General features: G+C 41.1%; 2 protein-coding genes and 3 long non-coding RNA genes across 5 annotated transcripts; 2 read left to right on the top strand and 3 right to left on the bottom strand.

Annotated features, from left to right (window-relative positions):
- Nucleotides 1–1,485: 1,485 nt before the first annotated feature.
- LOC129711848 (uncharacterized) lies at nucleotides 1,486–3,582 on the bottom strand. Its single transcript, XR_008725933.1, has 2 exons — nucleotides 2,809–3,582; nucleotides 1,486–2,699 (listed from the first exon to the last, which is right to left on the bottom strand). It is a non-coding gene; the product is annotated as an uncharacterized LOC129711848 (long non-coding RNA).
- A 3,689-nt stretch (nucleotides 3,583–7,271) lies between these two features.
- LOC129705886 (homeobox protein Hox-A3) lies at nucleotides 7,272–16,542 on the top strand. Its single transcript, XM_055649759.1, has 4 exons — nucleotides 7,272–7,751; nucleotides 9,152–9,921; nucleotides 14,487–14,880; nucleotides 15,395–16,542. Exons 1-4 carry the CDS (start codon nucleotides 7,289–7,291, stop codon nucleotides 16,132–16,134), a joined length of 2,367 nt encoding a protein of 788 aa, XP_055505734.1. The 5' UTR covers nucleotides 7,272–7,288; the 3' UTR covers nucleotides 16,135–16,542.
- Nucleotides 11,100–14,465, bottom strand: LOC129711844 (uncharacterized). The gene is made up of 2 exons (XR_008725930.1): nucleotides 13,719–14,465; nucleotides 11,100–11,261 (listed from the first exon to the last, which is right to left on the bottom strand). It is a non-coding gene; the product is annotated as an uncharacterized LOC129711844 (long non-coding RNA).
- Nucleotides 16,543–16,704: 162 nt separating the features above from the next.
- Nucleotides 16,705–20,268, bottom strand: LOC129711853 (uncharacterized). Its single transcript, XR_008725935.1, has 3 exons — nucleotides 20,021–20,268; nucleotides 19,775–19,865; nucleotides 16,705–16,877 (listed from the first exon to the last, which is right to left on the bottom strand). It is a non-coding gene; the product is annotated as an uncharacterized LOC129711853 (long non-coding RNA).
- Nucleotides 20,269–20,408: 140 nt separating this feature from the next.
- Nucleotides 20,409–22,873, top strand: LOC129711816 (homeobox protein Hox-A1). The gene is made up of 2 exons (XM_055659754.1): nucleotides 20,409–21,058; nucleotides 21,546–22,873. Exons 1-2 carry the CDS (start codon nucleotides 20,434–20,436, stop codon nucleotides 21,896–21,898), a joined length of 978 nt encoding a protein of 325 aa, XP_055515729.1. The 5' UTR covers nucleotides 20,409–20,433; the 3' UTR covers nucleotides 21,899–22,873.
- The last annotated feature ends 31,037 nt before the right edge of the window (nucleotides 22,874–53,910 follow it).

The following is a 53,910-nucleotide window of genomic DNA, read 5'->3' as shown; positions in this document are numbered from 1 at the left end:
GGAATGGATTTTATTTTGAGGTATTTCAAATGCTTCCTTTGATTGTTCATTAATGTGGTGAGTTATTGCTGTTCAAGGCAAAGGTCAGTGGAAAAGCTTACGGGTGTCAGATTGTGCCAGAACACGAGTAGTTTCCCCTTTTCTGCTTGTTTCGCAGCATAATCCATTTCCAGGAATGTTTTGCTCTCCATATGGTAAATATAAACCAAGTTATTTTGTAAAATAGTGTGCGGATCACATGTATGTGTTGTTCCTTAAAACATGAACAATTGAATATTAAAATCCTGTCAATGGCCGCTCTCTGTCCGAATAGGAGCAAACAAAAACAATGTATGTTTATCATATTTATTTCGACGCCAATATATCTGGTTGAAAAGGCCATTAATAAAATGAACATGATAACACATGGCCACTAACCTGCATTTACCTATTCTGATATTTTATTCATTATATAACAAGCTCTGATGAAAGGTTCATCGTCCATTTTTAAAAAATCCTTGTCAGCTAGTTTGTGAATTGTTGTGTCCTTGAAATTAGGTTACTAGGTTTTTCCTCACTATGTATGAATTGTTGAAATCATAATGAATCACGTCGCTTAATGGAAGGACGTTGAATATTCTATTCTGTGTACGTTGCACAGTGTTTTCATAACAAAAAATAATAATAATCAAGCTTCTCCATGGTTGATCTAAAATCACATTGGCCACATTTGCTTCACCATCAGTGTGGTAATATCAGATTAAGGTAACGTGTAAAGCAGGTTGTATCGGAGGATTATTTACTAGCAGATCGTCATTGTGTGAGAATATTGAAGAAATTATCGAAATAAATTAATAGGCGACGGAACCTGAACCAATACCTCCATTGTTTAAGGGATATGTGCGCGATGGAAAGGCAGGAAAAGATTCGTTATGTTATGCTGGAGGTGAAATGTTATAAAAAAATCCACCAGTGAGCCCTGATCAGAAAAGGTCAGGGTGCTGCGATTTGATTTATGTTTTTGGTGTGTTGAGACAGCCATGCCAATGCAAACTGCTTTAACGAATGCTTTACTTCTTTTTTATATATGACAAATCACATTGGCAATTATTGATAGCTAGATCAGTATCCTATAGTAATTCTACCAATCGTACAAAATTAAGCCAAATGTGGGGTGGGTGGGTGTGGGGGTTGTGTGGGTTAAGAGGGGGAGGTGTGTATTGTTGTGGAAAATGTATAATTGTCAATGAGTAAAGTTTGTTTTCGGGGTCTATTGAATCCTGGGTGATTATTTAATAAATAATAGACATATTGAAGACTAACTTAACTTTGCAAATAGTAATGTCACATATTGTACCATGTGCGTACAATAGTTATTGCCGCAGGTAGTATTTTTTCTCCCTTTTCTGAGGTCTGAAAGCATGATTTTGTTTGTCCATTCGTGTGTTGCAAGTGCCGTTTTTTTTTCAACCCTCTCACCCCAATATTAAATGTAAACACGGACAATTATTTTTCGTAAAGGTTTAAAAGTTTTAATTACAGTTCGGTTACAGTCCCTTTCTTACATACAATCCAATCTTGAAACAATTGGTCAAAGCTTAAATGCTACAGCTTAACAGCGTTTTACAGGGTTAATTGGAAGTTTGGTGCAGATGAATTTGGGAAAGGCAGAAATACATAAAATAAGTTATTAGCAATAACGGACGGTAGGTCTACAACAGTTCTTTACGATAAGTCGTGAACCTAAAAAAAAACGTTCAATATTCAACGAAGATACTGACATTTTTTACGCTATTTTCCCATTGATTGGAATATTGTAACTTCATATAATCGATTCAAGATCTTAGCTTGGTTTCTGTCCGTTAATAATTCACATAGAATCAGTCGATGTTCTTAATCGAGGATTTTAGCTCCCCGGCGCCTTTCTTTTTTTTCCGCGGGGAAATTAATGGTTTCTCGATTTCGTTGCAGACTTTGTCCTAAATAACATTTCCACAAGCAAATCCGAGACTGTACAAACTTTCGGTGAGTTTTCTAAACTTTTGCAATATGTAAAATTATATATGGTCGTTAAGAATTTGAAATGTTCTCACTGCAAGGTGTCATTTTTATTAGTTCCTGTCCAAGCGGTTGGTAAATACTGAGCTAATTAAAGAACCGCAATAGGCAGTTACAATTTAAATCACGTGTGCTTTAGATTATCTGAAAATAAACCCCAGAAACATATCAGTTATAGGGGAAGTTAGATTCAACCTATACTATAGGTCGTAAACTGGATGCTCCATCATAATAGTTAGCATCATCCAAGCGTTAGAACAGCGACAAAAATGTAACATTTTCGTTTATATCTTAGAATTTCAAGCAAGGTACATTCAAATGGAAGTTGTGATGATATCTGCTCTTTTGTTGTAAAAAAACATCCATTGCTTATATCAATTCAAATCAACGTTACGTCCATTCTCCTCTCTCCGTTTACGTTCCCTTTTAAAATCGTAGCAATTGACTGAAATCGTTAATGAAAGAGATGAAACATTTCTTATCCAATATTTTAGTTCTCTACATCCAACGACAATGTTTCACAAGGCACACTGACATAAGCGGGGCCTTCAATTTCTATCCAGTTGATCCTGAATTGAAATTCGTGGAGCCAGACTCAGAGATAGAAAGTTTAAGAAAATATCCAGCATCCGTTGGCGTTACCATTTCCCACCATCGTAGATCTCATGAGAAAAGAAAAGTTGGAGTCAGCACATTAAGATAAGTGGAAGGAAAGGCTGATCATTGACAATAAAGTACTTCACTACAGAAAAAAAACATCGAGCGGCTTACTTGTAAAGTTGCAAACGAGTGAATTTTTGGCCCTATCTTCCCTCCTACGCTGCTTGGCTTCCCCTTTCATGTAGTTGCTTCGCAATAAGCGATAGGGGCAAGTGTTTTCTCTTTAGTGCTCTGTTTACAGCCTTAGTGCATGAAGTCATAAATCTTACGTAGCCATAAACGACAGAAGCATTGGTATGCATAAGGGGTGACTATAGCTCATATACTCTTTCATTGCTCGCCTTCTCCCCTTCGTTTTGTTTTCTTCCGGAGTGTAACTTTTCACTCCTACAGCTGAAAGACTTTAACTTTAGCATTTTTAATACCTTTAGTTTCTGGGATACTAAAAAAAATGAATTTGCTTCCGAACCAACCGAACCTGTTTGAAAGCGGCTGCACTTTCACCCTTGCGCCGTATTTCCCCCTAACTATTCTCATGCTGTACTTCAAACAAAGGCCTTCCTTCGCAACAAAGAGTTAATAAAAGTTAAGCCAGTACTTTTAATGCGGAGGGTTAAGTGCCCATATAAAGAATGCAAAGCTCTGTTATGATTTGAGTAATTATTAAAAAGTGTGTTGATTTACATGGGGAAAACTGGTTTCAAGTTTGATTGCCTAGATTCAATGATTGCCAAACCCAGGCGCTTGTGTTCTCCGTGTTGGTTAATTTGCATAATTTTTCACTTGTGACGCTATGTTTCGGGGGAGTTTACCCAGCCTGTCTGTTCAGTACTGCCAGACAGCAAACTTAAAATCCGCGCTTTTAGCATTCAATATTCATAAGAAACATACCCCATTTCTTTGGTATTAGATAAGAGCAGCCACGGAAGCTGATAGTAGTCTATCTCCCTGACCAGGGCGCGCCACCATAATCACAAGAGTGACCATCCAAAAGCTAGAGTCTTCTCTCCAGTTATTTTTTTTTTGCAGCTCTACCATTTTCCTTTCCCCATTTGTCGTTGTCGCCAACGAGTGAATTTTAGCGCATAAAGTAATTGTTTGCCTCCATTCCAATTAATTCCGAAGTTTTGAAACTCCTGCTTATCGATTTCCCCGGTGAATCTGAAAATATTGTGCCGTGGTCTGCGTCTATCGTCAGAGACTAAGGTAAGCTGGACACAAATAGGCTATCACTCGTGAATGGCGGAGTTTATGTCCCAGTGATTTATGACCATATGACTTAAATCTCGGTTCAAGAAAAGTTCACATGCTATAGTTTCCTTTCATATCGTGACTGATACCCGTAGGCTCCCAATTCGTCTTTTATTTCAATGTTCTGCTTCTCCTTCGTCCTTGATCCGTTTCTTTGAGCTATTTCCCTCGCATTTTCGAAGTTTTATGAATTTATTATTGCATGCAACGCCGCCTAAGGCATACAACCACACATTTACCAAGACACTCATGCTGTTGTTCTTGATAGAATCTTAGTTCCAGTGCTTTTCTTCCCACTTTTTTCTACCCTTCTAACCTTAGGGATATATAGAACGACCAAAGTTTTTATGGTGGCATTTTTCATGACAATTTGTCTAGCTTGATGTTATTTCTATCTTTAATTAGCCACGGACTCTAGTAATTTAACAATTGAACAGATTTCCAACTTGGTGGAATGTTTGCGGAGAACATACTGTGTGTTACTTCAATAGACAATAGACAAATGGCAATTTGTATAAGAAGGAACTGTAGATGCTGGTTTAAACTGAAGACACACACAGAATGTTGGAATATACATGCGCGTACGTAAATATGCAGCAATAACTGTGCAAATGTCGGTTCCCTGATACAAACTGTCGCTACACTCAAACATATAAACAAAACGAGAATGAATAACAATCCAGATTAAGGTTGATGCTTTAAAAATGTGAAATGGAAGAATAATAGTTTTGCAAAATATTGGAGTGTTATTGAGTATAATCAGGTAGAATTAAATCTACAGCGTTTATCCAGGTGAGTAAAGTTGTGTTCAAGAAAAATGGCGGACGTGGGCCAAGATACCAAAATATCTTTTTTTTTGTTTTTTGAGCAACGATTTTATGAAGGAATTAATAAATCACAGCATTTCCTAGCTAGTTTATTACTGCATGCTTATGAATACGTTTTGATAACACAGAATAAGCTGTTATTAATGTAAATTAGTGGCAACGTCTTAAATTAATACCCAATAATACAATACTTTTGGTGATAACTAGGTCCTAAAGCACATATATGCCACGGCCTGGAGTTTAGGCTCAACTGGCGTGAGCCTGCAGCGCCGTAATGCTCCTGTTATGATTTCAATATTCCAAGTGTTTTGTTGTAATTAAACGCTGCTGAAATCATTGGCAGAGAATTCGTTCGGAAGACAGAAGGTTAAACATATCTTTGAAAAACTAAATTTGGTGCTTAAAGCGTCCATTTTCAGAAACACACACAAAGGTGTCATTTAAAACCTGCACTTAGAGCAATTGTGTCCTCGCATGCTGACATCAGCAGTTTCGTTTTCATTTGTAGATGTACAGAATAACAGCGGCCTTGAAGACCATGGTCAAGTCATATTCACTGGAATGCTGCTAAATGTGTTGTATGGCCATATGGGATGTGCAAGAATATAACATGGGCATGCAGTTCATTAGTATTTTGCCCACCAATTACTTTATGCAAAGCACAGAGAAAACAATTTGAAATGAACGCTTTGAAACTGTACGGTGCATCTCGCTTTACTAGGAGTCTGAGTAATTTCATAGTGGTCTCAGCTTGGCCTGCTGGATATCTCTATCATTTACTGTTTTTATTTCAGATTTTCATCATCTGCAGTTGTTTGCATTTCATATAGATCCGCTTTGTATGAGAGTGGTTGGTGCAAAGAAAGCTCTGGAAAACAATGGAGGTTGCTGGGTTAGGCTAACTTCTTGCTGAAAATAATACTCAAACGTAAACAGGAATCCTTTGATACCCTAACTACCGAAAGACCGCACTGGTGCTCATTATCCGAATATTATTTCCACATTAAATGGTTATCTCGAGGTCATGGCAAACTTTGTGCATCCACTGCGAAAATAATTGTACACTTTCAACATTCCACGCGACAGATTATAATTATTATTTAACTAAGGGGATTGCTGCATTTTGTGGGGAATAATAATTAACTGAGGTTTGAAGTGGATTGTTTACTGCAGCTTCCTCGTGATGCAGGCGCTTTCTGTAGGCTGGGTTTCCAACTCTTCCCCCGGCCTAGTGACCCCCATACATCAAATTACGAGCAGTTTCAGAGACAGAGCCTATTATCGTTTGGTTGGAAGAAAAGTTCACACCGTGGTCATGACGAAGAACGCCAGTTTTTCAGGTTCCTGGCGCTTTCCGATCCATCATGCGTTTAGCAGGTAGAATTCAAACAGTAAAAGGAAGGCTTGAAAATTTCCGCCCGACCAAATGGTGACCCGTTAAAAGTGGAACCAACAAAAAGCAAGGCATTTCTACTAGCCAGTCTGGGGAAGTTCGAGGAGTCAAAACAAACACGAGTTAAATTATTTAGAAAACAATGCACTCGATGCGGGGCACATACTAAAATTCTTGTCCAAAGCTTTGGGCATTAGAATGTCAAAAACAGCGTTTACTCTCCAGAGCTGCAAAAAATACGATTAATTTCCATGTGATAGGTATGTTCAAATCTGGCCAACACTAAACTACACTCTGCGACGAAGTCTGTCAATAGTTTTCAATGGCGTTCTGAATACTATATTCGCGCACGTTGTCGGCAATTAACTTGATTATCAATTTAATTCTAAAATAAATATATAGAAACTTTGCAAAATCTAGTTTACTTTTTTGTACATTTCATTGCTGAGGAGTTTGTGCTTTTCCGCTTTGGCTCGTTCTCATAAAAAAAACAAATATTGCAAGTGATGATATTTCATCTGTGTGAACTTCTCATTGTATTTGCTTAATTAATGAATGACACATGTAAAACCGACCAGTTTAAACAGATATACAGAATTTTTATAAAAATCATGACAAAGCCATAAAGCTCAATAACCAGCAGCTTAAAAAAAAAGTTTTATTGAGATGCAGTGATTCTTTTTAAAAACTCAAGACAAAGGGTGCTTCCAGTTCAACCTACCGAAATCCATGTTTCACACAAAATCGTGTGTTGTATTGTGTTTCCATAATCAGAGAAAATAAAACAAGAAGTCAGAATCTGTAGAAACTAAATCCTTGGTTCTCATCCACATTGAGTCTTTGCTGCAGTTTAAAACGCTGTTATACTCAGAATGCCTAGGGCTAAGATGTGTTACCATATATTGCTGCACACTTTTTCCTTTATGGCTTTTGATGTCAGCTGCTATTGAGAGTAAGATGGATTTGTACTATTTCACCATTATGGTTTTGTTTCTTCTAACACTAGGTCTATCCGAAGAGGCCATTGGAGGAAGAGTCACGTGACACCGGGTGCCAATGTTATTCTATAAGGGTGACAAGACCCTGTCAGTTTGTGAAATAAATATTGGGAAACAACGAGATGCAAAAAGCAACATACTACGACAGCTCTGCAATTTTCGGTGGTTACACATACCAAGGAGCAAATGGTTTTAACTACAATGCCAATCAGCAGCAATATCCGCCTTCATCCCATGTGGAAAACGACTATCACCGGCCTGCCTGCTCTCTGCAGTCACCTGCTAGCACTGTCCCTCATCACAAACCCAATGATATTAACGAGAGTTGCATGCGAACCAGTGCCAACCAAACGAGCCATCTCCCAGTTATTGCCGAGCAACAGAAGCCACCACCACCTCCACCACCCCCGCCCCCACCCCCACCTTCTGTATCTCCACCCCAAAATACCAGCAACAACTCGACTCAATCCAGCACAAGCAAAAATCCCACACTTACCTCACAAACCACCATTAGTAAACAAATATTCCCTTGGATGAAAGAATCACGCCAAAACACCAAGCAAAAGACCAGCAGCTCTAGTTCAGGTATATTGTATCCTATCTTATCCTTTGAGCATTAATTGTCATGCCAATGTGCCAATGAGTTAGATGCTAATGAAGTGATTCCCATTCTCTCTATCATACAGTATATGGACAAACATGGAATAATTGTAATAGTTGTGGAACTCATATGTTAAAATGGGGGGGGTAATTTTTGCACAACGATTTGACAAATAGCCTATAAACATAAACGCCCAAATGTTCTAAATGTAGTTTAAGTAAATTTAAATATATGCTTTAGATATCAGTTGAGAAACTTCATCCTACCTTCTCTTTACTGCTGTTCAACCCCCCTCTCTCTTGTTTCTCCTATTCTTCTATCCCACTGCTCTTATATATCTTTCACACATACAGACATGCATATACATGTGTTCAATACTTAAAAATATTGAGCCTAAATTATACCAGGTTTATTTTAAGAATGTTTGTTGTTTATGAATATGATCGCACTGATCTGAAATATGCTTGTAAATCTTCCGTAATGTCCCAATGGTTAATTAAGTATACTGTCAGTGCCCTGGATTGGGCAGTGAATAACATATTCTTCATGTAATTTCAAGTTTTATTGCCCAGTGTATATGTGATTGGACTTCAGTTGTCAGTTGCAAAATGCAAACATTTTTAATATACACACATATATTTCCAATGTATAAATATGTATATGAGAAGTACCAGGATTTGTGGACAGCAGTGATGCTATTATAAATTTAAATAAATTAGAAATGTTTGGAAATCTGAATTGCATCTGCGGTTGCCAGCCACTATTATGCAAACCTCTATTTATATTCACAAACTGAAAAATATGTTAGTAAGGAGCTTTGATAAATTTTCTGTGCCATAATTCCAAATTATAATCAGTGGATATAACCTAGCATTATCCACATTTAATATATTTGTGTTCATTTATTATAACTGTACATTGCTGTAGACAGAATCTTTTCCCCATCCATAATTGCCTTTGATTATGTGTGGTGAACCACCTTCTTGGACCACTGCAAATTGTATGTAACCAAGTGGGAAGTGTTATTTTTAAGTAACTACTCAATAGCTTGAAGTAACATGCCATGTTAGGGACTATGGTGACGTAAACAAGCACCTTTCTCATATGGGATGAGGGGGAATTCTATTTGGTTTGTTAGTGTTTTATGTAGAATACATTAAGCATTAGAAATTAGTTTTTATTTCTAAGCATAACCAAATGTTGTGATTAGCTATGTATATATTCTGTAACTACATTAATAACATGCATTGTCCTTTTTAGTAAGTCTATTGTCTATTTACAGATTGTCTCATGAATTATTGTAACTTTACATATGTTAGAACATTAATGCACATATTTCTAACCTTTATAGATAAACTCAATGATTGTTTTTCTTTATTTGCAGTTGAAAGTTCTGCTGGTGAGAAAAGCCCACCTGGCCCTGCTTCCAAAAGGGCACGCACAGCATACACCAGTGCCCAGCTAGTGGAACTGGAGAAGGAGTTTCACTTTAACCGCTACCTTTGTAGGCCCCGGAGGGTTGAAATGGCCAATTTGTTAAACCTTACTGAAAGACAAATCAAAATCTGGTTCCAGAATCGGAGAATGAAATACAAGAAGGATCAGAAAGCAAAAGGCATGCTCACTTCCTCTGGCGGACAGTCACCATGCAGAAGTCCCATCCCACCTTCAGCTGCAGGAGGATATGCAAACTCGATGCATCCCTTGGCAACCAGTGCTCCATATGATCCTCACTCACCTACTTCATTTGGCAAACCTCATCAAAATGCATATGTCATTCCTACATCTTATCCTGGGCCTCTCAACAATTGCCCGCCTCTACAGAAGAGATATGCTGGGACAACAGCTGTGACGCCTGAATATGACACACACCCACTTCAAGGCAATGGCGGCTATGGGACGCCTCATTTACAGGGTAGCCCAGTGTATGTTGGAGGGAACTTTGTAGAAACCATGCCAAGCTCTGGGCCTTCTCTTTTCAGCCTAACCCATCTTGGCCACCCTCCTTCTGGGAATATGGACTATAATAGTGCGGGGCCAATGACCAGCAACCATCATCATGGACCTTGTGACCCACACCCTACATACACAGACCTTTCTTCGCACCATCCGTCTCAGGGAAGAATTCAGGAAGCACCCAAACTGACCCATCTGTAATGGACCAGTTGGTTGCTGGTGTACTATCACTTTCTTATGCATTTATGTAATCTTAGCTATAATTACATTCCTTCTTCCACTCCTATCTCCTTTTTGATTTAGTACCACTCTTTATAATTTCCATGTAATGGTGTTTCTATGGACAACCAATCCTTGCTTGTATTGCTCTGTCTCTGGTTAGTGGTTGTTCTTTTCATGGACTCCAGCCTTAGCATTCAGTAGTAGAAGTGAAGTACTAAGGCTTCCAGAACTTTGCGTATATATCTTCTACTCTTATGGAACAGGGTATATGAACAAATTTTCTAAAAATAATACCTGAACGTGAATTTGTTCGTGCTTTATTTTTCCTTACGAGGAACAGTAAATGGTTTATATTGCACTTCCTTACAATGGATGGTTAAACAAGATCGATACATTTGTACAGGGGCTCCCTGGGCAAATAAGACTTCTTGTCCATCTTTCAGTATGTGTGTATGCTGGTGAACATTCAAATTTATTTATTTGCTCTTTCAAAGGAGAATAATCTAAGTGTTTAAAATATTATTTATCCCCATTGACATATATTTATAAAGAGATCTGTACATTAACTATTTACTTGGTTATGTTCAGCCTTGTGTTTTAAGTCATGGTAAATATATATGTTTTTTTTTTCATTCCTGTAAGATACACAGAAAAGTAGTTTTCTGTTCATAATGTAATAAAGAAATGCAATTTGGTCAATTGTGGGAATGATGCCAAGACAACAACATTTAGACTGTAACTGTAGTATTCTTAAAATGAAACACAGAATTGCCACAATTTTGTTTTAGATATGCATTCCATGCTGCAAATGAGATATCCGTTGAACAGCAAGTTCTGAAGAATAAATTTTTTTTGTCAGCAATATGGCGTTGCTTGGAATGTTAACTCTGCAAAACATTGTACACTACTTCCCATTTGAAATGTGTGTGTAAATGTAAGCTAGTTCAGCAGTAGACAGCAAAACACACAGCCCTGCAGTCAGGATTCCTTTGTGTTGTGTAGCTACAGCCAAGTGCTTCAACCCCCACACTGTAACATCATCCATTTTCATGTGGCTTGCATCTGTCTCCAATGCTGCATTTATTGAAGCCCCAAAACAGAAGGACTCATTTTCTTTCTCCATGCAGGAAAATAAAGCTCGACAAGGATGCATATTGGATTAATTTTCTTTAATTATTAATAATAGATTGTTTGATCAAGACATGTACATAGCACATCTTAAAAGGTTCAGATATTACAATGCACACTCAAAAGATCACCAGCCGGGTTGTACTGCCATTATCGCCTCGTTCCTTCTCCAGTACATAATCCACATGCTGAGAGGAGAGAAAAAGAAAAAAAAGTCAGGATTCAAAAATATTTGACTCATGTGGTTTAAATTAATACGTGATTTAGAAGCATTACTTGAAAAGATTTAAAATTCCAGCTGATAATTATATAAAATCCATATGTAAGCCGATTCTAAATAATGAAGTGACATCAGTCACGCATTCAGGTTGAGGTCTATAAACGCCTAACGTTCAATAGACGAATAAATGGGAACGAACCCTTTTTAAAACAATGTTGTTGTGGTGTGCCCTATTCATTTCAAAATATCCTTTTAATTCCATTGAACTTATCACTTACTATTTTATCAAGAAGTATTTGCGTGTAAACTGAAAAATGCCACGAAAATAATATTGAGAAATTCAATATTTACAGCAATTAATGTGAATTCTGGTAGCATTTTCTTCCTATTGCACGTTTCCCGCGTCAATCAAAGTAGCTGGAAAGAATAAAAGTATCCCGATACGTTACAATTCTAGTCTGATAATTGCATTAAAAATCCCCTCATGTGGTTTATTAATTTTTAAAAGATTTTAAGTCTAATACAACAGACGTTCATTAATGAATCCATAGCCAAGATCTATGTCTCCAAATATATTTGCGTGCAGTATATACAGATATAAATGTGGTTTTAGAAAGGCCATTATAATACGTAAGATTATGCCCACATGTTTCTCAAATTGTGAAACAAATTAAAAAAAAGAAAACTTGTACCCTTTAGGCAATATTTGTAATAAAAGGGATTCTTTCCCATTGAACGATGTCCAGGCACTAAGAAAGGAGACGCCATGATGCCGGCATCCTCTCTTCCCGTGTTTCCCAAAGGACACGTTGTCTAATTTATCTTCCTACTCAAAATGCATGAGAGACCTTCTTCGCTCAGGTAGCAACGTTTTAAATGTGATCCAACTAAAGTCCGGCCCATCCAACTGATGTTTAAGGTAGACTGCATCAGGCCAACAATTTATTATGAAGCTCGAGTTTGATAAATTCAGATTGTACGAAAAATCTGCGCGCAATCTTCGGAGAAGCCTCAACTTTCCCTCAAATTAGTTGAACGTAAATTAGTCATCCTTTTGATGTGACCCGAAATATTGCTGCAATTCAGTGCAATGATATAGTAAAATTTCATTTGTTTAATTTTGAAAGGTTAAATCGCAACGAAACAACCCGAAAAAGTGTTATTTAAACTCAATGTTTATTTTCTTCTAGGCGCATTCAAACGTACAATTTTAAATGAATGCTGAAGAGCTTCAATGAAATAAAACCGAATCTTAATCACAGAACAAAATACCGGGTTACCCACAATATAGTTAAAGCTAAATAGCGTTGAGGAATATGATCTTTATGTTTTCCTCAAAATATTTAGGTTGCAGCACTGAACTTCTCTCCCCGCGTTTCTGTTTTATTGACAAATTTTACGTTATTCATAAAATCAACATTTCCATCTCTTAAAACATGCTATTTTCTGTTTCATTCCTTTTGATGTTGCTAACAAACTGAATAAAAGAGGCTTTCGCCCACATATCCTCGCAATAGAGACACTGAAATGTGCAGAACGCCAACACCTACTCACATTTCACACACAAAAGCTTCATTTAATTGCAAAAGCTCTTTCCATTTGTAGGTTAGCACCAAAATCCTCACTCCAAACTTGGAAGAAGGAAAACTAGCGTTAATCATGAAATATTTATTTATGTAACGAACTCACCCTTTCGCCTAATAATACAGCAGCGCTGCTTCTGCTCTGAAGATCAATAAAATATTATCTGCAACAATTTAAAGCAGCAAACAGTGTTCTCACACTCATGATGATATTCGACATTGCAGCGAGAAGCTTTAAATGTGTTCTTGGGGCCAGAAGCTGTCAGACCTGTAGCCGAACAAGATTGATAGCGCACATACTTCCTTACAGCTTTGTTTGCGGTATAAGCAAAACGGAGGCCTAGCAAACCACCACCATTTTCATCTTGCTCGTTTCAATAAACTTCCAGTACCCATGAATTCCTCGTTCACGAATGAGATTTCGCGATTATTAATAGGTGCTGGTATATTTATAAAATACTGCGTGGGAAGAACGAATATGTATATCGTGACCTGGCTTTCATCCCCTCTCCAGTCCCACCGCCATACCCGCCCTTTATAATTTAGATGAAAGCAGACCATAATGTTTTCAAATATAATTTAAATATAAGTACTTGAAAGCAAACGATAGGTTTACTTCTTTAGCCACGCTACGAAAAGTCGTTTCTTCCTAAAACGGTTTCGTTTTGTAATGTCTTTAACAATTCTATCTCTCCATCTATTTCACGATTCGTGCGTTTATCTGTACGTATGCTTGTGTGTTATGTCTGTCAGTGTCTTTGCGAACGTTTTAAATATAATAACCTATTATAACTATGAGCTAATCCTCGCACGTTACAGATTAAAATAAGATAATACAATACCTGCAATGAATTGCCGTTTACGTTTTTCGTTGGCCATAAACAAACGACTACAAAAATGTAATGGAGTTTCCAGAATCACCACCATATTCGATCTCCTGCGTGAACTATTGCCTCCATACAGCACAAAAATCAAGGAATATCCGGTACAGTACAGATATAATAATAGGGGGACAGAATTCCCAACGAAAGCATGGAAGCAAATGGCTGTAGCTTCGCCTTGTGTAACTTCTTATGTGGCTGGGTTCTGGGGTCCAATGTCAAAACTTTGAAGATTAATGGATTACTTTGTTAATGACTCTAGGCGTCAGATTTAGGTGCAAGATGATTTGTGAGGTGCAAGTCGTCTTCGTGACAGTCGGTAACACACAGAGAAAGAGGAGCCAGCAAGTGTGCGGAAGACATAGAGGGAGGCTGTAAGAAACAAGCCAGGATGTGTGAACTGATTTCCACAAGCTTTAAAACTGAAATTTTTTACACATTTAATATGGGAAGATGGATCAAAAAGTAGGAATCAAAACACTGCTAGCCCAGAATGAGGCGTTCCTCTCTGACTTTTTGGATCAATCACATAGACAGTGCCTTCTTTTGATTAAACCCCAAATTGTCATTGGGCAGACGCAATCATGTGACAGCGAATTCGGTCCAATTTCAACCTTGTCTCCATGAATTCAATAGTTTAATAGTAGCACGGTCCCCATACGGCTGTAATCAGTGAATTAGAAAAAAACAGCAGCGATATTTATTTTTTTAAAACGGCCCAAAAAATAACTAACACCTAACTTTCTTCCCCTACGTTCTGTGGAGACGGCAATGAATTACGAATTTGAACGAGAAATTGGTTTTATCAATAGTCAGCCGTCGCTTGCTGAGTGCCTGACATCTTTTCCCCCTGTCGGTGATACATTTCAAAGTTCATCAATCAAGAACTCGACGCTTTCACACTCGACAGTGATTCCTCCTCCTTTTGAGCAAACCATCCCTAGCCTGAATCCCAGCAGTCACCCTCGCCAAAGCCGGCCAAAACAGAGCCCAAATGGCACAAGCCCTTTACCAGCCGCGACTCTACCTCCGGAATACCCCTGGATGAAAGAGAAAAAAAACTCCAAGAAGAATCACCTGCCTGCTTCTTGTGGACCCGCAGAATCCTGTCTTTCCCAAAAAGGTCAGCTCAAAGAGTTTCCTTTCTAATTATTGTCTTAAGTTAGTCTAACTTATTTGCATGGAGTGTTTAATCAGATTTATTTGGGCTGCAGGGTAATAATTATAAAATTACAGCACTTTCTCCTACTTATTTAATGGAGAATGATTTATTTGGCGAGCTAGTCAGAAAATGACCTTCTGTGCTCTCCCCATCCCAGAGTTTTTATATTTGACAGTAATGAAGAGTGATAGATGAGCGCACTTTCATGGTAAAGCAGCTGATACAGAGATCACCAAATGTGCAAAGGCTGTTGAGAACTTGGCTGTAAGATTGGGGCTACTGCACATGTGTATTTTGCAATATTTTTAATATTTTAGAAAGAGGTAGACGCCACAGCCGCAGACTCTGAAACAATGGATTTACTGCATTCAGGCGGCCATTTTGTTGCAGTGGGTAGTCTATATTTTATATTATTTTTGATTCAAGTGGTTATAATATGTTTTATGGTTGTTTTTTCGCGTCCACTTATCTGTAGAAACTCATGAAATTCCGGATAATACAGGCGGGGGATCGCGGAGGTTAAGGACTGCTTATACAAACACACAGCTTTTGGAGCTGGAGAAAGAATTTCACTTCAACAAGTATCTGTGTCGACCCAGGCGGGTGGAAATTGCAGCCTTGCTTGATTTGACTGAAAGACAAGTGAAAGTGTGGTTTCAAAACAGACGAATGAAGCACAAAAGACAGACCCAATGCAAAGAAAACCAAAACGGAGATGGCAAATTTAAGAATTTGGAGGACAGTGGGCAGACTGAAGATGACGAAGAGAAGTCACTCTTTGAGCAAGGCATCAACAATGTTACTGGCGCTCTCTTGGACAGGGAAGGCTATACTTTTCAAACCAATGCACTGACTCAACAGCAGGCCCAGAATTTACACAATGGAGAATCCCAAAGTTTTCCAGTTTCGCCTTTACCCAGCAATGAGAAAAATCTAAAACATTTTCATCAACAGTCACCCACTGTTCAAAACTGCCTGTCAACAATGGCCCAGAACTGTGCAGCTGGCCTGGACAATGACAGTCCAGAGGCCCTTGATGTCCCTTCTTTACAGGATTTTAATGTGTTTTCTACAGAATCCTGCTTACAGCTTTCAGATGGAGTATCGCCTAGTTTACCCGGGTCTTTGGACAGCCCTGTGGATCTTTCTGCAGACAGTTTTGACTTTTTTACGGATACTCTAACTACAATCGATTTGCAGCATTTGAGTTACTAACTGAACAGTCGCTGTAAGGAAAATATGCCTTCTTTTAAATGCGTTTCCTTTCCTTCATTTTCTTTCAAATGGTCAGTATTTTTTTTCCATTTTAATTAACTTGAATGTGTTGAGGACCACGTAGAATTGCAAAAATCAATGATCATTGTTGTACTTTCCCCCCATATTTCACAACTTGCTCTTCAGCAATACATGGGTCCACGTGCAAATTATTTCAGACATATTGACCAATCGCTCTATTACCTCTTTTACTTTGTATTATGTTAGGGTGCATTTCCATTAATAATTTGATAGAATAAAGTATTATACGCTACAGGTAGCCACCCTGAAGCATTTTCTCTCTCAGGACTATTTACACTTAATAAATATCCTTTGTTTTCTTTTTGACATAAATTCATTAATGAAATCGACGACGCTGGTCAGTCTCGTTCTTTGCTTTTTCTTTACGGTATTTTATTGAAAAGGGTGAAAACAATCCAGTATCTTTATTGTAGTAAATCTCTACAGAAAGAAAATAAACCTGTGGTTGAAAACTTATCAAAACTGTGATACAGAGCCAAGGACGAAGTAAATCTAATAAAGTGACGTTTATTAACTCACACAATACATGAGCACTTTCATAAACAGCATAAATGCAAACAAGCGGACACAGGTGGAAATCACAATATTTCGCAGAAAAATCTTCTTGATATTTTTCATCTCTACGATTTCACCATGGAATTATCAGCCACCTCCCTGAAAATCTAGGAAACAAGGAGAAAAGTTTACTTGTCCATGGCCATGTGCACTTGTTATCAAACAACGCTCTTTATTTATTGATGTCAGTAGCTAATCTTTAGCGCCGATTCCACTATCCCTTATCTCGCTTGCTGCCAGTCATCATCAGCAATATAGTTCACATATGTTTTACTATGTCATGCGCGATCAACCTAGTATTAAAAAGAGGATGTTAACGATTCAAAATATTACCACGTCCTTTACTACTTTTATTTTTTTAAATTCCTCCTGAGAAATATATGGGGAAACGCTTGTATTCAATTCAAAAAATGGACTTCGGGAGAGCGTTGGTACAGCCTATTCTCTATTCAACACAAATGTTTACTTTGTGAAAAGATTCATTTTGATAAAAGTCTTCAATACACATGACCATATTTTTGACCACATTTTATACAACGCAATATGAGTTATACTTTGTTTTCACGTTTCTATTTGCACAAATAAATCAACAGCTGTAGGAATGCATCCTCATTGTGCATTGGGATTTATAGGCAACCATTCTTTTTTTTTGTTTTAACCTTTTTATAACAATGCCCACCCCCACCCCCACCACCACTCCCACTCCCACCCCACCACATGGCCATCCCCGAAGAATTTGTTGTAGTTCTTATTTCGATTCAACAGAAACGTTGATTACGAGGAGCGATGCTCCAGCCTTCGTGTTTGCGTACGGGAACGGCTCTGGAGGTAATACTTCCCAATCTCATAAATCAATCCTCTTTTATGAATGAGAATGTCATCAAATGGATCAATCGCAGTAGCACATAACAAAAAAAAAGTCATCTTACGTATTTGGCTGGCCGGGGATCCTCTGTCAGTTTCTAGGTTGTAGGCGTTGAGTCGTAATTCATTTTCACAGAGCACTGCGCTGCTGCCACTCACTTCGAATTTGAAACAAACTACTTACGGATTTACAGCGATGTTACTGTTACTCCGGAGTTCAAATTGTTTAATGACTAAGCAGAACAATGGCGGAAAGAGCTTTTTTTAATTGTAAGCTATTACTGCATTTATGCTTTAAAAAAAAAACTTGATCATGCTCTGTTCACGGGAAAGACGATACTTTTTGCTACTAAAAGCAAACGGCACGGACACACAGTGACACATTGTCAATAACATGTCGCTATGAAACGTGTCTTTACACGACATAATGGGTAGGCTACCAGAAATGTGTCTTTCCTACAAACGTATCAAGGAGAGAAGCAAGCCCAGTTATTTCACAAATGGTATGGTTAAGGCAATTAGTTAAAAACGCAAAGGCGGCCTTGGTTAACGGACGAGATTGTCTGTATGTGTGGCTGGGTGGTGGTGAGATGTGGTAGTAGGTTACTCACGAGGGTCCGTGGGATATCTCAATCAAGAAATTATTTTTAGGGAAGGGGAGAATTGTTTTTGCAACTTCAACATTTACATTATTTTCCCTTGACAATCCACATATCCCAGATCTCTTCAAAAGGCAGTTTCCTATCCATTGATTGAACAGACCCAGCGAATAAAAATGGCGGAGCTGCCTGTTACTGTAAAGCTGCTCATTTGTTTCAACTTACGAGCACATGGAAGGCGGGGAAAATGTATTAAAATATAAGATCTAATTGCCGCGTTTTATAAACGGGAAAGAATATATTTTGAAGGAATGCAGGACTAGAAAAATAATATTTGAAGGAAAATCGACACAATCTACTGCTGCAATCAGTGACAAAAATATATTTTGATAAACTTGAAAAAAAGTATCATATCTTTTCTCAGTACTTTATCATTCATTTCTGTGCCCCTGTTACCTGCTTGATATGAAGCGGTATGTCCCAGTAAGATTTTACCACTGGTTTAAACTGGTGCTTTACTCAGGTCAATGAATGGATTTCAAAGTGATTTTGTGTTTACAAAATTGTTTCTTAGTGTGGGGTATATGGAATATATGCTGACATTATTTTCATAATTTGTTCACTATATATTATATATTCACTATATACTTTTAATGCATTAAACACAAACACGCAGGCCGCAAATAGCAATAATCAGCTCATTTGTTCATGTTATAATTGTGTATTTGGTTGATTTGAGAAAACGGAATATATTATAACTGAAAGAAACATATATTTTGTTAATCCCCATGCTGATGTTCAAAAAGCTAAAAGTATATAGAAATATTGGCGATATCCGCCTCTTGTTGTTATATGACGATTTTCCTATGGGATTAGGATCCACCGTTTGACATCATTAATTATTCCGAGTAAATTATTGTCTGTAAACCTGATCCACGCCAGTCTGTAATGCGCAAAAGATTGATCTCAAATCATGACCGACCCTCTCTGCTCGGAGAGGACTCTCTACAGGAAGCTGACAGATGGGCGGCTGCGCCTTCGAATCGACCGCGTTTGGGCTGCATTATGCTATGGCCAAGTGGAGTTATTATTCATAACTCTGTGTGTGTAAAAAAAATAGGTACACTCTGATTCCCGCAGCAACCAGAATGAATAGGCAGCCTGCCAATGTAAGGAGTATCCTTTGGCTGCCTGTAATCCTATAGTGAGGGGGAAGCTCCCAGCAGCCTGTGTTCGGTGGAAGAGGCTGCTCATTTCCATGCCAATAGCTGGAAAGCTGAGGGAAGGCGCAGGCCAGGCCTTGATAGGCTGTGCTGACATCCGTGCACGCTGAAGATATGGCGCCTCCTTTTACAAGCGGACGCCACATCACACACCGCTTAATTATAAATATCTACATCATAAACATCTTGGTCCAATTAATCATTTCGTCCTCCGCTTTCAGGACGTCTTTACGTCGCACGGATTACCATTGGGGGTATAATCAGTTAATAATAAATGTGACCGGGCTATCCTATGCCAGAAGGAACTGCATTAGTTACCTGTATTTTCTTTCATTAAAGTGCGCCGTCCCGTCTAACATTCGATAGGTTTTGCATAGATTTTCCCGACCTTAGATCAGCGAGTTGTGTTCTTCAAATAAATAAAAGATTGTTCACCTCGATGCTGTAGCTGAGACACTGGACAGAAACATCTAATTCCCGTAGGTCGAGGGTGGTACAATTGTCTTTCTGTACGCTTTAAACTGCAAAGTGTTTAATATTAAAGCATCGAACAGTTTTCCTTACCTGTCTGAGAGGCTACTGTGCGGGAGAAGACGGATATCTCCCCATTGTGGACGCGCGATCGGCGCCTTCACTAATACCACTGCAGACCTCAGTGGAACAGTACGTGTATCTTGAATAAATTCCTCCTGCATTCTGCCGGGCATGCTTTGAAGTATAATGCATTTGTGGGCTAATAATGCTCGCAACCTTGATGGAAGAGCGTTTGTAATTTAAATGCCACTACAGTGATCGATCACCGCAAGAGCATGCAAACTTCCCAGCGAGCCTGGCGATTGGCTGGCTGGAGTCACGTGGCGACACTTCACTGTATATTGATATAATTTTCTTTCAGCTCTATTGAGGAAGTGGGGAAGTTGGCACGGTCCATCCAGGTTGGTGGACAGTCACTTTATAGGCTGGTTATCCAATGACAGATGGACAATGCAAGGATGAACTCCTTCCTAGACTATTCTATTATTAGCGGAGAAACTGGGACTTGTTCTTCCAGAAGTTACCATGCAGATCAAGGAATTACAACTTATCAGTCTTGTGCCGTGGGCAATAATAACAGCAACGTTGATGACCGCTATATCGTGAGCAGAGGTGTTCAGATAGGTGCTCCTCTTCATCACCATCACCATCAACATGCTAGTTACACACATAACAACCTGAGCATCCCCTACAGTGCCCACCCTAATTGTGGGACGGGATACCCAGCACAAAGCTTCAATACAGGCTACAGTCATCACTACTCACTAAATCAAGAGACTGATGGCAACGGAGGTTATCCTCAGTGTAATCCTGCTGTCTATCCTGGCAACCTTGCCTCAGCAATTAGCCCACAGCACCATAGCTATGGCGGGATGGTGAGACCAGGCCAATATAACCATCACCCTTACAGGCAAGAGCAACAGGGTTTAGTGCTGGCTGCAGGCTGTCACCCTCTGTCACCCGCTCCTGGCAGTCACCAGGAATCTTGCTGCTCCCCGTCAGCTGAGACCTCTCCTCCAGCACAGACCTTTGAGTGGATGAAAGTGAAGAGGAATCCGCCAAAGACAGGTAAAGTGGATTTACTGTGTATCTCTTTTTATGATAAATTATAGGATGAAGCCAGATTCTCGCAAGTATATCTGGAAAAGTGATTGCCAAGTCTGTCATACCTAAAATAAACCAACGACTCTTAATCTGTTGCATATTGTTAAAGCTAACCCGGTGAGCTCACCTTTCGTCTGTATTGCCCCCCACCCCCCCCCCCCCCCCCCCCCCCCCCCCCCCCCCCCCCCCCCCCCCCCCTCTTGCCTCCCCCCCTGTGATCTATAATTGTGTATCCATTCCTTTGGGCCTCACCCGAAGTCGATGTTAAACAGGAACCAGTTGACGATATGGCGGTAATAGTTTCGTTTGTCTACCCTAAACACTACGCAGGAATACTAGTTTTTCGGTGCATGAAACCCAGACCGGAATTTGTAAGCAATTGAAACATTATTCCCTTCAAATCCTCTCTGACTTATTCATTTGTTTTTGTGATCAATTCTTACCGGTTTAGGAAAGGCTGGAGAGTATGGTTTTGCCGGCCAGCCCAATACAGTGAGAACCAATTTCACCACCAAGCAACTGACAGAGCTAGAGAAGGAGTTCCACTTCAATAAGTACCTGACCCGGGCCAGGCGGGTGGAAATTGCTGCTGCTCTCCAGCTGAACGAAACCCAGGTGAAAATCTGGTTCCAGAATCGACGCATGAAGCAGAAAAAGCGGGAAAAGGAGGGTCTTACCTCAGCTTCGCCTGCCACGCCTGGGAGTGAAGCTAATACAGAAGACACCTCAGACAAATCCAGTTCTACCTCATCGACCCCCTCCCCTGCATCATCTACCTCAGAAACCCTTAATACCTCGGGATGAAACAATGCAACACAAACCCAAACTGGAACCATGCATCTCCAGTTAAAAAAGAACACACAATGTAATTCTGTATGATTTTCTGGGAAGCAAACCAAAAATAAAAACATTGTAACTTGGAAATAAAAATCTGCCAATCTCTAAACGAACCAGAGATGCACTATTACAAAAGCGTTTACACTAAAAACCAACTACTGTATAATATAATTGTCCTATTTTAATTTAACGTGTTGCATATATATTGTAAGCTGCGCTGGTTGTATATATTGTCAAGAGTTTTATCTTTTTACGAATATTTTCTAAAAATGATGCTGAGAGCCAGGGTCACGTGGCCCTTATATGTAGGTGTAGAGATTTTATATAACAATGTAATCAATGAATTGGTGTGGAAGTGGTGCATTTCTTGTTCATGCTGAAAGTGGAGCTGAGCAAATAGAGTTGTTCTCCTCACACTGTGAAAGGTTAGATGTACAGGAATTACTGTACACTTCATTGCACTGGGCTATGTAAAATGTGAAAGGTGAAAGGTGAAAGGTGTTAAGTATGTTCCCCTTCCAAATGTACGTTGGTTATCTTAAGACCAGCGGTAGCACATTGTTAAAATACCTCAGAATTATAATGTTTACTCGGATATTTGTTGGGCTTAATGTTATGAGCTACCTGTTAAAGTAAGTAAATTAAGAATGTAAGCCAGACAGAAGTTTCTTTTTCTGTGGTTTGTGTCTAGAATTTTGCATGATACAATGCTGTCAGTGTTTACTTCTACATTACTGAGTTTTATCAGTTCTTCTGTGTGACTAGATGTTATATACAATCAGCACGTGATTTGAGACAGTTCTAAGATTTTCTGTGACTGAAGTCTAGAACAGAATTTACGGGTCCAGATAATAAATTATATTAAAATGCTGCGTTTCCTTGTTATAATCTACTATGTAACTTTGTTGTTCTCGTTTCATGAACTTCTTATTACCATTATTTTAAAACGTCTTCATTTTCCCTACAACATTGGGTATTATTTTTTACGTTATACGTATTTAATTTAATTTAGATTCTTAATTGATAAAATACGTGGAAAGACGAAAAAAACATTCATGTTGATGCTTGCCGATTCAAGAAAAATGAATTAAAAGCCAAAAAAAGGGACGTGCTCTGCTCTTACGATACATCAGCGGCACTTTAAAGGACGTTTTCAGATCAACGTTAAATGCCACACATACCAGATCGAACGACTGACCTTTTCACCTTGAACAACCTATTTACATATATGTAAACAACCCGCTTTCCCAAAATATTGCCATCAACAAGTTTCAGATTATTGCAGCATGATTTATTTTGATTTTTTTATTCACATTCATGCACAGTCTCATCAAAATGTAAATAATGAAAACACAGGTTTATCGAATTAACTTTGTAAAGTAAACTATTTTGTTCGTATCTGGACGGAACAAACTGCTGACGCAGTGTGCCTAGAATGTCACTGGCATTTGCTTCAGAATCAACACGATTAGATTCAGTTTGGTGTCAATAGCAAAAGTCGATGGTGTTTTAGGGCACGTCGGCCACATCAATGGAGAAATCTGCTATGGAACTGTCTGCATATGTAAGATGCAGACAGTCGATGCAAAGGAACTTCAAAGAAACGAACTACTGTTTTCTTTGATGCTCAAATATGCCAGTATCATTTTGTTTACTAAAGAATATTGTACAAAATAACGTCGAAAACAACAATTTTTGTTCCCTTTCTTACCTAGCAGACTGAATGTTGCGTGCAATTAAATGTGCTTTAATTGATATACTTCAACCGGACCTGGAGTTGCAATGTGAATCATAAGTGATGGAAACAGTTTTCAGAAGAAAGACACGAACCTGCATTTATATAACACCCCTCATCGCTTTAGGACACCCCAAACATTATACAGCCACTGAAGTGCTTTTGAAGTTTGAGCATCGTAGGAAATGCGACGTGTCTAAATTATATAGAAAGATAATTCCTTAGGCCAATTTAGATTTTGTAATTGCTGTGCGTATATGTTCTATCTGCACGTACTTATATTAGGGATTCCCGTAAACACTTTACAAAGCGTTTACACAGGCATTAGGCACGAGTGTAATGCCTGGCCATCTGTTGCTGGTGAATAGGTGCAAAATGCAGTCCCCAATGAATCCCGTTTGCTTTCTCACTCCGCAGATCTTAGCCCTCGCTGTAATAAACACTCAGTGTCATTCCATGGAAAATGGGATAAAGGAATGTGAGCACTGTATTCTTGAAATGAATATACTTACCAATTATACATGCACTCGAGAAGCATCGCCTGTGAAACTCTTAACAGCAAATGACACTACTTCAAAATTAAACCCAAGAAACTATCAATGTCGAGAGTTTACTTTTCCACACGTTACAATCTATTGGAAGACATATAAGAAATCTCGATTTATATATTTAAAAATCCCACTAAAATCTAAATTCCCGGTTACCTTCTTTGTTATGATCGTTCAATTCACTGATATATCTAAATCCGAGCGGTGATGTTTCTTTTTCTTCTAATTTAGGCTTTGGTTCCTTTCAGGGATCACGTTTTTGATGAACACTGAGAACAACCATCAGGCTAATGAACACTACGAACTCCAACTAAACTCCGAACTATGAACTGCCGGGGTTGCACTGGGAACTTTGGGCTTTGTGTTTTTTTGCACTATATTTGTTTGTTTTTTGATTCACCCTTTTTTATTTTGTGTATTATACAGCCAATTCAATACTTGGTTTATAAACCTGTGCTGTTGCGCCAAGTAAGAATTTCATTTTTCCGTTTTGGTACATATGACAATAAAACACCCTTGACTCTTTAACATTATACCATCTATTCTTATTCCCGGTTACTTTGTTATGTATTTTATTGTCTGTCATGAAAGGGCCAATTTTCTTAGGCGATGATTTGTTTAATACTGGTGACGAGTCAGTGCATCTAATATTAAGGAAAGATGGCCCACAACCTTCATTCCATTGTAACATTCATCCTCATGAATTTTACCTTTTCCATCTAGAGTCTCCGCATTTTCCTCCAGGGCAATCAGATTAAAGCTGATCAATATTTACTCGGCGTGAAAGGTTTACTGAAAACCCTATAGCTAAGAAACTGTCCCACTCTGCCTGTTCAACCCTGTTTAATCTCCAGTTCACTGAAAGTTCAAGCCGAATTAATTCAGTGTTGGTTCATTTTCAAATTAGCCCTCCTGTTTGCAGCTCGGAGTAAGCCCCAACATCAAACTCCAGACAAATCTCTTACACCAGCGACATGTTGTAAGCTAACTACGCATAATCACAAAAAAACCTTCACCGAATCAAGAGCAAAATGCGAGGTATTAAGCAAATTGTTATCCTTGTTTGAGGTCAAAGTTCATCGTACCACTGAATAAATGAATGTTTAATTATTCTTTATTGCCCTATTCTAATGACAGGTCACGTTCTTAGTAATCTTCTCTATAAACATTGACGTACTAATCGATACTGGGGTTTAGTTTTATGACAGAACTGAGACAGAAATTACCAGCCACTATTGCAAGTCGAACTACACTTCATCGTCTACAGCCATTGCTTTAATGCAACGATTTATTTCGTTGAAAGATGACAAATTACGATGGAATTCAGATTATATAATATTCACAAAGCTTGTAAAATCAACTTACAATAAGATCCTAAAACCAGAATATTACTACGCATGGTTATGTAAACCCTTGGGAGCACTTTTCCATTTTGTAGATTTTTGGCTATTCTCAGTCAGATTAATTTCTCATAGAATTCTGAAAACTTTCTGTTCTTTCTTTCCGTATTTGGAATTCGTACAATAAAGGCGATTCTCAAAATGAACTGTTAAATATATATTTCACCGCAGCACTTAAAACTGCAAATAAAACGGACTAAATCGAGACATTTAATATACTTCAGAATCTGATCTAATTTAAAATAAACTGTAGCGAACTATTCAGTTGCATGAAAGCAACACAAATGTCCTGTCAAATGAGAACATCGCGCAGTGATTAAGAAATATCTATTTAACTACATAAATGCCTCTCTCATAGTCAAATCAACTCTCGATATTTTAATTGTCTATCCAGTGTCTATCACTTGATATATATATATATATATATTAGGTCAGACACTTGTCAGAATGCAGAAAAGTTTAAAATAAAGCGGACATTTTAGTCAATGTAATACAGAGAGATTATTCGTATAGTACAGTACAGCGAATTGCTGCATCTAGTTTCCAGTATAGTTTGACGCGCCCGTTACGCAAGCACTGGTAGAAGAGATTCTTACCTCAGGCAGCTTTACGATATTCCCATTGGACGCATGGGCAGGTAAAGCGATTGAAAGCGTGCCTTAAATAGTCAAATTATTTATAGTCCGACCATTTATTGCACTTCAGTTTCAGAAACATTCAACAAGTTAAAGTTCAATTGTAACTGGTCAAATGTGCCTATTTCCCAAACTCTAAATCGCTTGTGTCCTTGTGATCAAGAGATTAGCGATATTCTCATATTATATCGCATGTTGCTGGAGAGACATTTAAACAAAAAGGGCTTCGCTTAAAACGTTTTCAAAATTTACCTGCTCAGGTCGACATGTTTATTTTAGTTGGTAGCTGGTGTTATCAATGATCAAAGAAAACTTATTGAATTTTTAAATTCACTTTAATAACAACGTATAGACTATTCAATCTGTACAGTATTAATCTACACTAAAAGACAGTAATTTGTTTCGAAATAATTAACTGTCTATATACTGCACAATCCCAGTTTTGACCTTTTGATAGTTTTTTTCCCGTAAGGTTAAGCAAACGTACTCCAGGATGTAAGGGCCGATTCATCAATTTAAGAGGCCGTGCAATAGCTGGTCGTGCGTGATGGCAAATATTTTACATCTGGAAACAATAGGAACGTTTAATATTGTGTTTTAAATGACATGATAACTACTAAGAAAGAGGTAGAGGAATGGCATGCAAGATGAGGCAATGCACAGGCCACTTTTGTTTCTATTCACGACAAATATGCAATTTATAACCCAAAAGATGAAATATTCACTCACATTTATCAATCATTTGTATACAACGAATTGACACTTTTCATTAATAAGGTCAAGTTCAAAATACAACTGAGTTTACAAAATTTTACTAACGGCGTACATTTCCTTCAATTGTATATTGTATTTGTAGATATTGTCAGATGTCGTTATGCATATTTACACAGTTCATTGGTCGGTCTTTCCCTTACGCTGGAACATTCATATACAATTTCGACAGTCAATCGTATCGATCGATACTTTAAACATAATTTTCCCAGTTAATAGCAGGAAGTGTGAAGAGATGAAATCGATATCGGTCAGGGTGTATAGATCACACACTTGGTAATAGATACAAATATTTCACATTATTGTATTTCCCAACGTACTGATAACGCCTGCCATTTAAATGAATCAGATTGGAAACTCAAAAACAAAATAGCTGGAAAACGAAGGACACTGTTTTGGAAATAGAATCGAATTTTGAAGAGGCAAGATATCTATTCGTTTCATTGGCGTTGTTTGAAGCAAACATACTTCACTCATTTTAAAGTGCATGCCGAGTACAATCTTTGTGGCTTTGTTCGCTTCCACAGACGTGTTTACGCCTGAACCTCAGATTTGTGCCTATGGATATTAGTATGATTGGAACTGTGCAGCAGCGACGTTTCACAATATAAGTTTTCCGACTAATGTCAAACAACGTCCAAGTGGCCGAAATTCATTTTGCAAGCATTGAGCATCGAAAATCAGCATGAAATGTTCAGGGGATGTATTTTTTAATATACATTTTTCATGACACGCACACGCCTCTCAATAATTTCAACCAGAATCCACTCTATGGGACAACTGAACAAGTATCAACCAGTCTGTTAAAAATGCCGACTGGGGAGATGTATTGCACACTGAGGGCGAGATTAAACTTCTGTAATAAATTACATCGTTCAACAGCGAGAGTTATGCAGGCGCTGGTTCTGTTAATTGCCACGATTAGTGTGCGTCTGAATGTCACAGGCTACCTGTGGGTTTCCAACTTGCGCTAAACAGGATGTTCCTTCCGGTTAGATTATGCTACTTTTACACAAGTAAATTCAGCCCTCCTACAAATTCAATACTTTTTGTTTTCACTTTTACAAAGAAACGTAGGCCAGCTCTTACTTGAGAACATATTAGCTGTTTTTATTGATGTAAATGTCACCAGTCAACAATAACCCGCATTCAAAATAATTCCTTTTAATTTATCTATAATCATTATGAATGAACAATAAACTCGGTGAGACCGCACGTAATTGGCACTACCAACGCAATCACCTCCCCCTACACCCAGCCCCGACTAATGAATGAAGATTTAATTTAAGATATTTTATTCATCTACTGAAATTTATAATGTTGTAAACGCAGCTATAATCCGATCATTCCTTGTATAATTGTCCTCTCTGAATCCGATTGGGCCGCGGCCTTTGGCTCCGGCACATGTCTGTAAGGCTTTAGGATGGAAGGCATAGAGTTATTTAGCGCAGAGTTGTTGAACATTTGAGCTAAGGAGTAGTTTGAAGGGACATGAGCCTACTTTATAATCTTTACAATCTGTGTTGTTTTGCAAGTTAAACTTGACAGGGCTTACTTTTATCAGCACGTACACTGCAGTTTTACTGTTCAGTGCGAAAGCGTACATTTACAGATGAGTACTGAAAATACTCATCGTGATTCGTTTCTATTGTATGTGTTGTTTTGTGTAAAATCTTTTATGGGATTTGCTGACCTGTTTTCTTCCTTTTTTCATGCTGCGGAATTGTGTTCAGCTGCAGAACCAAGAGGAAATAAAACGGCGCTCTGTGGCATAATGAGTTCTTTGGGAAATCAATGGCATTTCCATAGAAGGAGAATTGGGTTTAATGTGCACCGTTAAGATCTGCGAGCTGGTTTTCAACTCAAATGGATTAACCTACACTGTAAATTACATGAATTAAAAAAAACAAAACCATTTCAGATCCTTTGAAAATAGAATTCTTCAGAAACATTGAAGTTTTCAGATATGTCGCATTTCAGCTCTTCGTATCAGTTGACGGAATTTCCAAATGATATATCCCGCCTGCCATGTACAAATCAAACATGTATCTGTCTAACTTTAACACCAAATGCTCTTTTAACTTCTTAATCAAATTGGAAATTTAGAAATTAGACCACAGTGAATTCCCAAACTGGTCCTTCAGACGGTAATATGGTGAATAGAATGCACATAAAAACATTTTTTTTTTAATGTAAAATTACTTATGTCTTGAATATAACAATTCAATTTTTCATTTCTGAGTACAAATTTCATCCATTTGAAGCTTGCCGTGGATGCCCTTTGAAGGCTTTATAGAAACCGCATTTAAACTGCACGATCAAACTGAGGGAAAGCATCGGCGAGGAGAGGCTTTCACGGTTCAGCTCAATGTAAAATGTAACTATCTTGCTTTGCTAAAACATAACTGGAGTTTGTTAATGAATCACAAATTTTCTTTAAAAACAAGTAAAGCAGTGTTGACAGATGAGAGTGGAGGGATAGCTACAGGGCTGGAGGATACAAGAGGATTGGTGGCGGTTGGAGGGTGGACGTATTTCAGTCATTCTTATGTCTTGTTAAAACGCGCATACTCAGTGCCGATGTGACACAATAAGGATATAGATGCAGTTGAGAAAGCCCATTCAGCATGTGCTAGCTCATCTTTGCAAGGACAGGTCCCCACGTCGTTTCACCGCGAACCTCCAATTATTCACCAATTTTGCTGCCGAACCCGTGTCTCTTTATCCTGTGGCCATCGTTGGATTTAATGCTCCATTTATTGTTCTATTTATCAAATGATAGGTGCTGATGGGTTGCAATTAAATATTACAGTATCCTTCACATACCAGCTCCATGAGTGTGTGTTTCTATCGGCCTGCGTGCACATCAGCACATTCGAGCAACGAGTTAAAATTATTTTTATTTTTGGAATGCAATGGGTGTTTTCAGTGAGCCTCAGTTCTTTGAGAATATTCTAACTAGCCCGAGGATTCTCTTGGGAACTTATTAAAACTAGTTTGATGCAATGCCAGAGTTGCATTACTTGTGGTTTCAACTCATTCGAGAGAGCCTTGTGGTTTGAACTGGTGCATTCTATCCTTCTGAATTATCACTTCCTCTCAAGATTGAACAGTCTAAAATTCTTACGTCTTTCATACTCCTCCAGTGTTCTAATGATTGAGATGCCACATAATAGAAACTCGATGGCATAACTAAATACATGAATAATAATTAATCATTTAACATCTATTGTGTTTTAAATTATGTAAGGAATAAGAATATACAAAAAAAATATTTTATACATTTTCTGGATCTGAACATTGTTGATGTAGCTGGCATTTTTGTCCTTTTTTAAAAAGTTATTTTATTTTTAGTTTTTATAAATACAGCATGGAAACAGGCCCTTTGGCCAATGGTCACCCCATGCACCATATCATATCCTCTACACTGAGGACAATTTACAGAAATCAATCTATAAACCATGACATTTGTGGAATGGCAGAGGTAACCAGAGCACCAGGAGAAAACCCATGCGGTCACAGTGAGAATGTGCGAACTACAAACTGACAGCATCGGTAGTCGGGATCAGTCAGCTATTCTGCCGCTGCACCACTGCCTTTGAAAACATGGTGGTAAGCGGTCTTCTTGAACTGATTCAGTTCTGACAATGGCACTCCTACTGCAATGGTGATGTATTTCCAGGACGGCATGGTGGGGAATGTGTGGGTGGTGGTATTTACAAGCATCTACTTCCCTTGTCCTCCTTGATGTTAGATGTCATGAGAATGCAGAGTGCTGCCAAGGCAGCTTGTGTGACAAAATGCATTGCATTTTTTAGATGGTTCAGAATACAACACCTGTGCGCACATGGTGGAAGGAAAGGATATCTTGGTAGTGTCTGGGCTGACAGTGAAGTGAACTGCATTGTTCTGGATAGCGTTACATTTTTTGATAATATTGGCATTGCATTTACCCGGGCAAGTGCACAATATTCCATCAAGCTCCTGGCTTGTAGATAGGGGAAAGGCTTTGATGTAGCACAACCAACCTATGCCTTCTATTATAGCCACAAGTGGTATTTACAGTATGTAGACACACGAGCTGCAGGTGCTAGTTTACAAAAAAAGACACAAAGTGCTGCTATAAGTCAGCAGGTCAGGCAGCATTTCTGAAGAACATATCCACATCTATGACGTTTTGAGTCAGGACCCTTCAACTGTCCAGAAATGCTGCCTGTCCTGCTGAGTTACTCCAGCACTTTGTATCCTTTAATGATATTCATTTGGCTGGTCTTGTTAAGTTTCTGGTCAATGGCAATACCAGGATGTTGACAATGGTGATAGTAATGCAATTGAATATAATGATTAGGTTGTTAGAAACTTTTTTGTTGGCCTTGGCCATTGTTTGGTACTTTATAGAAACATAGAAAATAGGTGCAGGAGTAGGCCATTCGGCCCTTCGAGCCTGCACCACCATTCGATATGATCATGGCTGATCATCCAACTCAGTATCCTGTACCTGCCTTCTCTCCATATCCCCTGATCCCTTTAGCCACAAGGGCCACATCTAACTCCCTCTTAAATATAGCCAATGAACTGGCCTCAACTGCATTCTGTGGCAGAGAATTCCAGAGATTCACCACTTTCTGTTTGAAAAATGTTTTTCTCATCTCGGTCCTAAAAGATTTCCCCCTTATTCTTAAACTGTGACCCCTTGTTCTGGACTTCCCCCAACATCGGGAACAATCTTCCTGCATCTAGCCTGTCCAACCCCTTAAGAATTTTGTAAGTTTCTATAAGATCCCCCCTCAATCTTCTAAATTCTAGCGAGTACAAGCCGAGTCTATCCAGTCTTTCTTCATATGAAAGTCCTGACATCCCAGGAATCAGTCTGGTGAACCTTCTCTGTACTCCCTCTATGGCAAGAATGTCCTTCCTCAGATTAGGAGACCAAAACTGTGCGCAATACTCCAGGTGTGGTCTCACCAAGACCCTGTACAACTGCAGTATAATCTCCCTGCTCCTATACTCAAATCCTTTCGCTATGAATGCTAACATACCATTCGCTTTCTTCACTGCCTGCTGCACCTCCATGCCTACTTTCAATGACTGGTGTACCATGACACCCAGGTCTCGTTGCACCTCCCCTTTTCCTAATCGGCCACCATTCAGATAATAGTCTACTTTCCTGTTTTGTTTTTGCCACCAAAGTGGATTACCTCACATTTATCCACATTATACTGCATCTGCCATGCATTTGCCCACTCATCCAGCCTATCCAAGTCACCTTGCAGCCTCCTAGCATCCTCCTCACAGCCAACACTGCCACCCAGCTTTGTATCATCCGCAAACTTGGAGATGTTGCATTCAATTCCCTCGTCCAAATCATTAATATATATTGTAAATAGCTGGGGTCCCAGCACTGAGCCTTGCGTTACCCCACTAGTCACTGCCTGCCATTGTGAAAAGGACCCGTTTACTCCTACTCTTTGCTTCCTGTCTGCCAGCCAGTTTTCTATCCACATCAATACTGAACCCCCAATACCGTGAAGAAGGGTCTCGACCCGAAATGTCACCTATACCTTCGCTCCATAGATGCTGCCTTACCCTCTGAGTTTCTCCAGCATTTTTGTCTACCTTCGATTTTTCCAGCATCTGCAGTTCTTTCTTAAACATCAGACCTGTTGTTATATTTTTGATCTAATAAAGGAATTCCAAGTTTAATTTAACTTCTTGTAAAACTGACAAAGAAGCAAATGGATTTTATTATGGAGTGACACGTCCTTTTGCCAAATAGTTAGCTTTTAACTGATCCACAAGGCAATTATGGATTAATGTTAAATGCCAAATTTCCTTGTGTTGCCACATCTTGAGAAAAAAGGTTCACCCAACGATAACCTTGCAAAATATAACATAAAACCATGCTGTGCTGGCAGCCATCTGATATGATTACAGAATTTAACTAAAATGATGAAAAATAGATAACAATGTAAAATTGCATATTTTCATAACAGAGGGTTGACAAAAACACATACTCCCACATTAAAAACATGCTCCTCAATCATTTTATAAATTACCTATCTGCAGCCTGTAAACAATAATAGCATGTTTCCTTGATTTACCACTACTCTACAAACTTTGAAAGAATATTGTGAAAAAAGGGCTGCATGGTGGCGCAACGGTAGAGTTGCTGCCATGCAGCGCTGGAGACCCGGGTTCGATCCTGACTACGGGTGCTGTTTGTACAGAGTTTGTACATTCTCCCCATGACCTGTGTGGGTTTTCTCCAAAATCTTCGGTTTCCACTCACACTCCAAAGACATACAGGATTGGCTTGGTAAATCGTTAATTGGCTTGGTAAATGTAAAAGTTTTCCCTAGTAGGTACAGGATAGTGTTAATGTGTGGGGATCACTGGTCGGCACTGACCCGATGAGCCGAAAGGGCATTTTCCTGCTCTGTACTTTTAGAATTTTAAATAAATAAATAAATAATAAAATATTTATCATTTGGAAAGCATTTCTCCTATCTGGAGACCTTGTACTTCATTGGATGTTGTCAGCCACAAGGAAATTGCAATCATGGGAAAAGATAATTGCTTCAGAACGTTACTGAGAGTCATAGAAAATATATGACACAGACGTAGTGTGTTCGATCCATCAATTAAGAAAGAGCTTTTCAGCCAATTCACACCTTCCAAAACTAAATCTATAGTCTTTAGTTTAGTTTGGTTCAGAGATCCAGAGTGAATGGAAAGAGGCTCTTCGCCCAGACTGGCCAATGGACATCTATAACTTAGTTCTATTCTACACACAAGGGACAATTTACAGAAGCCTACAAATCGGCATGTCTTTGGCATGTAGGAGGGAAACGGAGAACATGGAGGAAACTCGCCTGGTCACGGGGAGAATGTAGAGCACTCATAGTCGGGATTGAACCCAGATCTCTTATGCTGTAAGGCAACAACTTTACTGCTGCACCACTGTACAGCCCTGCGTCTTGGCTCTTCAATTGTCTTTTCAAAACATATTCTGACTGGAGTTCTGTGACCCATGGTGTTCTGCAAGGAGTGGTACTGGGACCTCTGTCATTTATCATATACAGTATATAAATTATTTGGATGAAATTTTGATGGGCTGATTGGTAAGTTTGCAGGCAAATAATTCAGTAGGATATTGACCATAAGTTCATAAGTTCTAGGAACAGAATTAGACCATTCGGCCCATCAAGTCTACTCTGCCATTCAATCATGACAGATCTATCTTTCCCTCTCAACCCCATTCTCCTTCCTTCTCCCCATAACCCTGTCCTTTATTAATCAAGAATCTCTCAACCTCCACCTTAAAATTATCCATTTAGTTGGCCTCCGCCGTTGTGCGTGGCAATGGATCACAATGAAATGTGGTTCAGAGAAATGGCAGATGAGTTTAATCTAGACAAGTGTGAGGTGTTGCACTTTGAGAGATCAAATGCAAGAGGAAAGTGTGCAGTAAATGGTGGGACCCTGAGAAACATTCACATTCAAAAAGGTCTTGAGGTTCGTTCATAGCTCACTGAAAGTAGAATGCAAGTGGATAGCATAGTGAAGATAGTGCACGACATGCTTATCACCATTGGTTGCGGTACTGACTGAGTATAAAAGTCTGGAAGTTATGGCGCAATTGTCTAAAACTTTGGTTTGCCCATGCCCAGAATATTATATGTAGTTCTGATCACCATATTCCAGGAAGGACATGAAGGCTTTGGAGACGGTGCAGAAGAGGTGTAATAGGATGCTATTATGATCAGAGCGTATTAGCAATAAGGAGGGATTGTACTAACTTGGATTGTTTTCTCTGGCACATCAGAGGCTAAGTGTGACTTGGTAGAAGAATATAAAACTATAAGAGGCATGGTCAGGGTATATATTTACAGTTTTTATTCCCACCGTGGAAATGTCATGTACTAGAGGAGATAGCTTTGAGATGAGAAGGAGATACTTTCAAGGAGAAGGTTTTGTTTTTAAAAAAAATAAAAGTGGTAGGTTCTGGATAGTGTAGCCATGGGAAATGTTTCATGCAGATAATAATGGTGACATTTAAACAAGATATAATCAGACACATGAACAGGCAGGGATCTTCACGGATATAGAACAGGTGCAGGTTGATGTGCAGTTTAAATTGGCATCATGGTCAGGCCAGACATCATGAACCAAAGGCCTGTTCCTATGCTTTATTGTTCTTTGTTCTATGGTTTATATTTTGTTGGTTTCTGTTCCTCCTCTCTTTAAAGCAGTGAGATATCAACCCCTGCAACCCTTGAGGTGGGACAACATACCCTTATCTAAACATTAACAAACAACACTAAACATTAATGTTTTGTTATTATTAATGTTTAGTGTTTTCTGAGTCATTCGTATATCACTGTATGTCATGTTGTTACTTGTGGGCGGAGCACCAAGGCAAATTCCTTGTATGTGAATACTTGGCCAATAAACTTATTTACTTACTTACTTACTTGCTACTTACTTACTTACTTACTTACTTACTTACTTACTTACTTACTTACTTACTTGCTTACTTGCTTACTTGCTTACTTGCTTACTTGCTTACTTGCTTACTTGCTTACTTGCTTACTTACTTACTTACTTACTTACTACATTTTATAAACCTTCCATCAGTTACTTTAATTCTGCACCTCCTCATGTTTTGACACTCTGCTAAGGGAAATAGGTCCTTCTTAGATACTCTACCTCGGCCCCTCATAATTTTACATATATTAATTGTCTTCTTTCAGCCTCGTTCCAAAGAAAACATCCTCAGTTTAAGCAATCTTTCCAAATAGCTGCAAGTTTCCAGTTTTCGCAAAAGTCTTGTAAATCTCCTTTGCATCCCTTCCAGTACAACCACATCATTCCGATAATGCAATGACCAGAAATGTAGACAGCCCTCAAGGTAACATGTGCCGCATACAATTCTAACTTGGCTCCATGCTCTTTCATTGATTGCCTCAGTTAAGAAAGGAAAGTGTCCACATATGTAATCATTAAGCAAATTTGGTTGCTTAGGTAGATCACAAATCCTGGAATCTGTCTTTACATTCTGATTTCCTCATGGAATATGACTTTTCCTGTTAGATTTTCACAACTAATGCACTCTGCTGATATCAAACACACACATACTTCTTTGATATCAACAGAGGATTTAAAGAACCAATTTGACCCACTGACTTACTCCAGTGTTTTGTGTCTATCTTGAACATTTTATATACCGACACAGTTTAAAAAATGATCAGTCTAATAGAATTGATAGGATTGAACTCAATACAATTGTGTGGTAATACTGGCTAGATTTTTTCGAATCATAGTCAAACCAGTAATCATTGATTTTTTCCATTTATATTCTCGATGTTCCTCTCAGCAAGCTAGATTTTACATAGGTAACAATTGATTAATTCTCTGTAACTGGACTCAGCAAGGACTTACAATCTATTGATGCTTGATACTGCCTTGAGACTTCAACTGGAGCCATCAGTGATACACAATCATGAGCCTGATGAGGATTCATGGGGCTGCATCCTCTTCATCATCTTTTCAGGTATGTGACAACATGTACAACCTAGAACTGGATAATGTGACAAATTATCAACATTTTTATGAAAAACACCATAACAAGTTTCTATCGTTTTCTGCTTCAATTTGAGTGAGCCCCAGTGGCCTAATGGATAAAGCATTGGCCGCCTAAGACAGGGATTGTGGGTTCAAGTCCCATCTGGGGTGATGAAACATTTTCCAGCTAGGCTCAGGTTTGAGGGGCTGCACAGTGGCGCGGTGGCTGTGCCAGAGACCCAGGCTTGACCCTGACTATAGGTGATGTTTGTATGGAGTTTGTATGTTCTTCCTGTGACATAGGAAATAGATGCATAGAGGCCATTCAGCCCTTCAAGCCAACACTGCCAGTCAGTGATGGTGTGGGATTTCTCCAGCTGCTCTATTTTCCTTCCACACTCTGAAGACATGTGGGTTTGTAGTTTCATTGATTTCTGTAAATGATCCCTAGTCTGTGGGATAGTGCTAGTGCTAGTGCATGGGCTGATCGCTGGTCAGCGTGGACTCGGTGGTCCGAATGGTCTGTTTCCTTGCAGTATCACTAAAACTATCAACTAAGTCACATTGGTTAGAATTAACTCAAAACAATTGTTATTTTCAAATTAATTCAGAATAATGCCCAAGGTAGCCCATGAAGAGTGTTCTTTCAGTTTATTTTCATTTTTGATATGATATGATAATGCTTTACCTAATAATGATGATTTCAAGATTTGCCAAAGGTTACTGCTGATACAATATTCCACTCCCACTACAGTCAGCTGAAATGGACATTGGGTTGGACATCCGGTGGTCTGGGTTGGACATCCGGTGGCGCTGTTGCTAGCTGCCTCCGCCCATGGTCTGGCTGTCTTTTTAAATGTTGTCATGTTTAGAGTGTGTTTTATTTTATTTTTTTTCGGTATTTTATGTGTGGGGAAGCGGGTAGGGTAAAGGGGGAAACCGTTCTTCAGTCGCTTCTGGCGAGGATGCAGCTATCATCCGAGTCGCGTTCTCGCTCACCTCCCCCCCCCACCCCGTGATCTACCAGCTGGATTGGCGCGGCCTTTCCTGCCGAGACCGAACCAGAGCTTCAGCAGCGGCAGCGAGGCGCTGGAAACATCGTGGAGCGGGCGAGGCCTTCCTGGGTTCTCCGCTTTGAGCTCCGGAGTGTTGTGCCGCTGCTCCAACATCACGGAGCTGTGGGTGCGGAGATCCCAATGTGGGTGGCGCTGACTTTAACATCGCGGAGTCCTGGGACCCTTTGCCGGGGCCGCCAGCGTGAATCTCCGCCCAGCGCGGCCTGCGGACATTGGGAGCCGCGGAGTCCGGTGGAAGGTGGCCGACGAGAGGTTCCCGGCGAGAGGGCCTGAACATCGGGCCGCCCGTAGCGGCGACTACGGGGTGCTCGGGAGGCCCCGACCACGGGTGAACATTAGGGAACATCAGAGAGGAGGTTGACTGTACTTTGGTTCCTTCCCTCACAATGGGGAACTTTGGTGCTGCTGTGGGGATGTTTGTGTTGTGGACTACTGCATTTTTTGAATTTTATTTTTTTGTATGACTGTAAGGGAAAAATAATTTTGTTCTCTTCATTGAAGACAACGACAATAAATTAAATCAAATCAAAATCAAATCAAATCAAATAAGCAGGTACCAATAGTCAACTGAAATAAGCAGGTAACATATGTTTCCTTTCAGACCACGTTTAGAAAGCTTTATCTTCATATCTTCATAAATTGGACCTGAAAAGATGAGCAAGCGTTGAGGCTGAAACTTCATTTCAGAATTACAGAACTTCTTAAAGAAAAGCATAAAATGCTGTAAATACTCGGCAGATCAGACTGCATCTGTGGGAAGTGCAATAGAGTTAACATTTCAGGTTTAAGTCAGACTAGGAATGGGACAAAATAAGATTGCTACGGTTCAGGGAATATGAGGGGGAGGGGTAAGGTCTATGAGCCCCTCAAACCTGAGCCTAGCTGGAAAATGTTTCATCACCCCAGATGGTATTTGAACCCACAATCCCTGCCATAGGAGGCCAGTGCTTTATCCATTAGGCCACTGGGGCTCATTCAAATTGAAGCAAATATCGATAGAAACTTGTTATTGTGTTTTTTATTAAAATGTTGATAGTCTGTCACATTATCCAGTTCTAGGCTGTACATGTTGTCACATACCTGAAAAGATGATGAAGAGGATGCACCCTCAGGAATCTTCATCAGACTCATGATTGTGTATCACTGATGGCTCCAGTTGATGCCTCAAGGCAGTATCAAGCGTCAATAGATTGTAAGTCCTTGCTGAGTCCAGCAAAGGAAATATTTTCTTTGATTGATTTTACCATATGCTTTGGGAATGCCAATGAAGAGTGAAGCAATTGTGGAATGTGCAGGGGGCCAGTGATACAGAAATGAAGTGTTCTCCTGAGATGATAGAGTTCATAACTTCAAAGTTTCGAGGAGCAGAATAAGGCCATTCGTCCCATCAAGTCTACTCCGCCATTCAATCACGGCTGATCCATCATTCCCTCTCAACCCCATTCTCCTGCCTTCACCGCATAATACCTGATACCTTTACTAATCACGGGGGGGGGGGGGGGGGGGGGGGGGGGGGGGGGGGGGGGGGATCATAGATAAAGGTCTCAGCAGCAGATGAACTGAGGTTGGAGTGGAGATGGATGTTATTGCTGAGATGGAACCAAATGGTGTTTATCATTGCAATGGATTCATCCTCATCTCTCCTTTAAGTAGGAGATGACATTAAGAGTAATTTGGTTTAGTATACAGTCGTCGGGACAGAATGATGATGGCATCCGTGTCATTTCTGCACAGAGAATTTGGTCAGTATGAATTAGTATGACGTGCTAAAACTGAAAAGGAATGAATTGGTATTTGTTGTTTTGGAAATCTGTATTATCTGTAAAAATCTGTCGCAACCACTATAAGATAGGGCAGTGGATACTGTTTACATGGATTTTAGTAAAGCAGTTAATAGTGCCCCTCATGAAAGGTTGATCCAGTAGAAGCGGTAGGTGGCACGACTCTCGTCAGCAGCGGCCTCTGCAGCCCGTCTGCCTTTTTATTATTTTTTGTCTATGTTTTTATGTAGTTTTTGTTATTTTGGGTTGGGGTGTGTGGGTGGGGGGGGGTGGGGGGGGGGGGTAACTTTTAATCTCTCCCTGCACGGGAGACCCGACCTTTTCTCCATTGTCGTTGGGGCTGCAACGAGGAGCGGCCTCCAACAGGAGAAGACTGGGGGTTCTGGTGCCGACGACTCACCTCACCGTCGCGGAGCTGGCCGAGTCCAGAGCGGGTGGAGCGGTGGTGGAGCGCTGCTGCGGCCCGACCTCCGGAGATTCGGAGGCTGCCACTGCGGGTCTGGCGGACGGCGGCACCGGGAGCCCGCGGGTCCCTGGAGGGGGACCGCTTTTCAGGGCTCCCGCAACGCGACTTCTCCCGCCCGAGTTGCGGGGTTGAAGAGCTCCTGGAGCGGGGCCTTACAGCACCGCCCCGCGCGGCTTGGAATGGCCGCGGGACTCTGCGAGCGCACGCCGGGGGCTCTAACACCAAGACCCGGGGTGCGACCTTGCATCACCCGGCGTGGCTTTAATGGCCGCGGGACAATCGCCATCGCCATCGCCAGCCGGGGGCTTTGACTTTGACATCGGGGGGGGGGGGGGGGGGGGGAGAGTGCAGTGGAGAGATAAGTTTTTTTGGCCTTCCATCACAGCAATGTGATGGATGTTTATGTAAATTGTGTTGTGTCTTGGGTCTATTTGTTTGTAATGTATGGCTGCAGAAACGTCATTTCGTTTGGACCTCAAGGGGTCCAAATGACAAATAAATTGAATTGAATTGAATTGAATTAAGGTGCATGGGTGACCTGGTTGTTTGCATTCAGAAATAACTTACCTGTAGAAGTTAAAGGGTTGTGATGAAAGGGTGTTATTCTGGCTAGAGGTCTGTCATAGAGTCATAGAGTGATACAGCATGGAAAAAGGCTCTTCGGCCCAACTTGCCCACACTGGCCAACGTCCCAGCTGAACTAATCATACCTGCTTGCGTTTGGTCCATATCCCTCCAATCCTGCTCTACCCATGTACCTGTTTAGCTGTTTCTTAAATGTTGCTTTTGGGATAGTCCTTGCCTCAACTACCTCCTCTGGCAGCTTGTACTATGCACCCACCACCCTTTGTGTGAAAAGATTACCCCTCATATTAATTTGCTTCCCCTTCACCTTAAACCTATGCCCTCTGATCCACGATTCGCCTACGATGGTCAAGAAACTGTACCCGAACTAATCCTCTCATGATTTTATACATCTCTATAAGATCACCTCGCATCCTCCTGCGCTGCAAGGGATAGAGTCCCAGCCTACTCAGACATCTCAACCTCTCCCTATAGCTCAGTCCTGGCAACATCCTCGTAAATCTCCTTTGTATCCTTTCCTGTAACATGGTGCCCTGAACTGAACACAATACTCTAAATGGGGCCTCACCAATGTCTTATACAACTCCATCATGACCTCACAACTTCTATACTCAATACTCTGACTGATGAAGGCAAATGTGCCAAAAGCCTTTGTGACCACCCTATCTACCTACAACACCACCTTTAAGGAACCTTGCACCTGTATTCCTAGATCCCTCTGCTCTACAGCATACCCCAGACCCCTACCATTCACTGTGTCTGTGACCTTTAAAGTTTCACAGGAATGTGTCCCGGCACCTCTGTGCATTGTGATATCTATATTACTAAATCTCTGTTCTTGACCGCTTTTGGCCTTCTGTGCTGCGATTTCCGAGAGAACGCCGCCACCTACGGGCGTCATTTTTGGCCACCTTGCTCAGAGCCCCCCTCCGCCACATGTGTGCTGAGGATTTTTCCCGTCGATGAAAAATGACAGAGATATTAATGTTTTTACAGAATTCCCCATTCTCTCTGCTGCCCCTGCTGGAGGGAGGGAGAGGGACTATAAAACCAGGAAGTGGTGTGCCTCAATCAGTCTCTGCAAGTGCTGTGCCTCAATCAGTCTCTGCAAGTGGTGTGCCTCAATCAGAGCTCTGAATAACACTGAACAAATGTCTCCACAGCTGTGAGTACCCATAATGTGGTTTGAAAATGAAAATATGATTAGTTTGAGGAAAAAAGCACTGCCTGCAAATGGTTGTTTGGGTTGAAGTAAAAAGGCACCCCTCTCTCTCTCTCTCCCCACCTCTCTCTCTCTATCCCTCTCTCTCTCTCTCTCTCCCTCTCTCCCTTTCTCTCTCTCTCTCTCTCTCTCTCTCTCTCTCTCTCTCTCTCTCTCCCCCCCCCCTCCATCTCCCCCACTCTCCTTTCCCCCACTCTCCTCTCCTCCCCCCTCTCCTCCTCCCCCTCTCCCTCCCCCCCACTCCTCCCCCTCTCTTCTCCCTCCCTCTCCTCCCTCCTCCCCCTCTCTCTCTATCTCCCCTATTTTTCTCCCCTCCTCCCCTCCATCCCCTCCCCTACCGTCCCTCCCCATAAACCCCCTCCCCCCTCCACACACCCCTACCCCCCTTCTTCCCTCCACCCTCCCTCCCCCTCCCTGCTCCCCACCTCTCCCCCTCACCTCCCTCGCAGCACACCCTCTCCTCTCCAATCCCCCCTCTCTCTCCTCCCCCCTCTCCCCCCCCCCTCTCTCCCCCACTCCCCTTTCCCCCACTCTCCTCTCCCTCCCCCTCTCTCCCCCCCTCTCCCCCTCCCTCCCCTCCCTCCCCTCCCTCCCTCCCCCCAAACCCCTCCCCTCCACACCCCTACCCTCTTCCCTCCACCCTCCCCCTCCCTGCTTTCCACCTCTCCCCCTCACCCCCCTCTCAGCACCCCCTCTCTCTCTCCCCCCCTCACTCTCACCCTCTCTCTCTCCTCCCCTCCTCCCCCACCTTTCTCCCCCCACCCACCCTCCCTCTTCTCCTCCTCCTCTCCACCCCATCCCTCTTGCCCCTCTCTCTGTCTCTCTGTCTCTCTCTCTCTCTCTGCCCCTTCTCTCTCTGCCCTCACTCTCTAACCCCCCCTCCCCCTCTCTCTCTAGATGTGACTGCAAGTTGGGGGCTATGCATCAGTAGATATGGGGGGTAATATCAAGGGGGGTAATTAGCATGAGTGCGGGGGGGGGGATAGTTAGTGTGTGTGATGCTGCATGCCGCCTCCCCCCCCACAACCGTACGTTGGGGAAACAGACCCAACGGGTCTGCACTTGGTCTAGTATATATATTAACAACGTGGACATAAATGTAAGTGGGTTGGTTAGCAAGTTTGCAGGTGTTAACAAAACTTGTGGAGTTGCGGACAGTTATGAGCGCTGTCAAAGTAGTATAGTGGATATAGGTCAGCTACAGAAACAATAGGGGAAATGACAGATGGATGTTTAATCATAGCAAGAGTGAGGTGTTGCACTGGGAGTTTGAATGTAAGGGGAAAGTAGACAATTAATGCAAGACCCATAACAGCATTGATATTCAGCCGAAGTTTGGATTTCATGTCCTTAGCTCCCTGAAAGTGGCTACATATGTAGATAGAGTGATTAAGTAGACATATGATATGCCTTCATCGGCTGGAGTTTTGAGTATAAAAAGTCAGGAATTCATGTTGCAGCTTTATAGGACTTTGGTTAGTCTGCATTTGGAATATTGTGTGTAGTTTTGATTATCCCATTACAGGAAGGGTGTAGAGGCTTTGGATTGGTTGCAGAAGATATTTATCAGAATGGTGCATGATTACAGGACATTACGTAAATGGAGAAGTTGGACAAACTTGGATTGGTTTCTCTAGAACATTGGAAGTTTCGGGGAGAGTTGATAGTTGTATGTAAAATGATGTGATGCATTGATAGGATAGGCAGTCAGAACCTTTCTCTCAATGTGAGAATGTCAAGAACTAAAACACATATCTTGTAGGTGAGAGGGGGATAGTTTAAAGGGGATGTTCAGGGCATGTTTTTTTAACAGAGAGTGGTGGGTGCCAGGAATGTGGTGCCATCTGTGGTGGTGGAGACTGATAAGAATGTGGCATTTAAGAGGCTTTTAGATAGACACATGGGCATGCAGAAAATGAAGGGTTATGGATCACGTGCAGGCAGAGGAGATTAGTTTAACTTGGGATCATGTTCAGCGAGGACATTGCGGCTGAAGATCCTGTTCCTCTGCTATAATTTTCTATAGAAAACCACCATGACCATCTTTGACCACGCCTACTTATTTGTTGCCACACAATGCTCAATGGATCTTAACTTAATTAAGTCTTGTAAATCTATTGACTTTTCTGCAGGACAGGACTATGCTTTTGCAGGCCTAGGCTAGACTGAACTATAGACACAGACACTGCTTTTGAGTTCTGCTATTCATTTGCTTAAATGTTGACGTGATTACGCAGTGAACAGTCCTCCTGCCACTTCTACTATGCCTGTGCTTGGCTTAGTTGTTCTACTGGTTTTTCAGCTTCAGCTATAGTCTGTTTCCAGGCTAGAATTTCATGCTTCCAGGCCAAAGTACATCTCTCACACGCAATGACTTTGATTTTGGGTCTCTTCTATTTTCCACTCTTCATTCTCAATTTAATATCACAAAAAATGATGTATCGTAATAAATCATTCATCACCAAATCAATGTAATTTGACTTGTTTCTGTGTCCACCTTTCTACAAGTTTTAGCTGTTCTCCTGGTTTTGATTCTGTTGCTTCTTTTTCCATTTTATCACGTCATCTTTCTAAGATTTTTTCTCCTGTTATCATACCTATTCTTCTCACATAGAAACATAGAAAATAGGTGCAGGAGGAAGCCATTCGGCCCTGCGAGCCAGCACCGCCATTCATTGTGATCATGGCTGATCGTCCCCTATCAATAACCCGAGCCTGCCTTCTCCCCATATCCATTGACTCCACTAGCTCCTAGAACTCTATCTAACTCTCTCTTAAATCCATCCAATGATTTGGCCTCCACTGCCCTCTGTGGCAGGGAATTCCATAAATTCACAACTCTCTGGGTGAAAATATTTTTTCTCACCTCAGTCTTAAATGACCTCCCCTTTATTCTAAGATTGTGGCCACTGGTTCTGGACAACAATGGGAACATTTTTCCTGCATCTAGCTTGTCCATTCCTTTTATAATGTTATATGTTTCTATAAGATTCCCCCGCATCCTTCTAACCTCCAGTGAATACAAGCCTAGTCTTTTCAATCTTTCCTCATATGACAGTCCTGCCATCCCAGGGATCAATCTCGTGAACCTACGCTGCACTGCCTCAATCACAAGGATGTCCTTCCTCAAATTAGGAGACCAAAACTGTACACAATACTCCAGATGTGGTCTCACCAGAGCCCTATACAACTGCTGAAGAACCTCTTTACTCCTATACTGAAATCCTCTTGTTATGAAGGCCAACATTCCATTAGCTTTCTTCACTGCCTGCTGTACCTGCACGCCAACTTTCAGTGACAGGTGTACAAGGACACCCAGGTCTCGCTGTACCTCCCCTTACCTAACCTAACCCCCTTTGAGATAATAATCTGCCCCCTTGTTTTTGCCGCCAAAGTGGATAACCTCACATTTACCTATATTATACTGCATCTGCTACGCATCTGCCCACTCACTCGACCTGTCCAGGTCACCCTGCAACATCCTAACATCCTCTTCCTAGTTCACACTGCCACCCAGCTTTGTGTCATCCGCAAACTTGCTAGTGTTGCTCCTAATTCCCTCTTCCAAATCATTAATATATATGGTAAACAGTTGCGGCCCAAACACCGAGCCTTGCGGCACTCCACTCGCCACTGCCTGCCATTCTGAAAAGGACCCGTTCACTCCTACTCTTTGCTTCCGGTCTGCCAACCAATTTTCTATCCATGTCAACACCCTACCCCCAATACCATGTGCTCTAAATTTAGTCACCAGTCTCCCGTGCGGGACCTTATCAAAGGCTTTCTGAAAGTCTAGAGACACTACATCCACTGGCACCCCTTCATCCATTTTACTTGTCACATCCTCAAAAAATTCCAGAAGATTAGTCAAGCATGATTTCCCTTTCATAAATCCATGTTGACTTGGACTAATCCTTTTACTGCTATTCAAATGCCCCATTATTTCCCACTTCTTTAAATAATTTGCCCCCTGCCACTCCACAAACATCTTTCCCACCGGACCAAAGTCAGGCTAAATGGTCTGTATTTTTTACTCCCCGTTTTTTCTCTCACTGGTTGTGCAACGTCCCTTTCTTGAAATAGTAGGATAACATTAGCTATCCTCCAATCCACAGGAACTGATCCTGAATCTATTGAACATTGGAAAATGATCACCAATGCGTCCACTATTTCTAGAGCCACCTCCCTGAGGACCCTGGGATGCAGACCATCAGGTCCAGGGGATTTATCACCTTTCAGTCCCATTATCCTACCCAATGATAACATGTAGCTACACTCTGTAGATTGGTAGTCATCTAAAATTCTCCAGTTGATGTAATAATGAGTATCACCTTCTTCATCCAGTTCTCCCGCTGTTCACTCTTGGTTAAATAATGCCTGCAATTTAATATTCTAATGAGATCATTAACTTGACTTGTTAGCTCTGTCTTTCTCTACCAACATACTGCCAAATCTGCTAAGCATTAGCATCACTTCATATGAGATTTGTAGCTTATTCAGTAATATTTTGCTTTTGGATTCATTTCTCACACCTGTCTTTGAATCCCACCATGGCTTCATATTTACTCCCTCACTCATCTCACAATGTTTTAGGATCTTCATCCTTTGCATTTCTGGCTTTCGGGAACCCCCCAGTGTGAATGGCTTCACACTCGTGTTTATGCCCTCTGTTCCCAACTCCCGAAGCTCTGGAGTTCCCTCCGTAAACCTCTCTGCCTCACCAACTTGAAGACTTTTTTCTTTGTTTGACTATCCTCTTAAAAGGTTTGGCATCAGTTTTTGATTGATGTAACTCCAGTGAAGCACCTTGTGGTAATTTCCTATGTCAAAGGTTCCACCTTTAAAACTGTAGATCCTGCTGGGACTGTAAGCAAAAACATGAGGACTTTCGCCGAGCTTCAACTGCTGACCAACAACCAAGGAGGGGTGAACATACATTCACTCAGATTGAGGCACATACTGAACTCTGCAGCCAATAATAAGTCAGTAATAAGTTAAATAAAGTCAGTAAATGAATAATACTTGGCTCTAGATTTATAGTGATGATAACAGACAATGACACAACCAAGTTCATATTCAAAACAATAAAGAGGCTTTTACTGAGCTGCCTTTCTCTTTATTTACACACCAAAAAACAAATGTGTACAACTTTCCCACGAGAATGCTACCAATGAATTAGAGGATTAACCGGCTGCAGATTGGAGTTTGACTGAATGGTGATTGATATCAATTCAGACATAAATTCCTACGTTCAAATGAAGTACAAGACTATCTCTTATCCTGTCTGCCTGTGTCACAGGTGTTTAACTGAATTAATTAGAAAGACACATGAGTAGAAGGTATCACATTATGCTTCTAAGAAACAGTGTATCGAAAGCAATATTTACACAATCCAGTACAACAGACGTGCAAGCTTATAATTTAAACAAAGACGTAAACTGTCGTGAATGATTAAAATCAGAAAGAAGAATCGAAGGAGGTGGAAGTAGTCAGCATGTAGGTAGCATCTGTGAGAAACAGTTCCAATCCAACAAGCTGATAATCCTTCACCAGAACGGGATAAATGTTAGATGGGCAACAGGTTTTTAAGATGTATATTCAAGGTGAGAGGACGGAAAAAAAAAAACAACAAAGAAATGTAAAGTCAATGACGGGGTGGAATATATGAAAATGGAAAAATTATTAAATTCTTTGTTAAAGCCCAATGTTAAAGCCCAATTACATTTTCAACAAGATTTGACTCATCATGTCTGAGTACACTAGAGCTGCTGTTGAAATGTAGCCAGGATTCATCAAACTTTCAGTTACTGCTCTGCACTTTGGGTCACTCAAAAAAACCCCGAGAAATTAGAATGTTGACTGCACATTGAATTGGTAACTGAATTGTTACTTGATAGTTTCTGGAACGAATCCCTTCAGTTGTTACTGGAGACAAGTCCTGTGGGCACACGGAATATATTTTCAATGGATGATATACATCACCTATACTATAACATTTACATATACCTGAGTTCCTGCGAGGCCTATGTTGACATAGCTGATTTCCCGCAAGTCAATGTTGATAGATAACTTTAAAACAAATCAGAAAATGATGGGAACACTCAATAGTCAGAGTATCTGTGGAAGAATAAATATAAAGTTTTAACTTAATTATACTTTCCTGATTTTATTTCATATTTTATGCATTTACATTTTTTGGTCTAAAAACAGGTCATTAAAAACATATTCTCCAGTATCAAATACATTTATTGGTCCAGAAACACAGTGAAGAGCAAAGATAATCCCTCCCTACAATCACCTTCTCCTTAAACATTTCTAAGCAGGAATTTCTTTCTAGGGTGGTTATCTCTGGATTGCTTCCAGTATGTTGTGCTAGTAAGGGCAGGAACAGGGAGATAGGGGGATCTGAATGTGTGGCTGGTGCAGGGAACAAGGATTTAGATTTATGGACCACTGGGATCTCTTCTGGGGTAGGGGTGACCGGTACAAAAGGGATAGGTTACACCTTAACTGGAGGGGGACCAACATTCTGGCAGGCAGGTTTGCTAGTGCTACACGTGTGGGTTTAAACTAAATAGTAGGGGGGAGGGGTCGACAAATTGGGAGTATAAAGATGGAGTTAAAGAGAAAGTGAGTACAGGGAAAGTTACAAAAGACTCCCGAATTAATGGGAAGGAAAGTTCGAGAAGGGATAAGAGAGCAAGGTTAGGGACAATAGTGACCAGTGTGAGAGGGGAGGTGAGTACGGTTTAAAATGTTGTATATGAATGCGCGAACTATAAGAAATAAAGTGGATGAGCTTGAGGCTCAGTTAGAAAGTGTCAAGTATGATGTTGTGGGAATTACAGAGACATGACTGTAACAGGACCAGGGCTGGGAACTGAATATTCAAGGGTATACATCCTGTCGAAAAGACAGACAGGTGGGGGTGGGGGATAGCTCTGTTGGTGAGGAATGAAATTCAGCCACTCGAAGGGTGACATAGAATAAGGAGATGTAGAGTCAGTATGGATAAAACTGAGGAATTGTAAGGGTAAAAAAGACCCCAATGGGAGTTATCTACAGGTCCCCAAACAGTAGCCTGGATATAGAGTGCAAGTTGAATCAAGAGTTAAAATTGGCATGTCGAAAAGGTAATGCTATGGTAGTTATGGGAGATTTCAACATGCAGGTAGACTGTGAAAATCAGGTTGGTATTGGACCCCAAGGAAGGAACTTTGTGGAGTGCCTCCGTGATGGATTCTTAGAGCAGTTTGTACTGGAGCCTACCAGGGAGAATGCAATTCTGGATTTAATGTTGTGTAATGAACCAGATTTGATTAAAGAACTTGACGTAAAGAAGCTAATATGAAGTAGTGACCATAATATGAAAAGTTTTAATCTACAATTAAAACTGTACACCTGTAGAAGTTCAAGAGAATCCACTTTGACATACCAAATCTCCGTAATCTTCTCAGGAAGTAGAGGTGCCTTCTTTATAATTGCATCAGTGTGCTGGGTCCAGGAAAGATCTTTGGAAATATGCACACCCAGGAATTTAAAAATTTTGACTCTCTCCACCATCGTCCCATTGATATAAACACGATTATGGGTCTTCATTCTTTCTCTTCCAAAGTCCACAATCAGTTCCTTGGTTTTGCTGGTGTTGAGAGCCAGGTTATTGTGCTGGCACCATTTGGTCAATCGGTCGATCTCACTTCTATACTCTGACTCATCACCATCTGTAATTCGTCCAACAACAGTGGTGTAGTTGGCGAACTTGATGATGGAGTTCACACTGTGTCCAGCTACACAGTCATGAGTGTAGAGCAGGGGGCTGAGCACACAGCCTTGAGGTGCTCCCGTCAGTGCTTCCACACCTCAAATTTTTTTTTCCTAAAATAGAACCCCAAATATCCTGGAATTTGATGGTATATCCTGAAATGTTCATAAGTGCTTCCTGCGGGCTATTTATTGTGTTTTTTTTTGCGGGCACACTTTAACAATACAAAGAGCAAGGCAAAATAGATCTATAGACAGCGTATCTGCCTGCTTTTGTTACTCACTTGTACAGTGTTATGCAAGGCAGCTTTCATTGCCTCCAACAGCTCTCGTTGTCTTTGTTTTTAGAACCTGCTCTCATGTGTCTCAGTCTCTGCTCTCTCTGCCTCCCACTCTCCTTCCCTCCCTCCCCCTCCCTCCTCTCTCTCCTCCCTCCCTCCCTCCCTCCCTCCCTCCCTCCCTCCCTCCCTCCCTTTCCTGCCTTCCCTCCCCTTTCCCCCTCCCTCTCTCCCTCTCTTCGCCCTCGCTCCCTCTCTCCCTCTATCTCTCTCTCTCTCTCTCTCCTGCTCTCCCTCCCCCTCTCTCCCTCCCTCGCTCCCTCCCTCACTCCCTTCATCCCTCGCTCGCTCCCTCTCTCCCTCCTCCCTCTCTCCCTACCTCCCTCTCTCTCCCTCCCTCCCCCTTTCTCTCCCTCCCTCCCCCCCTCCCTCCTCTCTCCTACCGCTCTCTCCCCTTTTATTTTTTCCCTCCCTCCCTCCCTCACTCCCTCACCCACTCCTTCCCTCTCTCCCTCTCTTATTCAATTCCTCCCTATCTTGCTCTCTCTCCCTCTTTCTCCCAAATCTCCCTCCCTCTGTCCCACTGCCTCCCCTCTCCCCGTCTTCCTCTCTACACCCTCCCTCTCTCCATCTATCCAGCCCTCCCTCTTTCCCTCTCCCTCCACTCCCTCTATCCTTCTACCGCTTGAGCCCACCCATCGTTCTGTAAGATCAAGGCCAATCCCAATGTAACTGCAATCCCACCGTCCACTGGTAACATTTCACCACTAGGCTTATCCAGAATTTTACCACTGCCTGAAAAATAATCAAAGGCTCAACTTCCACTGAGAAAGAGAATTCCAAAGACTTATTGTTATACGAGAATTTTCCTGAACAGTCTGTAACCCATAGCGCTGTGGCCATAGCGCTATGTTTATAGCCCATAGCGCTGCAGCTGGTAGAGCTATATTTAGAACCCATAGAGCTGCAGCCGACAGCTCTTTGTTTAAATTCCCACGCATTAAACAGACAGCTCTCTGATTAAACCTTTGAGCGCCAAACCTCCAGTGCTGTGTGTGTTACCTTTACACCCCTTCGCGGGCCGGATGCGGAAATTTCCTAAATTATTCTATTTCCCTAAAATTACGCCGAAGCCAACCAGAATTTCCCGAATTTCGGGTAATTTCCTTCAAAGTGGAAACACTGGGACTCCCGTACTGATTGTTGCTAAGGAATAAATATTTCTGGACGTTCTGGACATTCTGGACAGAGGTGTAAAAGTCCAGAAAGACTTACACCCCTTTGCCGGCGCGCAGCAGTTCCTGGCAAGTTGCCAGCCACATTGTGGGAGCTGGGCAGTACGCTGATCAAACTGCATGCAGTCCCACAAACAAGCAGAAACTCTAAAGTAAGTTTCTGCACCATTGCAGCGATACACAAGGATGTTTAATGTACCGCTGTACCTCCTCCGAATTCCAAACAAATGTTGAAACTCACTCATTTTTGTGTTTGGGCGGGAGCTCCGCAACACCACACCTCCTCGCATAACCAGCTTTTATTTTTAATCAAAAAATGTATTCAATTATTAAAAAATAATATTTACAATACAATAAAACAAACCAGAACCCACCACCATAATACAATACAAACAAATATCACAAATTAACCACTATACGACTATGTTACAATCTTTATTGAGGATGCATTCAACTCCCTGCGGTGCCCAGCGGTCCCGGTTGTGGTGGTTGGCGAACTGTAGTGGTCGAGGTTCTTGTCAAGGTAGGAGTTGATATGCACCATATCCAACCTCTCAAAGCATGTCAGCACCACAGACGTGAGTGCCACTGGTCGGTAGTCATTGAGGCACGTCACCTTACTCTTCTTGGGTACCCATATTATTGATGCCCTCTTAAAGCAGGTGGGAAGTTCAGACCTCAGAAGTGAGAGGTTGAAAATGCCTGCAAAAACTCCAGCCAGTTGTTCTGCACACGTTTTTAGAACTTGACCGGGTATACCATCAGGTCCAGGCACTTTCCGAGGGTTCATCCCCCTGAAGGATCTTCTGACATCAGCCTCTGTGATAATGATTGTAATACCATCAGGGAGAATGGGACCTCGGGAAGGCACATAATTGTTCTCCCTATCAAAGTGTGTGTAGAACACATTGAGCTCGTGAGGATTCGCTGTCGTTTGAGCTGCCTCCTGATTTTGCCTTATTCTGTGCAGTCTTCACCTCTGAGGGTCCCCTCTTCAGTTGCTGCTTGTAGGGAGGAAGAAGCAGCACTGCTGAATGGTCAGATTTCCAGAAGTGAGGGTGAGGGATAGAGCAATAGGCATCCTTGATGGTCGTATAGCAGTGGTCAATGGTGTTTAATCCTCAGGTGCTGCAGGAGACATGTTGATGGTAGTTTGGGAGTAAATTATTCAGGTTGGCTTTGTTGAAGTCCCCAGCCATGGTGGTAACCACCTCGGGGTAACCTGTCTGGTGCTTGTTGACCACAGCGTGCAGCTCCTCCAATGCCAGATGGGCTTCTGCCTGGGGTGGGATGTCGACCATGGTCAGGCTGATGAAGGTGAATTTCCTCGGTAGGTAGAAGGGCACCTCACTGCCAGATGTTCCAGGTGCGGAGAGCAGGAGTTAGACCGAACTGCCACGTCTGAGCACTGCGAAGAGTTGACCTTTCCCAGATACCTGCGTACGGCCCATGCGATGGATGGAGAAACCTTCAGGCTGGACAGCTGAACCTGTGGAGCTGGGGGTGAGCCATGTTTCTGTGAAACAAAACACATGGGCTATACGGTGGATAGGGCTGGAAAATTTACGTTAGTTTCTTAAATAAATATTTTGTAAAAGTCTTCATGGAAGAAGGTACACTAAACCTCACAGAAACAATGAAGAATTATATATAGTATGAAAAAGGTGGCTATGGAGATAATGGATGTTAACTTCCAAAACAGCACTGGGGTGAGAGAGACAGCAGGGAAGTATACATCACTTATCCTGACATCAATGAAGGCTGCAATACATTATTGAGGCAATTAGAAAATAGTAAAATTGTCAGATCCAAAATGGATTTATGATAGGGAAATTAAGTTTCATAAATCTGTAGCAATGTTTTGTGTTTGTAACCAGCAGAATAGGTTAGAGCAAACCACTTGATATAATGCATTTGGTTTTTAAGAGTCCTATAACATAAGGTGTCACACATGGGATTACTGAACAAAGTTAGTGAGCATGGGAGTATTTCACTGGAGTGGATGAGGATTGGTTAATGTTCAGTAAACAGACAATACGGATGACTCCTTCAAGGGCACAACGAGATAGGATGGAGGATCAGGAATTCATTCTTAGAATACGAGTCCATTCAAGAGCCTGATTTCAGTAAGAAGCTGTTCTTGAATCTGGTGATATGCATTTTCAAGCTTATGCATCTTCTGCCTAATGGAACAAGAGAAAAGAGAGAATGACTGGAGTGTGTGTGGTCCTTGATTATGTTAGCTGCTTTTCCAGGGCAGGGTGGTACAGATAGAGTAAATGGGGAAGGTGGTGAGGTGGGAAGGCTGGTCTGCATGATGGACAGGGTTGTTGTGTTCCCAACTTTCTGCAATTTGTTGCGGTCTTGGGCAGAGCAGTTGTGGGAGCAAGCTGTGATGCATCTTGACACATTTACGGCACACAATCCTCCAACATTTTTGCCACCTCCAATGGGATCCCACTACTGGCCACATCTACCCATCTCCACCCCTTCCTACTTTTCGCAGAGGCTGTTCCCTGCGCAACTCCCTGGTCAACTTGTCCCTTTCCACCCAAACCACCCCCTCCCCAGGTACTTTCCCCAGCAACCGCAGGAGATGTAACAGCTGTCCCTTTACCTCCTCCATCGACTCTGTCCAAGGACCCCGACAAGGACCTCATCAACTGTACCAACTGTTTCATATGTCGACTCCTGTATATCGGCGAGACCAAGCGCAGCCTCGGCGATCGTTTCATTGACCACCTCCGCTCAGTCCGCCTAAACCTACCTGATCTCCCGGTTGCTCAGCACTTTAACTCCCCCTCCCATTCCCAATCGACCTTTCTGTCCTGGGCCTCCGCCATTGCCAGAGTGAGGCCCAGCACAAATTGGAGGAACAGCACCTCATATTTCGCTTGGGTAGTTTACACCCCAGCGGTATGA

This window comes from Leucoraja erinacea, chromosome 2 (assembly GCF_028641065.1).
Source record: "Leucoraja erinacea ecotype New England chromosome 2, Leri_hhj_1, whole genome shotgun sequence".
Lineage (NCBI taxonomy): Eukaryota > Metazoa > Chordata > Chondrichthyes > Rajiformes > Rajidae > Leucoraja > Leucoraja erinaceus.
The sequence above is the reverse complement of the archived record's forward strand: the minus strand, read 5'-3'. Positions and strand labels throughout refer to the sequence as shown.

Excerpts from the sequence above, each read along its gene's own strand:
- LOC129711816 (XM_055659754.1), top strand. The coding sequence starts at position 20,434 with ATGGACAATGCAAGGATGAACTCCTTCCTAGACTATTCTATTATTAGC. Across the intron at positions 21,059-21,545 it reads GAGGAATCCGCCAAAGACAG|GAAAGGCTGGAGAGTATGGT; the intron begins GTAAAGTGGATT and ends TTACCGGTTTAG.
- LOC129705886 (XM_055649759.1), top strand. The coding sequence starts at position 7,289 with ATGCAAAAAGCAACATACTACGACAGCTCTGCAATTTTCGGTGGTTAC. Across the intron at positions 9,922-14,486 it reads CACCCAAACTGACCCATCTG|CTAACACCTAACTTTCTTCC; the intron begins TAATGGACCAGT and ends CCCAAAAAATAA. Across the intron at positions 14,881-15,394 it reads ATCCTGTCTTTCCCAAAAAG|AAACTCATGAAATTCCGGAT; the intron begins GTCAGCTCAAAG and ends ACTTATCTGTAG.